The sequence below is a fragment of the Oreochromis aureus genome, linkage group 16, assembly GCF_013358895.1.
Source record: "Oreochromis aureus strain Israel breed Guangdong linkage group 16, ZZ_aureus, whole genome shotgun sequence".
Classification (NCBI taxonomy): Eukaryota; Metazoa; Chordata; class Actinopteri; order Cichliformes; family Cichlidae; genus Oreochromis; species Oreochromis aureus.
Genome location: NC_052957.1, coordinates 10,827,226 through 10,899,314, shown reverse-complemented (window position 1 = coordinate 10,899,314; position 72,089 = coordinate 10,827,226). Strand labels below are relative to the sequence as shown.

The following is a 72,089-nucleotide window of genomic DNA, read 5'->3' as shown; positions in this document are numbered from 1 at the left end:
CCTGAACTGGGGAAACTATGCAAATACACCCAAAATCAGAACACTAGAAAAACCTTGGAACCTCGGGAAAAAACATGGAGGAATTACAAACACAATAACAACAGGTAAAGGAAGATAAAGGACTAAATACACAAAGGATAACGAGGGGATGGCAACTAGGAGGGAAACACGGCTGGGGCTAATCTTACACACACACATCCACACATGAGACCAGGAGGAAAAACTGAATGCACTATATACAAGACAAGGAACTATCAAAATAAAACAGTAAAGATGAGAGAAAGACAGAAACTTGGACTAGATGCTGGAACCGGGTAAAAGCAGACATGAAAACTTAACTACACATGATACATGTAACACAGGAGGAGGGATAGGAATAAAACCTGGGAACAAGAAATCACTAAATACAAAAGAACTAAGGAAGCTAGAACTACAAGATACTAAACTAAGCATATAAACACAAAACCCGGAACACTAGAAAAACCTTGGAGTTCCGGGGAAAACACGGAGGAAACACAGATGTGATGACAACAAGAAAAGGAAGACAAAGGATTAAATACACAGCTGGGGCTAATCAAACACAAGATCTTGAGGAAGCAAAACTGAACACGCTACAGTGGTCCCTTGCTATAACGCGGTTCACTTTTCGTGGCCTCACTGTTTCGCGATTTTTTTTGGGGTTTACAGCGCATTGTGTTCTTCATCCTGCTCGGCTGTAGACCATTGTCAATCAATCTCCTCCGTGCCGTGTCTCCTGTACAGTCCAGAATGTGTTCAGCTTGTCAAATTTACATAAATCTTCAATTGCTAACTGTCACGATCGGGCGAATTACACACAGTAATTCGGCGTGCCCGTGTGGCGTGCTGGCTAGACCCAAACGCGGCGAAGGCTAGCGGTGGGTTGGAACAGACACGCAGTTATTCTAGTAACGATCAGTGCACGAAGCAACCAGGTGCTGGATAAAGGGTCAAGTCTACCCTGCCCAGGACAGGGCCACTATGGTCCCATCCTGAAGAACGGCCCAGGGTGAGCATCTGGCAGCAGGCCTTCATCCATGGGGCCCAGCTTGGCTTTGCCATTGTGGATTATGCTTTATGGAACAGGCAGCAGTCAAGGACTGAATGTCCTGGCACTCTGATCCTGAGCTTTTAAAATTGGCTTGTGGTACATGGAACATTACTTCTCTGGTGGAGAAGAAGCATAAGCTGGTGACTGAGGTTGAGAGATACTAACTAGATATATTTGGAATTACCTCAACTCACAGCTCAGACCTTGGAACCGGTTGGTTGGAGACAGGAGAGTCTGTTCCACTTTAGAGTGGCCCAAGTTGAGAGGCAGCAGTCAGGGGGTAGTATACTTGTATCTCCCATGCTTGCTACCTGTATATTGGGGTTTTACTTTGATGGACAAGACAGATAATTCCTTGTGCATTCGAGTCAAGGAACAGGTCCTGACTTTTGTTTGTGCCAGTGCACCAAACAATAGTTCAGAGTACTGGTAGTGGTGACTTCCATGTGGGTACTCCATTGTTCTGCTGGGTGATGTCAACACTCATTTGGGCAATGATTGTGTGACCTGGAGGGATGTGACTGGCAGGAATGGCTTGCCCAGTCTGAACCAGAGTGGTTTTCTTTTGTTGGACATCTGTCCTAGCCATATGTTGTCCATGACAAAAATCATGTTCAAGCATAGGGGCGTTGTTATGTGCTTGTGGCACCAGGACACCGTAACTTGTAGGCTGATGATTGATTTTGCAATTATATTATTTTATCTGTGGCTGAATGTCTGGACATTTGGGTGACGAGAAGAGCTAAATTGTTACCTGATTACCCACCCAGTGGTGAATTATATCATATGGTGGGCAGACCTGATGTACTAAAACATGTAGTGTAAGTTCAATTTTCAATTCAGTTCAATTTTATGTATATACTGCCAAATTAAAAGAACAGTTCCCTCAAGGTGCTTTATTGTAAGGTAAAAACCCTACACTAAACTCAAACATTCAGATAACCCCCTATGAGCAAGCAGTTGGTGACAGTTGGAAGGAGAAACTTTTAACAGGAAGAAATGCCAAGAAAAGGCTAAGGGAGGGGTAGCCAACTGTTGTGACCGATTCGGGGTGATGGGAGTAAGACAAGTCAAAGACAAATAATAATATTAATAATAACTAATGCATAACTGATTAATAAAGATAGGCTGATCGTATTTAAGATTGAAGCATTAATAATTGGTAGGACTTCTTGGAGTAGTCTTGTAGTTGATGGTTTGGAGGAAGTAATCACTGACATTAACTCGGAAAAATCAATTGGACAGAAAGACTAAATAAATATCAATAGCATTGAAATAATAATTATATAATATGTTTATATTATGAAATATAATAATAATGCTAAGTCTTTCAGTTATTTTTTTCTCTAAAGGTAAAGATTTGTGAAGAAATCCATGAAGTCATTGCTAATTAATATTATGCTATGACTTTTTTGTCATCCTGGCTACAGTGCTGACAAGAAACCTAAGGTTGTTCTTATTTTCTTAACTTCACTGGACATATCTGCCGTAGTCCTTGGTTCAAGAGATCTTCAATTCCCACCTTTGTCAGAGCTTCAATAGCATTCAGCAGGAGGGTTGTGACACTGAGTCTGAGGACCTTAGACCCTAGGGTCCCCTAGACTCATTATTTCACTCAAGGAGTTAAAACAGCACTTACGTCATGTTAAACTATGCAACTGTTCCTGCCGCAAACAGTATATCAACCCTGGTGCCATACCCTGCAAGGTATGTGCAAGACAGTCTTCTTTTCCCATCTAACATTAATTTGTAAAAATTAAATTTACTTATGCAGGTCTGAAATGACACCTAGTAAGGTAAACTAATATTTTACTATGGATAACGTGTCAATAATTACTGTTTTTACTCTCTCAGGTTTAAGTGATATTGCAAACTACAGGGTCATTCTCTTTGTTCTCACTTTACTATGTTACTGTGTGATTTGGCTGGTAAATTTGACAATAATTGTGACAGTCATTTTGGATAAAAGCCTTCATGAACCCATGTACATCTTCCTCTGCAGTCTGTGTTTCAATGGACTCTATGGGACAGCTGCATTTTATCCCAAGTTTCTCTACGATCTTCTGTCCACCACTCATGTCATCTCTTATGCAGGATGCTTTTTGCAGGGTTTTGTATTGCACTCCTCAGTTGGTGCTGACTTCTCTCTTCTAGCTCTCATGGCCTATGACAGATACGTGGCTATATGTCGACCTCTTGTGTACCACTCTCTGATGACTAAAGAAAGAGTTTGTATCTTGATATTTTTTGCTTGGATTATTGCCTTTTATCTTCTCTTCATGAGCACAATAACAACAGCAATATTGAGGTTATGTGGCTCACACATACCAAGAATCTACTGTATAAACTTGTTAATTGCTAATCTGGCTTGCTCAGCCTCTGTAGCTAAAATTGTTATTCCTGCTTTTAGTTACACCTTTTGCATTGGCAATATCTGTTTTGTTTTCTGGTCTTATGTACATCTGATCAAAACATGTCAGTCATCCAAAGAAAACATGGGCAAATTCATGCAGACATGTGTACCACATGTATTCTCTTTAACAGTTGTTGTTGTGTCTTTGCTTTTTGATTTGTTATACATGCGATTTGGCTCAAAAGAAATACCACACAGTGTTCAGAATTTTATGGCAATGGAGTTTCTCCTCATCCCACCAATCATGAATCCCCTCATGTATGGATTTAAATTAACAAAAATAAGAAACAGAGTTTTGAATTTTATATGTGGTAAAAGTTCAGCTTTGAGATTTAAATCATGAGTGTTTCTGCACGGAGGGGGAAAAATCTGTTTATATATGTAATTCAAGAGAAATGTGAACAATATTGTTAATCAATAGACAGTGTAACATGTACATAATCTTTCTAGTCTCGAGATATAGGATGCATTATTTAACTTGGAACACAAATAAAGGCAATTTAAAATAATATTTCGTGCTTTTCTTAGTTTGCATTTTAACGCTAATTTTATCTAAGTTTCTTAGTTAAAGTCAGACTTCAAGTATTGTCACAACTGTGACTTTCCACACATCAGTACTATACATTACATTTAGTTTCTTCAAATGTATCTAAAACTATATTCATAAACAGTTTATTTCTTGTTATGCTTTTATCTTAAAAGATCTGAATCTCTGTGAAGAGATTCAGGAAACCATGAGCATACAAGACCAGATGTCCACCATCTATTACAGCAGTGTCAAAACTAGTAAACCAGTGGATTTATAGTTTTATACATTTCTTATTAGTTTGCATATCTTGCCAAAAAAAATAAAAAAAAAATATAAATTTGTTACATAATATTGACTACAACCACTCATATCATATAGATAACACTTTCTCAATAAGCATATGGATCAGAGTGTTCGTCTGGTTTTCCACATTTAATAAAAAAGATTTAGATTTGCAATCTAAAAAGAAAAGACTCAGTATAACACAACTATTACACCGCAGAAAAAACTGATGTATTATTACGTATATCATATATATATATATATGATATTTATAGATAGATATATATGTGTGTGTGTGTGTGTGTAGAGAGAGCGAGAGAGAGAGAGAGAGGTAACAATGTTAAAGTGTGGAGAGAGGAGAAGCTGAATTTTTTCTGAATTTAAACTAAAGGCATGCCATTTATTTAGGCAGAAAAACAAAACAGGGAAAAACATGGATCTGAAACTAAACAGAGCAATGCCTGAACTGGGGAAATACACCCAAAATCAGAACACTAGAAAAACCTTGGAACCTCGGGAAAAAACATGGAGGAATTACAAACACAATAACAACAGGTAAAGGAAGATAAAGGACTAAATACACAAAGGATAACGAGGGGATGGCAACTAGGAGGGAAACACGGCTGGGGCTAATCTTACACACACACATCCACACATGAGACCAGGAGGAAAAACTGAATGCACTATATACAAGACAAGGAACTATCAAAATAAAACAGTAAAGATGAGAGAAAGACAGAAACTTGGACTAGATGCTGGAACCGGGTAAAAGCAGACATGAAAACTTAACTACACATGATACATGTAACACAGGAGGAGGGACAGGAATAAAACCTGGGAACAAGAAATCACTAAATACAAAAGAACTAAGGAAGCTAGAACTACAAGATACTAAACTAAGCATATAAACACAAAACCCGAACACTAGAAAAACCTTGGAGTTCCGGGGAAAACACGGAGGAAACACAGATGTGATGACAACAAGAAAAGGAAGACAAAGGATTAAATACACAGCTGGGGCTAATCAAACACAAGATGTTGAGGAAGCAAAACTGAACACGCTACAGTGGTCCCTTGCTATAACGCGGTTCACTTTTCGTGGCCTCACTGTTTCGCGATTTTTTTGGGGGGGGGGGTTTACAGCGCATTGTGTTCTTCATCCTGCTCGGCTGTAGACCACTGTCAATCAATCTCCTCCGTGCCGTGTCTCCTGTACAGTCCAGAATGTGTTCAGCTTGTCAAATTTACATAAATCTTCAATTGCTAACTGTCACGATCGGGCGAATTACACACAGTAATTCGGCGTGCCCGTGTGGCGTGCTGGCTAGACCCAAACGCGGCGAAGGCTAGCGGTGGGTTGGAACAGACACGCAGTTATTCTAGTAACGATCAGTGCACGAAGCGTGGCTTCGGAACTGGCGTTACAGACGGAGAGCGAGCGGAGAAAAAGAATCGAGAGGAAAAACACTCACAGTTGCTGAATCAGGCGGAGACTGACGTCGGCAAGGTTTCGGAGCTCCTGACATGAAGAGAACGATGTCTGAGCGGCGAACAGGTGGGTGGCGTCTCTCTTTTAAACCCGCTGGCGGGGAGGGGGGCGCCAGCGAGGAAGTAACGCGCCGTTTAAGCTGCGAGACGTGGACCTTCATGGCGGGCGGAAGCCGGAGACGATAAGTCACGGGGTTGAGCCGGGCAGCGACCTCGTATGGGCCAACGAACCTGGGAGTGAGCTTCTTGGACTCGGTGCGGAGCCGCAGGTGCCTTGTGGAGAGCCAGACGCGATCCCCCGGCTGAAGAGGATGACCCGGGCGGTGGCGGCGACGATGCTGCTTGGCGTACAGAGCGTTGGCTCGGGAAATGGCAGCCCGCGCCTTGATCCAGGCCTGACGACAGCGGCGGACCATCCGTTCAGCAGCAGGCACGTCGACCTCCGCCTCCTGGTGGCTGAAGATAGGAGGATGAAAGCCATGACAGACTTCAAAGGGCGAGAGACCGGTGGCAGAAGAGACGTGAAGGTTATGAGACAGCTCAGGCCACAACAGGTAACGAGGCCAAAGCGACGGTTGGGCGGAGACAAAGCACCTCAAGAAGCGCCCCAGTTGTTGATTGGTCCGTTCAACCTGCCCATTGGTCTGAGGGTGATAGCCGGACGAGAGGCTGGGAGATGTTCCAATCAAGCGGCAAAAGGCTTTCCAGAACCTGGCGGTGAACTGGGGCCCCCTGTCGGAGACTATGTCCTTGGGGAACCCGTGAAGCCCGACGACATGGTCTAAGAAGAGCTCAGCTGTCCGTTTGGCGGAAGGGAGGCCGGCCAGGGCGACCAGATGCACCGCCTTTGAAAACCGGTCTACAAAGGTGAGGATGGTGTCAAGACCGTCCACGGATGGGAGGCCGGTAACAAAGTCAAGGCCGACATGGGACCAGGGACGTCCCGGCACAGGGAGAGGGCGAAGGTCGCCAGCGGGAGGCTGAGTGGAGGACTTAGCCCGAGCACAGGTGTCACAGGCGGAAACGAATTCACGGACGTCCCGAGTCATGGAGGGCCACCAGAAGGCACGACGGAGGAGCTGGAGGGTCCTGTCAGACCCCGGGTGGCCAGAGAGTGGGGAGGAGTGAGCCCAGAGCAAGGCCTCCTGACGGCACCGGGATGGTACATAGAGTCTCCCAGCAGGGGTGTCAGGCGGAGGTGGTTCGGCGGTCAGGGCATCCCGGATAGAGTCCTCCAGGGGCCACCGAAGGGGGGCAGCGAAGCAATGAGAAGGTAGGATAGGTCCAGCGTCTGACGTGAGGTCGTCCTGGGCGAACTGTCTGGAGAGAGCGTCTGCCTTAGCGTTCTTGGAACCAGGGCGGTAGGCGAGGTGGAAGTTGTAAGGCTCAAAGAATAAGGCCCAACGGGCCTGCCTTGGGTTGAGCTGCTTGGCAGAACGAATATGGATCAGGTTCTGATGATCAGTCCAGATCAGAAAAGGGTCTTTCGCTCCCAGGAGCCAATGCCGCCACTCTTCTAAGGCCCACTTAATGGCCAGGAGTTCTCGGTCTCCGACACCGTACCGTTGCTGCGTGGGAGAAAATTTCCTTGAGAAATAGCAGCATGGGTGAAGTTTTCCATCCGGGCCGTGTTGAGAAAGGACGGCGCCAGCGCCAACATCGGAGGCATCCACCTCCACCACAAAGTCTCTGGCAGGATCAGGGTGGAGCAGGACGGGGGCCGTAGTGAACCGGTGGATAAGGTCTCGGAATGCCTGTTTTGCACCCGGGGAGAGGCAGAAGGGCTTAGGCAGGTTAGCTGGTTTGGTGAGGGATGTCAGTGGGGCGACAACAGTGCTGAAATTACGGATAAAACGCCGATAGAAATTGGCAAAGCCCAGGAAGCTCTGTAGCTGCTTAAGGCTGGAGGGCTGAGGCCACTGGGTCACCGCTTGGACCTTTTGCAGGTCCATGGTCAGGCCATCGGAGGAGATGGTGAAGCCCAGGAAGGTGGTGGACCGCTGATGGAAAGCACACTTCTCCAGTTTGCAGAACAGCTGGTACTCGAGCAGCCTGCTCAGCACGACCCTCACATGGTGAACATGGTCCACTTCGGTGCGGGAGTAGATCAAGATGTCGTCGAGATAAGCAAACACCCACCGGCCTAGCATATCCAGCAAGGCCGCTCTTGAGGAAGGCGGTCGCATTTTTCTCCTCTCCACCTCCTCCTCTCCCTTAGCTTCCCTGCTTAGCCTCTTATGTCCTTGTCTAGTCTCGTGTTTTTTGTATTACTTTTCCCTGGAACAATCTCTCACAGTCTGTTTTCTAAAACCTAAAAGAGGAATTATGGATTTGATCAACTGGTCTCTGAATGCAATTGACACCCCTTTCTCAACAAGAAGTCTGGGCTTGGGTGAGCCTGAGTGCTGAAGATTTCTACCTATTCGGAACCATGGTAACAGGGTTCTGGCTGATCGGAGCTGGCTTGGCCCTGGCTTATCGAAGAATCAAGAAACCGGAACCGGCTGTTCAAACCTCCACAAGGCTGCCCGCTGGAATTGAAACGATGGGACGAGGCGTGAGTTTCTCAAAATGGGCTCATTGAGTGCAGCACGGATAAGATCTTGGAAAGGCTACGGCTGCTGTGAATACTCAGAATAAGATCTCTGAGTGCAGACTGGATTACATCTCGGAAGGACTAGCTCGGAATAACATCTCTGAGCGCAAATTGGATGACATCTCGGGGAGGCACACTGTCGTGAGTTTTTCAGAATCGGCTCCTTGAGCACAAGAATGATAACATCACAGAACGCAAGTATGGCGAAGCTCGCGGCTCTCCAACGGGAGATTGAGAGACCAGTGTTGGACTGTAGAACTGCTTTGAAATTCATATAAGCTGTTCGCACTAAAGTAAAAAGCACCATCACTTCATGCGGATACCTTCTCGGCGCCAGCTGTGGTCGCAAGGCTGGAGCTGAACAACAACACCCTGATTACAGACTGTGTTTAGTCTGTTCCTTCCCATTCCATGCAAGGCCACCTGGGCTGGCTGGAAGACTGTTTACTTAGCCTGGCAGGGCGAAGGACACTGTCTCAGCTGAACTCTGGACACGCACACACATACATATACACTGATATGCACACACTCATCCCCCCTCCCTTTCCAAACGCCTTCGACGCTTATTCCCTTCCGATGCTGACGGTGGATCACGGAGACCAGCGCACAGGCTGCAGGCCCGGATGTACTGTCTACATCGGCTGTCTCTCACCCCTTACCCACCCCTGTTGCTTGTCATGTGTTTCTTTGGTGTATTAAGAGTTTTTTTCATGTGCTATGTGCAGAGGTGTTTTTTTTTTCTGTTCTCAAACTGATCTCCCTGTTGGAGCTCAGTCTGGGGGGAGTTATTTTTTTCTCCTTATCTTTCCTCGTGTGGTGCTTTTTCCATGTTATACCTCTCTGACCTGTCTTCCCCATGTGATGTTTATGTGATGTTTGTGTAATGTATGTATGGTCGGAGGGTAAGATGGCGCCGCCATTGCGTGCAATAGGTCGGCAGCCTTATGAAATTTCCCCCTTGTGGGACTAATAAAGGTATATCAATCAATCAAGACATCGTTGATCAGATGTTGGAAGACAGCAGGGCTGTTGCAGAGGCCGAACGGCATCACCAGGTACTCCCAGTGCCCGTTAGGGGTGATGAAGGCCGTCTTCCATTCATCCCCTTCCCTAATGCGCACCAAATTGTAGGCGCTGCGTAGGTCTAGTTTGGTGAAGATGCAGGCCTGGGAGAGGGAATCGAGTGCGGTGGATAGCAGAGGAAGAGGATGGCGGTTCCTGATAGTGACTTTATTCAAGCCCCGATAGTCTATACAGGGGCGGAGCCCGCCGTCTTTCTTCTTGACAAAGAAGAATCCAGCAGCAGCAGGAGAGGTAGAAGGGCGAATAAAGCCCTGTTGGAGAGCCTCAGCAACGTACTCCTCCATGGCCTTATTCTCTGCGGGAGACAGAGAGAACAGGCGACCACGAGGAGGGACCGCTCCCGGGAGGAGCTCAATGGCCATGTTGTAGGAGCGATGAGGAGGTAGAGTAGAGGCTCGCCTCTTACTAAAGACCTCAGATAGGTCGTGGTAAGCCGGAGGGATATTATCCAGATCAATGGGCTCCGGGGGAGAGGCCTCTTCTGACTTTGAGTTCTTTTGGGTCCGAGAGAGAAGGCAGCGGCGTGGACACTGGGGACCCCAACCCAGGATTTGGCAGGAAGACCAGGAGATGTGGGGGTCATGTTGACGGAACCAGGGGTATCCAAGGATGAGAGGCGAGGAAGTGGCCGAGACTACTAGAAACCGGATCTCCTCCTGATGATCCCCGATAGACACGCGAACCGGCTGGGTCTGGAACTGGATCGGGTAGGGTTGGAGGGGTCGCCCATCTACTGAGGTCACCGGGAGGAATCGATCCACAGGAGTTAACGGAATGCGAAGTTGGGAGGCTAGTCTTTGGTCGATGAAGTTCTCAGCGGCTCCGGTGTCCAGGAGGGCTTCAGATGAGAACTGTTGGCGTTTCAGGTGAAATATTACTGGTAACAGAAAGCGAGAGGGGTCAGAGGAGTGCGAAAGGCCAGGTGGGACACCCCCGCAGTCTACTTGGCATCGTCGTTTCCCGGACGTAGCGGGCACTGGGGACGACGGTGTCGAGCTGATCCACAGTAGGTGCAGAGACCCTCACGCCAGCGTCTCTCTCTCTCCTCTTTGGAGAGTCTGCCCAGCTGCATGGGCTCCTCGCTGGATGTACTGCTTGGGCTAGCAGCGGCTCCTTCAGAGGGGGCAGGAGGCTGTGAAGACGTGGCCCTCTGAGGCTGGAAGGGTTTGAAGGCCCGAGGGGTGTGGCGAGGCCGCGACATCACTCGTTGGTCGATCTTCAGGGCGAGATCCACGGCCTCATCCAGGGTTTTAGGGGCCTCACGGCCGGTCATCTCATCTCGGATGTAATCAGCCAGTCCCTCCAGAAAAATGGATCGTAGAGAAGCATCTCCCCACTTTAGCTTAGCGGCCAGGGTACGGAATTGGGAGGCAAAGTGACAGACGGGTCGACTGCCCTGGCGTAAATGAAGCAGCTGTGACTCCACCTCAACTTCACTGCTCGGGGGAACAAATGTCTTTTTTAATTCCTCCACAAACGGGGCATAGTCATTGCAAGCTGCAGATTTATTGTTATAGAGAGCCGCGGCCCATTCCTGAGCCTGGCCAGACAGGAGAGAGGTTAGCATTGCAACTTTTGTACGGGCGGTGGCGTATTTAGTGGGCTGACATTCAAACAGCATGTCTAAAGTGGCGAGCAAACCATCAGGCCGGCCATCAACTCCGTTCCACTTATCTGGTAGTCCGATCCGGGGCTCCGCGCTCACCGGCGCCGGCTGACGTTGCAGCGAGGTGACGGAAGTGGAAAGTTGGAGGACAGTTTCGGCGAGAGACTCCATTTTTGTGCTCATCCGATCTACCACACCGCGAAGATATAGTACTTTGGCTTTCAGCCGTTCGAATTCCGCTGGGTCTATACGCGGCTCAGACATCCTGTCACGATCGGGCGAATTACACACAGTAATTCGGCGTGCCCGTGTGGCGTGCTGGCTAGACCCAAACGCGGCGAAGGCTAGCGGTGGGTTGGAACAGACACGCAGTTATTCTAGTAACGATCAGTGCACGAAGCGTGGCTTCGGAACTGGCGTTACAGACGGAGAGCGAGCGGAGCCGGGATGAGAAAAAGAATCGAGAGGAAAAACAGTCACAGTTGCTGAATCAGGCGGAGACTGACGTCGGCAAGGTTTCGGAGCTCCTGACATGAAGAGAACGATGTCTGAGCGGCGAACAGGTGGGTGGCGTCTCTCTTTTAAACCCGGCCCCGTGATCAGCTGATCACCAGCTGACACTAACAGTGTGACTCTGAAGTGCTGCACTGTATTTTTGTAAGTTTTCTCCCCAACAAACACAACAGAACTTTTTGCACTGTCAAAGTCACCTGCGGTAGCACCCAAAGGGCAGAGGAAGATGCTAACCATTGCACAAAAAGTTGGACTTCTAGACATGCTAAAGGAAGGTAGACGTTACCGTATTTTTCGGACCATAAGGCACACCAGATTATGAGGCGCATTAAGCGAAACAAAACAGTCAGATAAGTCAAACTTTACTCAACTCATTCTTCTTGCTTCCTCCACTTCCGTGCCATTGATTCATTAATGTTGAATTCTCTGGCAGCTGCTCTATTCTCATGTTCTGGACCTGAAAACATGGTTTGATCTTTGGTTTCATTCTATAATACTGGACTTATTTTTCTACAAAGGTTTGAACTTTGAGGTTGTTTAAACAAGAGAGAAAAGTGTGAAAATGTTAATGCCTGTCTGAGAAAACTGTATAAAGTGTGTAGTGAGGGGTTCTAAAGCCTTAAAACATCTATAATAATTGTAAAAAATAAAGTTGGCTACTTCGCGGATTTCACCTATCGCGGGTTATTTTTAGAACGTAACTCCCGCGATAAACGAGGGACCACTGTATACCCAAGACGAGGAACTATCAAAATAAAACAGGAAACATGAGACAAAGACTGAAACATGGACTAGACGTTGTAACCGGGGAAGAGCAGACATGAAAACTTAACTAGACATGACACACTGAACACAGGAGGAGGCACAGGAATAAAACCTTGGAATTAAAAAAAAAAACACTAAATGCAAAAGAACTTAGGAAGCTAGAATTACAAGACACTAAACCATGGAAAACACTAAATCAAAGAATATACAAAACCCAGAAAAACACAAACACTGGGTCCCTGACCGAGGACCATGTAATAACCAAACAGAATTTTGAATCTTATATGTAGTAAAAGTTCAGCTTTTAGATTAAAGTCATGAATTTGTCTGCACACAAAAAATGTTTTTGTGGGTATGTGCATATCTCATTAAAGCAGTGAACCCAGTGTGGAGGCATAGAAAAGGTTTATTATTAACACAAGGATTATATCAGGGCGGGCATGGGAAATTGGCTTGGGAGGGGGAATCAGAGAGACAGGACTGAGGAGGTAACTGGAGCTGGACTGGTAAGTAGGAACGTACTGGGAAGAGAGAAGAGTGGAGTTAGAGTAATAGCGAGTAAGGTGTCCCAGAGGAGGTGTATGTAAATAATTCCTTTGTCTTACTTTGGTGGTGGAAAACAGAAACGTTGAAGGAGAGGCGGCGGAGGTCAGGAAGGTGAGGCACAGGGAGCTTTCCGGAGAGCAAGGAGGTGAACCAGAATCCAAAAGATGAGTTAGTTCAGAGCCGTGGAGTAACAAAGTAGGTAACACATTTGAGAGAGAAAACATGAAACATGAGGCCTGGTTACAAACTTAGAGTTTTTGACAAACTGGCGAGGAAGAAATGTCAGCGAGGAGGTTAAATCGCCAGCCTAATTGCCTCAATCAGCTCCAGGTGGGTGATGGTCCAGCCCATGGGCGGATACCAGGAACCTTAGTCACCAAATGGAATCTTACAGCCACTCACCTCGACAATGACACCTCAGTTACTTTGACACAAAGGAATCTGCTGTGATGCTTACACTTCTGATGATGTCTCACAAGTGTCAGTACTGATAAATGATCAAAATTATAATATTTCTGACTGTCTAAGGCATAATTTCCCTGATTCAAATTGAAACAAATCGAATCGAAATGGTTGATCGAATCGAATCGAATCGGGACCTTGTGAATTGGAATCAAATCGATTTTAGAAATCAGGTGTTCTTCAATAGTTTGCATATATTGCACTAATTGAAATACAAGTTTCAGAGCTTCCTTTTGGTGTTTACATGTCTGAATAAAAAAGACTAAACAGATTTCCATCCATTCACTTCTGCGGGGGGCGCTGGAGTGGAGCCTATCCCAGCTGTCATAAGTCGAGAGGCGGGGTACACCCTGGACAGGTAGCCAATCTGTTGCAGCATTTCCATTATATTATTTTACTTGATTTGATTTTGTAACCTTGGCCCAAAGTTACTGTTTTACACTGAAAACAAAAGTCTTAATGTCTTAAAGTCTGCGGTATAGTATCACTTCCTGTTCCTGCTCAAACACAGTGGTGTTTCTGAGTAGCTTTTCTGCTTAGCAATTTAATTTAAATCTTTTGATACATCCCTTTTTCATAGTATAATCTTAACGTGCTTCATCTGAATCACCCTTTCTGTGTGCTCACTGCCTAATTTATAGCCAAAGTATTCACTCACTGTCTCTGTACTGTTTCGCTAGCTTAGCTTAGCTCGTAGCCGACTCGTTAGCACCATGGCTACTTCACCTGTCCCTCCTGCACTTTCCTGCTCATTGTGTCAGATGTTTAGTTACTCCTCGGCCTCCTTTAGCAGTAATGATACCTGTAACAAATGTAGCATATTTGCAGCTCTGGAGGCCAGGATTACTGAATTGGAGACTCGACCGCACCCTTCATTCACCCGTAGCTAGCCAGGCCCTGTAGCTGGTGCAGCCAAAGATAGCGTAGGCCCGGCTAGCTGTTCCCGGCAGACCCCAAGCAGCTGGGGAAAGAGGGCGGCTGGGTGACGGTGAGGAGGAAGCATAGTCTTAAACTGAAGCCCCAGGTACACCACCAACCTGTTCATGTGTCTAACCGTTTTTCCCCACTCGGCGACACACCGCGCGGGGGTCAAACTCTGGTAATTGGCGATTCTGTTCTCAGACGTGAAGCTAGAGACACCGGCAACCATAGTCAATTGCCTTCCAGGGGCCAGAGCAGGCGACATTGAAATAAATTTAAAACTGCTGGCTAAGGGTAAACGTAAATACAGTAAGATCATAATTCACGTCCGGCAGTAATGACACCCGTTACGCCAATCGGAGGTCACTAAAATCAATATTGAATCGGTGTGTAACTTTGCCAAAACAATGTCGGACTCTGTAGTTTTCTCTGGTCCCTCCCCAATCAGACCAGGAGTGACATGTTTAGCCGCATGTTCTCCTTAAATTGCTGGCTGTCTGAGTGGTGTCCCAGAAACGATGTGGGCTTCATAGATAATTGGCAAACCTTCTGGAGGAAACCTGGTCTTGTTAGGAGAGACGGCATCCATCCCACTTTGGATGGAGCAGCTCTCATTTCTAGAAATATGGACCAATTTATTAAACTCCCAAAATATGACTATCCAGAGTTGGGACCAGGAAGCAGAGTTGCAGTCTTACACGCCTCTCTGCAGCTTCTCTCCTCCTGCTACCCCCAAAAACCCATCTCCATTGAGACTGTGTCAGCTCCCAAAATGACAAAAAACAAACCAAAACCAGCAACAAACAACTTAAACATAGAAAATCACAAAGAAAGAACAATACAGAATCCACATCTGAACCAAAGAGTAAAACAATGAAATGTGGATTATTAAATATTAGGTCTCTCTCCTCCAAGTCTCTGTTAGTACATGACTTAATAATTGATCAACAAATCGATTTACTCTGCCTTACAGAAACCTGGTTGCAGCAGGATGATTATGTTAGTTTAAATGAATCAACACCCCGAGTCATTCTAACTACCAGAAACCTCGAAGCACAGGCCGAGGGGGTGTGTGGCAGCAATTTTTCACACCAGCCTATTAATTAACGAAAGACCAAGACAGACTTTTAATTCATTTGAAAGCCTGATGCTTAGCCTTGTCCACCCCAGCTGTAAAACTCAGAAACCAGTCTTACTTGTTATCATCTATCGTCCACCTGGGCCTTACACAGAGTTTCTCTCTGATTTCTCAGACTTTTATCTGATTTAGTGCTCAGCTCAGATAAAATAATTATTGTGGGTGATTTTAACATCCATGTAGATGCTAAAATGACAGCCTCAACATCGCATTTAATCTGTTATTAGATTCAATTGGCTTCTCTCAAAATGTAAAAGAACCCACCCACCACTTTAATCACACTCTAGATCTCATTTTAACATATGGCATAGAAACTGAACATTTAACAGTGTTTCCTGAAAACCCTCTGCTGTCTGATCATTTCCTGATAACATTTACATTTACAATAATTGATTACACAGCAATGGAGAGTAGACTTTATCAAAGTAGATGTCTTTCTGAAAGTGCTGTAACTAAGTTTAAGAATATAATCCACCCACTGTTATCATCTTCAATGCCCTGTACCAACATAGAGCAGAGCAGCTATCTGAACGCTACTCCAACAGAGGTTGATTATCTTGTTAATAATTTTACCTTCTCACTACGTACGACTCTGGATACTGTAGCTCCTGTGAAAACTAAAGCCTCAAATCAGAAGTACCTGACTCCGTGGTATAATTCTCAAACACGTAGCCTAAAGCAGATAACCCGTAAGCTGGAGAGGAAATGGCGTGTCACAAATTTAGAGGATCATCATTTAGCCTGGAGAAATAGTTTGCTGCTTTATAAGAAAGCCCTCCATAAAGCCAGAACATCTTACTATTCGTCACTGATTGAAGAAAATAAGAACAACCCCAGGTTTCTCTTCAGCACTGTAGCCAGGCTGACAAAAGTCAGAGCTCTACTGAGCCAACAATCCCTTTAACGTTAACTAGTAATGACTTCATGAACTTCTTCACAAATAAAATTTTTATCATTAGAGAAAAATTACCAATAATCATCCCACAGATGTAATATTATCTACACCTACTTTTAGTACCATCGATGTTAAGTTAGACTCTTTTTCTCCAATTGATCTTTCTGAGTTAACTTCAATAATTAATTCCTCCAAACCATCAACGTGTCTTTTAGACCCCATTCCTACAAAACTGCTCAAAGAAGTCCTGCCATTAATTAATTCTTCGATCTTAAGTATAATCAACCTATCTCTAATAATCGGCTATGTACCACAGGCCTTCAAGCTGGCTGTAGTTAAACCTTTACTCAAAAAGCCATCTCTAGACCCAGCTGTCTTAGCTAATTATAGGCCAATCTCCAACCTTCCTTTTATATCAAAAATCCTTGAAAGAGTAGTTGTCAAACAGCTAACAGATCATCTGCAGAGGAATGGCTTATTTGAAGAGTTTCAGTCAGGTTTCAGAGCTCATCACAGCACAGAAACAGCTTTAGTGAAGGTTACAAATGATCTTCTTATGGCCTCTGACAGTGGACTCATCTCTGTGCTTGTCCTGCTAGACCTTAGTGCTGCGTTTGATACTGTTGATCATAATATCCTATTAGAGCGATATAGGATGGCATTACCTTGGCCTCCAGTAACACTGTGAGGAACCTTGGAGTCATTTTTGACCAGGACATGTCCTTTAACGCACATATTAAACAAATATGTAAGACTGCTTTCTTCCATTTGCGCAACATCTCTAAAATTAGAAATATCCTGTCTCAGAGTGATGCTGAAAAACTAGTTCATGCCTTCATTGCTTCCAGGCTGGACTACTGTAATTCATTATTATCAGGATGTCCTAAAAACTCCCTGAAAAGTCTTCAGCTAATCCAAAATGCTGCAGCAAGAGTCCTGACAGGGACTAGAAAGAGAGACATATTTCTCCTGTTTTGGCTTCCTTCATTGGCTTCCTGTTAAATCCAGAATTGAATTCAAAATCCTGCTCCTCACATACAAGGTCTTAAATAATCAGGCCCCATCTTATCTTAATGACCTTGTGGTACCATATCACCCTATTAGAGCACTTCGCTCTCGCTCTGCAGGCCTACTTGTTGTTCCTAGAGTATTTAAAAGTAGAATGGGAGGCAGAGCCTTCAGTTTTCAGGCCCCTCTTCTGTGGAACCAGCTTCCAGTTTGGATTCGGGAGACAGACACTATCTCTACTTTCAAGATTAGGCTTAAAAGTTTCCTTTTTGCTAAAGCATATAGTTAGGGCTGGACTAGGTGACCCTGAATCCTCCCTTAGTTATGCTGCAATAGACGTAGGCTGCCGGGGATTCCCATGATGCATTGAGTTTTTCCTTTCCAGCCACTCACTATGTGTTAACAGACCTCTCTGCATCGAATCATATCTGTTATTAATCTCTGTCTCTCTTCCACAGCATGTCTTTCATCCTGTTTTCCTTCTTCACCCCAACCGGTCGCAGCAGATGGCCGCCCCTCCCTGAGCCTGGTTCTGCCGGAGGTTTCTTCCTGTTAAAAGGGAGTTTTTCCTTCCACTGTCGCCAAAGTGCTTGCTCATAGGGGTCATATGATATGATTGTTGGGGTTTTCTCTGTATTTATTATTGTGCGATCTATTGTACAATATAAAGCGCCTTGAGGCGACTTTTGTTGTGATTTGGCGCTATATAAATAAAATTGAATTGAATTGAATTGAATCAATAGACAGACTGAATAAACTGTAACAACAAGCTTGATACCCCATACCCATGAATCACCCCCCAAAATTACTCGGGATGCTGCTGAAGCTCTTCTTGCAAGCTCTTCTTCTTAAACTAAATGCATTAACTTATCTTACTCCTCATCATTTGATCAGACTTGTTTGTAGTCATTTCCCAGACTCAGCAACTGCATAAAACACAAAAAACTGTTATTTTTAAAAGTAATTTTTTTTTTAAAAGTAATTCGACCTGGTGAAAGCACCACTTACATCATTCTAAACACCTTTTCAGGGTTAAACATTATAAAGAGGCCTGGTTGTTAGGGTAAAAAACATTCTCATTTACGAAATATGTTTCACTGGATTCTTTTCTTTTACAATGTAAAAAGAAAAGCAAGACTCAATATAACACAGCTGTATTATGTATTTATGAGGGAAGGAAAGAATGCGTTGCTTATCAAATGTATAATAACCTTAATCACTGTGTTCTCTTTTGCACTGAAAATTAAGGTCTTGTTGCATCTATAGAGAACTCAAATAGATTGTAACAACAAGCTTGAAACCCATGAATCACCCCCCAAAATTCCTCAGGGTGCTGCTGAAGCTCTTCTTGCAAGCTCTTCTTCTTAAACTAAATGTATTAATTTATCTTACTGCTCATCATTTGCTCAAACCTGTTTGTAGTCATTTCCCAGATCTCAATAGTTACATAAAATACAAAGAACTTAATTTTTAACTCAACTCAAGGAGTGAAAGCACCACTTACATCATACTAACTACGTAATTGTTGCTGACAAGAAGAGTATATAGACCTCTGGTGACATACTTTGTCAGTTAGACAGTATACAGATAGACTTCATTTCACCCTGACTTTAACTTGTGAAAATGTCATTTGCACTCAGTTTGGAATGACATCTAGTAAGGTAAACTACAAATGTTGTTATGGATAATGTTTCAGTAATTACTGTTTTTACTCTTTCAGGTTTAAGTGATATTGCAAACTACAAGGTCATTCTCTTTGTTCTCACTTTATTGTGTTACTGTGTGATTTGGCTGGTAAATTTGACAATAATTGTGACAGTGATTGTGGATAAAAGTCTTCATGAACCCATGTACATCTTCCTCTGCAATCTGTGTGTCAATGGACTCTATGGAACAGCTGCATTTTATCCCAAGTTTCTCTACGATCTTCTATCCACCACTCATGTCATCTCTTATGCTGGATGCCTTTTACAGGGTTTTGCATTGCACTCCACAATTTCTGCTGACTTCTCTCTTCTAGCTCTCATGGCCTATGACAGATACGTGGCTATATGTCGACCTCTTGTGTACCACTCTCTGATGACTAAACAAAGAGTTTGTATCTTTGTATTTTTTGCTTGGTTTTTTCCCATTTTTCTTCTCTTCTTGAGCACGATAACAACAGCAGTGTTGAGGTTATGTGGCTCACACATACCAAGAATCTACTGTATAAACTGGTTAATTAATAATCTAGCTTGCTCTGCCTCTGTAGCTAGAATTGTTATTCCCGCTTTTAATTACACCTTTTATATCGGCCATATCCTTTTTGTTTTCTGGACTTATGTATATCTGATCAAAACATGTCAGTCGTCGAAAGAAAACTGGAACAAATTCATGCAGACATGTGTACCACATTTATTCTCTTTAATAGTTGTTGCTGTGTCTTTTTTGTTTGATATGTTATATGTGCGATTTGGTTCAAAAGAATTTCCACAAAGTTTTGAGAATTTTATGGCAATGGAAATTCTCCTCATCCCACCAATTATTAATCCCCTCATGTATGGATTTAAATTAACAAAAATAAGAAACAGAGTTTTGAATTTTATATGTGGTAAAAGTTCAGCTTTGAGACTAAAATCATAACTGTTTCTACACAGAGGAAACTTTTTTATATACATGTATATATGTAATTTAAGAGAAATGTTTATATTTCTAGGCTCAAGATAGAAGAAGTGTTATGTAACTTGGAACACAATAAAATAAAATTTACAATAATAATTTGTTTGTTTCTTAGTTTAAATGAAAGTCTAACTTTAACTAAGTTTCTTAGTTAAAATCAGCCAACTATTTTCATACCTGTAGCCTTTCACACATCTATGTTAGGTGCAGGCTGTGTGCAGACAGGAATAGGACCCAAGGTGCAGACTCTGGAGACCAAAGGTGAACTCAAAACTGCTTTAATACTGAACTCAAAAGGGGTAACATAACATGACTGGAAAAAATCAAAATAAACTTAAATCAGAGGACTAACAGAACACACAGCTAAGTAAACGGTAGAACGCGACAGAGAGCACAGGAAAACACAGGGCTTAAATACGCGGAGGGAAACACAGCTGGGGCAAATCAGGACTAACGAGATAAAGAAGCGTAAACTGAACACACTGAGAAAAGACAGAGACCTTCAAAGTAAAACAGGAAACACAACACAGACTGAACTTACAGACACAGACTGACTGGACACGGGGATATAGCAACTAAGGATACACAAAGACACGAACTAGACAAGGGGATACAGCTGACAGGGGAGACAGAGCAACTAGAGACGACAGAGACAAAAACCATAAGACAGAACTCAAAGAAACCAAAGACTAGAAATTATAAATAATATAACAAACTCAAAAACCCTGGGTCAACGACCCAGGCCTCCTAACAATCTATGCTATGCATTATATTTGGTGTCTTATATTTATCAAGAGTTTATTTCGTTTTATCTTTTAAGATCTGAATCTCTGTGAGTTATAAAGAAGAACATGAGCACACAAGGCTAGATGCCTGATAGCTAGATGCCCACCAACTGTCACAGCAGTGTCAAAACTGTTTTACCAGTGGATTTATAGTTTTTTATATCTTTTTTATTAGCTTGCATATATTGCATGAATTAATTACATATATTAAACTACAACCACTTAAGATCATATAGACATTGCAGTCTCCATAAGCATATGCATCAGATCGTTCTTCTGGATTTTAAACATTTAATAACAATAAAGGAGTGAAACTACACACATTTTCTACACAATTTTTATGTATTTAAGTCTGTCAACACACACAGTCTCCCTACGACCCCTAAGTCCAAAACAAAATGCTTCTGGCCCAGTTCGATAACCCTAAACAGGCTGTCATACAGTGGATGCAGTGGTGTACTGTGGGCATCGTGCCTGACAAAAACAAACTTAGCAATCTCTAAAGTCTTTGGGACAAAGGTGTCAGGCAGGCAATAGTGCACATGACCAGGAATGCGAAGCGAGCGTAATTGAGGGTGAGAAGGGATATTTTACTGTTATTTTATCATTACATCAGAATCATATAATAAGCATTGCATTAAAGCATTTATTGAAGCTATTAACATTCCATTAACGTTTGTATTACAGTGATTGTTATAACCTCATGTTAATCTTCTATTTACAGGTGTTGGTATAATCATATAATCTTTCGTTACAGGTGTAACCATGATCATCTTTATACGTATTGCCGCTTGGTGCTTATTATGGAGTTGTGCTCATGTCAGTAAGGGTTAAAAGCTACAGTCAGCGGGATGTCTGGCTGATCTATTGAGGGAAGTGACGTAGAGCGTAGAAGGCCGCACATGCTTACAAGACACTTACATCATGTTATTTTATGATCCTATATTTAGATATATCTTTTGTTAACCTTTAAGTAGTGTGTATTGGCAATAATTACTCATTAGTTCATTTATGTATCACCATCATTATTAAGTGTTACTTCATTAGAGAATTTCTTTAGGCTGTCGGCCTTATGTTACAACTTGTATTACAGGTATTGTCATGATTCCATATTAACATTTTCTATTACAGGTGCAGTGATAATTCTTTTGTATATACATGCATTGTATTTTTGTGCTTGCCAATGAGGGGGGCTCGGTCAACTAGTGGAGGGTCGGAAACTTTGTTCGGTAGCGAGGACTGAACAATCTATTGTGTTAAGGATCTTGAGCTATAGAAAGAACACGCTTACAAAACACATATATCATGTTATTCATCATTATCCTTTATTCATTTATATTCTTTTATTAAGCTTTGAGTAGTGGCATTTGATTAGAACATTTATTCAACATATTACATGTATGGTTTCAGTTAGGTTATTGCACACATGCTGAGTTGGCCTCTGTCCTTATAGACAGAGTGAATGCTGAGGTCGAGGCACACGCGCACACACATAAGCAGTAGTTAAACTCATGTAGAGGGGAGAGTTCAAACATTTAAATAATAGTTTGCAAGGCCTTGTAGCTGTTTGATTATGCTTGCAGGAGAGACTATTTGTTCCAGGGGATAAGCAGAGTTAGAAGATTACTGGGAAGGATCTGGCCTCGGGAAGAAGAAGATGTTCTTTTAATGTGTTAAAAGTTATCAACATTGATTGTATTGTACCTACTCTACGCATGAGGGGGCGTTCCTATACCCTGATTTTCATAAAAACTATTGTTGTGTGGTTTTCGGAGAGAGATCTGGTGCTGTCTGTGTACAGTGTCCCATCTCCCATACGTGTGCATTAAAATCATCGTTTGACTTGACCCGGCGGGACCAGTGTTGTTATTTTGGTTTTCCTCCTGTATCCATCCCCAATATTTTGAACTCGTGACAAGGGTTAAGAGACAGCACAGATGGATCGAAGCACGGGGGAGGGGCTCTCGAGCAAGAATTCACTGGGAATGCGGAGGAGCTGACCAAGAACCACTTCAGCTGGAGACACGCAATCCTCCTTAACTGCAGAGGACAGCCCAAGCAAAATCCACGGGAGGCAGTCAACCCAGTTGTCATCCTTTAAGGAAGCACGAAGCGCAGCTTTAAGCAACCTGTGGAACCGCTCACACATCCCGTTGGCTTGCGGTTTGTATGCAGCGGTGCAATGGACCCTGACCCCCAGTCCATCAGCTATACAAGACCAGATGTCCACCATCTATTACAGCAGTGTCAAAACTAGTTAACCAGTGGATTTATAGTTTTATACATTTCTTATTAGTTTGCATATCTTGCCAAAAAAATTTAAAAAAATATAAATTTGTTACATAATATTGACTACAACCACTCATATCATATAGATAACACTTCCTCAATAAGCATATGGATCAGAGTGTTCGTCTGGTTTTTCCACATGTAATAAAAAAAAAGGTGAACATTTTTTAAATGTATTTATTTTTTGTTTTGCAAATACAAAAACAATTTTCAATTTTATTTAAAACATCTAAGTTTAATTTCTACTTTTGATTAACTGAAATATTTTGTTGCAACTAGTTTACCTGTATTTACCTATAATACCCTTAGTCCAAAGTTGGTGTTTTACAGTGTGTAAACAGTATTCAAATGTACCCTGAGGTTGTTGAAAATTTCAGGCAGTGAGTCAGTTTTTACCGCTTCTTTTCAGGGTTAAAGTTTACACAGAGGCCAAGTTGTTAGAGTAAAATACATTTACAAAATACATTTTACTGGATTCTTTTCTTTTGCAATCTAAAAAGAAAAGACTCAGTATAACACAACTATTATACCGCAGAAAAAACTGACGTATTATTATGCATATATATATATATATATATGATATATATAGATAGATATATATGTGTGTGTGTGTGTGTGTGTAGAGAGAGAGAGAGAGAGAGAGAGGTAACAATGTCAAAGTGTGGAGAGAGGAGAAGCTGAATTTTTTCTGAATTTAAACTAAAGGCATGCCATTTATTTAGGCAGAAAAACAAAACAGGGAAAAACATGGATCTGAAACTAAACAGAGCAATGCCTGAACTGGGGAAACTATGCAAATACACCCAAAATCAGAACACTAGAAAAACCTTGGAACCTCGGGAAAAAACATGGAGGAATTACAAACACAATAACAACAGGTAAAGGAAGACAAAGGACTAAATACACAAAGGATAACGAGGGGATGGCAACTAGGAGGGAAACACGGCTAGGGCTAATCTTATACACACACATCCACACATGAGACCAGGAGGAAAAACTGAATGCACTATATACAAGACAAGGAACTATCAAAATAAAACAGTAAAGATGAGAGAAAGACAGAAACTTGGACTAGATGCTGGAACCGGGTAAAAGCAGACATGAAAACTTAACTACACATGATACATGTAACACAGGAGGAGGGATAGGAATAAAACCTGGGAACAAGAAATCACTAAATACAAAAGAACTAAGGAAGCTAGAACTACAAGATACTAAACTAAGCATATAAACACAAAACCCGGAACACTAGAAAAACCTTGGAGTATCGGGGAAAACACGGAGGAAACACAGATGTGATGACAACAAGAAAAAGAAGACAAAGGATTAAATACACAGCTGGGGCTAATCAAACACAAGATCTTGAGGAAGCAAAACTGAACACGCTACAGTGGTCCCTTGCTATAACGCGGTTCACTTTTCGTGGCCTCACTGTTTCGCGATTTTTTTTTGGGGGGGGGGGGTGTTTACAGCGCATTGTGTTCTTCATCCTGCTCGGCTGTAGACCATTGTCAATCAACCTCCTCCGTGCCGTGTCTCCTGTACAGTCCAGAATGTGTTCAGCTTGTCAAATTTACATAAATCTTCAATTGCTAACAGTGTGACTCTGAAGTGCTGCACTGTATTTTTGTAAGTTTTCTCCCCAACAAACACAATAATGACAACAGAACATTTTGCACTGTCAAAGTCACCTGCGGTAGCACCCAAAAGGCAGAGGAAGATGCTAACCATTGCACAAAAGGTTGGACTTCTAGACATGCTAAAGGAAGGTAGACGTTACCGTATTTTTCGGACCATAAGGCACACCAGATTATGAGGCGCATTAAGCGAAACAAAACAGTCAGATAAGTCAAACTTTACTCAACTCATTCTTCTTGCTTCCTCCACTTCCGTGCCATTGATTCATTAATGTTGAATTCTCTGGCAGCTGCTCTATTCTCATGTTCTGAACCTGAAAACAGGCTTTGATCTTTGGTTTCATTCTATAATACTGGGCTTATTTTTCTACGAAGGTTTGAACTTTGAGGGTGTTTAAACATAAGAGTGAAAGTGTGAAAATGTTCATGCCTGTCTAATAAAACTGTATAAAGTGTGTAATGAGGAGTTTTACAGCCTTAAAACATCTATAATAATTGTAAAAAAAATAAAGTTGGATACGGATGTCACCTATCGCGGGTTATTTTTACAATGTAACTCCTGCGATAAACGAGGGACCACTGTATACACAAAACGAGGAACTATCAAAATAAAACAGAAAACATGAGACAAAGACTGAAACGTGGACTAGACGCTGTAACCAGTGTAGAGCAGACATGAAAACTTAACTAGACATGACACACTGAACACAGGAGGCACAGGAATAAAATCTTGGAATTAAAAAAAAAAAACACTAAATACAAAAGAACTTAGGAAGCTAGAATTACAAGACACTAAACCATGGAAAACATGTTACCATGTTATTGTTTTACACTGAAAACAAAAGTCTTAATGTATCAATAGACAGACTGAATAAACTGTAACAACAAGCTTGATACCCCATACCCATGAATCACCCCCCAAAATTACTCGGGATGCTGCTGAAGCTCTTCTTGCAAGCTCTTCTTCTTAAACTAAATGCATTAACTTATCTTACTCCTCATCATTTTATCAGACTTGTTTGTAATCATTTCCCAGACCTCAGCAGCTGCACAAAACACAAAGAACTGGTATTTTTTAAAGTAAATTTTTTTAAAGTAATTCGACCTGGTGAAAGTACCACTTACATCATTCTAAACACCTAAATGTTGCTGACAGAAGAGTACATAAATCTGAGGTTATTGTTGAAAATTTCAGGCAGTAAGTATGTTTTTTTTCTGCTTATTTTGGTTGTTAGGGTAAAAAACATTCTCATTTACAAAATATGTTTCACTGGATTCTTTTCTTTTACAATCTAACAAGAAAAGCAAGACTCAATATAACACAGCTGTATTATGTATTTTTGAGGGAAGGAAAGAATGCGTTGCTTATCAAATGTATAATAACCTTAATCACTGTGTTCTCTTTTGCACTGAAAATTAAGGTCTTGTTGCATCTATAGAGAACTCAAATAGATTGTAACAACAAGCTTGAAACCCATGAATCACCCCCCAAAATTCCTCAGGGTGCTGCTGAAGCTCTTCTTGCAAACTCTTCTTCTTAAACTAAATGTATTAATTTATCTTACTGCTCATCATTTGCTCAAACCTGTTTGTAGTCATTTCCCAGATCTCAATAGTTACATAAAATACAAAGAACTTAATTTTTAACTCAACTCAAGGAGTGAAATCATCACTTACATCATACTGACTATGTAAATGTGTCTGACAAGGAGTGTATATAAACCTCTGGTGACATACTTTGTCAGGGAGACAATACGCAGACAGACTTCATTACACCCTGACTTTAACTTGAAAAAATGTCATTTGCTCTCAGTTTGAAATGACACCTAGTAAGGTAAACTAAAAATGTTATTATGGATAATGTTTCAATAATTACTGTTTTTACTCTCTCAGGTTTAAGTGACATTGCAAACTACAGGGTCATTCTCTTTGTTCTCACTTTACTGTGTTACTGTGTGATTTGGCTGGTAAATTTGACAATAATTGTGACAGTGATTGTGGATAAAAGTCTTCATGAACCCATGTACATCTTCCTCTGCAATCTGTGTGTCAATGGACTCTATGGGACAGCTGCATTTTATCCCAAGTTTCTCTACGATCTTCTGTCCACTACTCATGTCATCTCTTATGCTGGATGCCTTTTACAGGGTTTTGTATTGCACTCTTCAGTTTGTGCTGACTGCTCTCTTCTAGCTCTCATGGCCTATGACAGATACGTGGCTATATGTCGACCTCTTGTGTACCACTCTCTGATGACTAAACAAAAAGTTTGTATCTTGATATTTTTTGCTTGGATTATTGCCTTCTACCTTCTCTTCATGAGCACGATAACAACAGCAGTGTTGAGGTTATGTGGCTCACACATACCAAGAATCTACTGTATAAACTGGTTAATTTCTAATCTAGCTTGCTCTGCCTCTGTAGCTAAAATTATTATTCCTGCTTTTAATTACACCTTTTGTGTTGGTCATGTCCTTTTTATTTTCTGGTCTTATGTACATCTGATCAAAACATGTCAATCATCCAAAGAAAACTGGAACAAATTCATGCAGACATGTGTGCCACATTTATTTTGTATAATAGTTGTTGTTGTGTCTTTTTTGTTTGATATGTTATATTTGCGATTTGGCTCAAAAGAAATACCACAAAGTGTTCAGAATTTCATGGCAATGGAAATTCTTCTCATCCCACCAATCATGCATCCCCTCATGTATGGATTTAAATTAACAAAAATAAGAAACACAGTTTTGAATTTTATATGTGGTAAAAGTTCAGCTTTTAGATTAAAGTCATAAGTGTTTCTGCAAAGAGGAAACTTTTTTTAATATATATGTACATATGTAATTTAAGACTTAAAGAGTTATGCTAAGGATATTTCTAGGCTCAAGATAGAAGATACACTATGTAACTTGGAAAACAATAAAAGAATATTTACAATAATAATTTGGTGGTTTCTTAGTTTAAATTCAAAATTCTAACTTTAACTAAGTGTCTCACTTAAAATCAGACTTCAAATATTTTTTACACGTGTGGCCTTTCAAACATCTATACTATGCATTATATTTGGTGTCTTATATTTATAAACAGTTTTTCTTTTTATTCTTTTTATCTTTAAAGATCTGAATCTCTGCGAGTTATAAAAAACAATATGAGCACACAAGGCTAGATGCCCACACCTATCCTATCACAGCAGTGTCAAAACTATTTTACCAGTAGATTTATAGTTTTATATCTTTCGTTAGCTTTCATATATTGCATGAGATAATTTGTTTGTGATTGAAGAATACAGAGTATTCCCACTTGAAGCTGTGAAAACATGGGTGCTGGCAGGGCAGCAGGTGGAGGAGCACGGCATCTCTGCCAGACCCTAGATAAGCCCACCTGTCATGGTCCAGGTGGTTGCTGCAATATGCATTTTTTCTTTTTGCCGTCTCCACGCCTGGGCGGAGTCATCGCGCTCTGTGTTTCCACACCTATGAGCAATTGAGTCTCCTGAATTTAAGACCAGCATTCACCACCGCTCCTTCCCAATTGATCTGCTAACCCTAATTAGTCTTTGGCCATCACAGGCTTGGTCCTAATCAAAGTTCATTCAGGAGAAGCTTTCGACCTTGTGTTTTGTTCCTCACAGCCACCAGTTTGCTGCCACACAGTACCTGAGACAATTCTCACCATCATCTCATCGCTTGGCTTACCGCGGTGGCTCAGGTTATTGCTGTCGCTTTATTTACCCCTCACCTGCCTGCCCCCGACCACTACCTCGGTATTTCACGGTTTTTGCATTCGGCATTTTGGCTGCTAAACGGACCCCTCTGCCTCCCCTCTGGTCAGTCCTCCACCTGCAAAGACTGTAAGCTTGTGAACCCTCTGTCTTGCTCGTTTTCCTTCCTACTGGACCTCTGGGATTTTGTCATTAAAACACTTTTGTTTTCCTTGCAGTGCGCCGAGACTCCTGACTATATTTCCTGGTATTCGTGCCCACCCCCCCAGTCTCTGGCCCAAAGCCCTCAATGATTGCACATACTCTTGTGAAGGGTTTTTTGGGGGGTAGTTGTGGATTCTTGTTTAAAATCATAGACCATCTAAGTTTTCAGTTCATAGTTCTGAAGTTCCTGCTTTTCTGGTGGTTCTTTATTAGTTCTTAGCTCATGGTTTTGATCTCTTACTTAATTTTACTCTTACTTTATTGTGTCACTTTATAAATAAAGCTTTGCTACCCCGCGTTTCTGTGTGAGTCCTGCTCTGAATCCACCTGTCTTGTGCGGCCTCCGCTGTGACACCAGTGTTCTGTCACAACTACTGATGCAGATGGCATGGAGAGAGGATGTGGACCAAAGAGCAGACGATGGAAACAGAATCTGACTTTAAATTGAGGACATGCCATGGGAACCGGGGGAAAACACAGCTGGGGCTAATGACACATACACATACACCACACACACATACAAACACAAGATCGGGAGGAAGCAAAACTGAACACACTCAACACAAAACAAGGAACTATCAAAATAAAAAAAAGAGAACCTGAGATAAAAGACAGAAACAAGGACTAGACGCTGGAACCAGGGAAAAGCAGACATAAAACTTATGTAGACATGACGGAGTCCCGCAAGGGACATGGGAGAAAAAAAATGAAAATGAAGTTTTGCAAGATCCCAAGTTACTTTTGCGAAATCTCGCAAGACTTGCGGGGCTCCATAGAAAACACCATGAGAACCATGAAAGAATATACAAAGCCCAGAAAAACAAAAACACTGGGTCCCAGACCCCGTATCATAACGAACCAATGTGATGACAAAACAGAATTTTGAATCTTATATTAGGGCTGCACAATTAATCGTTAGAAAATCGCGATCTCAATTCATACTTATGTGCGATCTCATTTCCAAACGACAACGATTAAAAAAAAAGAAAAAAAGATGACGATGGTACCGCATTTTGATCCGGGACATAATCTGCATGAAAACAAGCGCTCACTCTTCCTGCTCAACAAATGACAAGGGCGGAGCCTTATACCACGTAATACCGAAGCCAGCTGGCAGGGAAAAAACAACGGAGAGCACGTGAGAGATGACGAAGCTGTAAAGGCCAAGAAAGTGACAGGAGAAAATCCGTCCCGGTCAACCACATCAATAACGGGAACTTTATACAGCGCTTCCCCATACCCGTCGAACTCCCGCAGGCACAAAGAAATTACAGAGGCTATCACTTATCACCTGGCTAAAGATATGGCTCCCATCAACACAGTGCAAAAGGAGGGATTTAGGAAAATGATCAACACCCTAGCCAAACGCTACACAGTGCCGTCCTGCAACTATTTTTGCTCTATACACGCAGTGTCGAGCAACGGTGGAGACGGAATTACAAGCAGTACAACATTTTGCGGCAACGACAAAATGTGAGACATTTATTGTTTTTATAATAATAATAATAATAATGGATTGGATTTATATAGCGCTTTTCAAGGCACCCAAAGCGCTTTACAATGCCATTATTCATTCACTCTCACACTGGTGGAGGCAAGCTACGGTTGTAGCCACAGCTGCCCTGGGGCAGACTGACAGAGGCGAGGCTGCCATATCGCGCCATCGGCCCCTCTGGCCAACACCAGTAGGCGGTAGGGTAAAGTGTCTTGCCCAAGGACAGAAAGGCCAGGGATCGAACCGGCGACCTTCCGGTTACAGGTGCGCTTCCCAACCCCCTGAGCCACGGTCGCCCGTAAATGTTATGTTTTCATGTTCAGTCTCAACTGTTACGAAGTTGATGTGCAGTTAATAAGTGCAATAAATATTTATATGTGCAGTTAATAAGTGCAATAAATATTTATACTGGAAAAGAAAATCGTGAGAGAATCGTGATCTCAATTCTAAGCAAAAAAAATCGCGATTCTCATTTTATGCAAAATCTTGCAGCCCTATCTTATATGTAGTAAAAGTTCAGCTTTTACATTAAAGTCATGAATTTCTCGGCACACAAATTTTTTTTTGTGTGTGTATGTGCATTCTCATTAAAGAGAAATGTGAAGAATGTTGTTGATGAACAAACAGTGTGTAGTGATGTGTTGGTCGCGAACGAAACGGCTCTTAGAGCCGACTGTTTGAAGTGAACGACGCGAGCCGGCTGCTTATTGGGAGCCGTGGGGTTTATTTCTTTCTCTCACCCTCTCTCTCGCACTTTTTTCGCTTCACTGAGCATGCAAGCCTTGTGCTTTGCGCTGGGAAGAGGGGGGAGGGGCGGTAGTTACACTCGCAGTAGCACAGGAACAGAGCCGGAGGGAAAGAGAGAAAGAGAGCCAGGGACAACAACGTCACATTAGAAAGTTATAGTAATCACCCACAACTATTTTCAGTTGCAGATGATAAACGATTCAGAAAGTTTATTCATGCAGGCCCATATGACAGAGAATGTGCATCTTCTTTTTGTTTTCATATTTTTTCATATTTATATTTAATTGTGCAGTGTTTTGTGTTGTTTCACTTCAAATTTGTTTAAAAGGAAAAAGCTGAAGATGTAAATAGTTAAAAGTCAAAATAGTTGGTTTTTGTATTATATGATTTATTTATTACATTTTATGTGCAGTGAATAAATAAAAGTATATTAACGGTGGCCCCTAGAGACAAAGCACGTATAAACTCCAAAACACGTACGAACTCCAAAACACGCACAACACACAACAGAAGTGCTCCAGGATGCTAGGGGCAGTGTTGAGCTTTTGTTACCCTAGTGGCTACACAAGCCAGGAAGTACCAACGACCGGATTTGATGGGTGGTAGTAACAGGTAAATAAACATCTTTTAAAATTATTTGAATATATATGAGTGCTTGTGTATAAACACAAACAATACACATATGCTTTCAATTGTGTAATTTAAGTGATCTAGGTAGCTCTGTTTTGGAAGTTCAGTTAACGCTAGTAAAGTGTTTTGACGTTTGTACATGCTTTGTCTCTAGGGGCCACCGTATATATTTATATATAAACATATATAAATAAAACCACGTTAGTTTTTTTTACATAAGTAATTCCTTTTATGAAATGTTGGTGAATGTATATGTTTGAAATAAAAATGAACTGAACTGAACTGAACTTTTGTGCATAATTTTATGTTGTTGTTAATAATAAATTAAAGCAACAAAACAACCTGAAGAGCTGGTTGGGAGCTGAAAGAGCCGGTTCTCTAAAAAGAGCCGGAAATGCCATTACTAACAGTGTGACACAGTGTGACATGTACGTTAGATAGCTTGGTGCTTTTCACTAGTTTGCATATATTACACTGATTGAAATACAAGTGTCAGAGCTTCCTTTTGGTGTTTACATGTCTGAATAAAAAAGACTAAAACTAAACCCATCTCCATTATATTAGTTTACTTGACTTTGTTTTGTAAGTGACATAATTAGGTTTCAATTACTTTAGTTTTTTTTTCTGAAATTTACCTTTTTTATGTTTAAGTACAATATTTTGTTATAGTTAACTGTAATAACCTTAGCCACTGTGTTGCTGTTTTACACTGTCTTAATGCATCAATAGAGAGCTTGACTACATAACAACAAGCTTGATACCCATGAATCACCCCCCAAAATTCCTCGGGATGCTGCTGAAGCTCTTCTTGCAAGCTCTTCTTCTTAAACTAAATGCATTAATTTATCTTACTCCTCATCATTTGCTCAGACTTGTTTGTAGAACTGGTATTTTAATTTTTTTTTTTAAGTTATTCAACTCAAGGAGTGAAAGCAACACTTACATCATACTAACCACGTAATTGTTGCTGACAAGAAGAGTATATAAACCTCTGGTGACATACTTTGTCAGGGAGACAGTATACAGAGAGACTTCATTTCACCCTGACTTTAACTTGTGAAAATGTCATTTACCTTACTAGATGTCATTCCAAACTGAGAGCAAACTACAAATGTTATTATGGATAATGTTTCAGTAATTACTGTTTTTTCTCTCTCAGGTTTAAGTGATATTGCAAACTACAGGGTCATTCTCTTTGTTCTCACTTTACTGTGTTACTGTGTGATTTGGCTGGTAAATTTGACAATAATTGTGACAGTGATTGTGGATAAAAGTCTTCATGAACCCATGTACATCTTCCTCTGCAATCTGTGTTTCAATGGACTCTATGGGACAGCTGCATTTTATCCCAAGTTTCTCTACGATCTTCTATCCACCGCTCATGTCATCTCTTATGCAGGATGCCTTTTACAGGGTTTTGCATTGCACTCCACAATTTGTGCTGACTTCTCTCTCCTAGCTCTCATGGCCTATGACAGATACGTGGCTATATGTCGACCTCTTGTGTACCACTCTCTGATGACTAAACAAAGAGTTTGTATCTTTTTATTTTTTGCTTGGTTTTTTCCCTTTTATCTTCTCTTCTTGAGCACGATAACAACAGCAGTGTTGAGGTTATGTGGCTCACACATACCAAGAATCTACTGTATAAACTGGTTAATTAATAATCTAGCTTGCACTGCCTCTGTAGCTAGAATTGTTATTCCTGCTTTTAATTACACCTTTTATATCGGCCATATCCTTTTTGTTTTCTGGACGTATGTACATCTGATCAAAACATGTCAGTCATCCAAAGAAAACTGGAACAAATTCATGCAGACATGTGTACCACATTTATTTTCTATAATAGTTGTTGTTGTGTCTTTTTTGTTTGATATGTTATATGTGCGATTTGGCTCAAAAGAATTTCCACAAAGTTTTGAGAATTTTATGGCAATGGAAATTGTCCTCATCCCACCAATCATGAACCCCCTTATTTATGGATTTAAATTAACAAAAATAAGAAACAGAGTTTTGAATTTTATATGTGGTAAAAGTAAAGCTTTGAGACTAAAGTCATAAGTGTTTCTGCACAGAGGAAACTTTTTTATATACATGTACATATGTAATTTAAGAGAAATGTTAAGTATATTTCTATGCTCAAGATAGAAGATGTGTTAAGCAACTTGGAACACAACAAATTAAAATTTACAATAATAATTTGTTTGTTTCTTAGTTTAAATTAAAGTCTAGCTTTAACTACGTTTCTTAGTTAAAATCAGACTTCAACTATTTTCATACCTGTAGCCTTTCACACATCTATGCTATGCATTATATTTGGTGTCTTATATTTATCAAAAGTTTATTTCTTTTTATATTTTAGGATCTGAATCTCTGTGAGTTATAAAGAAGAACATGAGCACACAAGGCTAGATGCCTGATAGGTAGATGCACACCAACTGTCACAGCAGTGTCAAAACTGTTTTACCAGTGGATTTATAGTTTTTTATATCTTTTTCATTAGCTTGCATTATGGCTGCCACAAACGATTATTTTGATAGTCAACTAGTCACCGATTATTTTTGCGATTAGTTGACTAATCAGATCATGCATCCATTGGACGTAAAACATACAGCTTATTGCACCAGCATGCATCTGCTCTTATATAACTATCATTAGCTTACAGCTTTAAGTGTTTAAGGTATGTGATAACTAAAAATAAAGACAAGTTGATAGTTTATTAAATTTTAATGAAATTTGCAGATTGTTTCGGTGGAGTTTAATAAACGCAGCCGTCTGCTCCTTCCTATCTAAAATATAACAGGACACCGGAGTATATTCTCGAGCATCTCACACTTCTGATAATCAGTTGTCTGCTTGACGTTTATTCAGCTGTGTAAAAACTATAACTTTAATCTCAGCCAAACCGATTTACTCGGGAACAAATACAATACTAAAAAAAAAGCCAAACAATAACATTTTTGAGTTATCTAAATGACTTGTATATCATGTTTAACCTGAGTAGCGAAAGACGGTGTTGATTTGAAAATGGTTTGCCCGGAGTCCGGTGTTCTCAACGGCTCTAGTGAGCCTTGAATCCCGGCTCGCTATCGAGCTGGTGGGTAACAAATGTCTCCGAAAACGTTGGAGCGCTTTTGAAAATATGTGGTGTCTTGATAAATCGAACAGATACTTGAAGTTTACACAGCTACATTCTCGCCTGAAAACATGTTAAACGTTTATTTTGTGACCCAGAAAGAATAATAAGAGTAATGGTAAATGGCCTGTATTTATATAGCGCTTTTATGGTCCCTAAGGACCCCAAAGCGCTTTACATATCCAGTCATTCACCCATTCACACACACATTCACACACTGGTGATGGCAAGCTACGTTGTAGCCACAGCCACCCTGGGCGCACTGACAGAGGCGAGCTGCCGGACACTGGCGCCACCGGGCCCTCTGACCACCACCAGTAGGCAACGGGTGAAGTGTCTTGCCCAAGGACACAACGACCAAGACTGTCCGAGCCGGGGCTCGAACCGGTAACCTTCCGATTACAAGGCGAACTCCCAACTCCCAACTCTTGAGCCACGATCGTAATATTAAAACTAACTGGCTGCCGTCATTGTTGGAAACTGAGCAGGGCTGCGCTGGGCCGCGCTATGAATTCTGGGACACAGCTTCTCCTTCTTCAGAGTTTAATGGCAGTTGGCATCCTTGTACATGCAGTGCTGCCATCTTCTGTTTCAGTCCGTTATTAAACTCTTAAATCCTACTGCTTATTCCTGCGTCTTTTGTGATCTTACAAAGCTTCAAACGACGCGTCGACTGTTAAATTAGTTGTCGATGATTTTGATAGTCGACGTAGTCGTGACTAGTCGACTAATCGTGTCAGCCCTAGCTTGCATATATTGCATGAATTAATAACATATATTAAACTGCCACCACTTAAGATCATATAGACATTGCAGTCTCCATAAGTATATGCATCAGATCGTTCTTCTGGATTTTAAACATTTAATAACAATAAAGGAGTGAAACTACGCACATTTCCTACATATTTTTTATGTATTTAAGTCTGTCAACACACACAGTCTCCCTACGACCCCTAAAGTCCAAAACAAAATGCTTCCGGACCAGTTCGATAAACGGGCCGTCATGCAGTGGTGTCCTGTGGGCATCGTGCCTGACAAAAACAAACTTAGCAATCTGTAAAGTCTTTGGGACAAAGGTGTCAGGCAGGCAATGGTGCACATGACCAGGAACGTGAAGCGAGCGCAATTGAGGGTTAAGAGACAGCACAGATGGATCAAAGCACGGGGGAGGGGCTCTTGAGCAAGAATTAATGAGCTGAACAAAAACACCCTGATAACAGAATGTGCTTAGACTGTTCCTCCACTATGCAAGGCCACCTGGGTTGGCTGGAAGACTCCTTACTTAGCCTGGCAGGGCGAAGGACACTGTCTCAGCTGAACTCTGGACACACATACACATACACTGATACACACTCATTCCCCCTCCCTTTCCAAACGCCTTCGATGCTTGTCCCCTAGCGGGGAAGATGGCGGTCGACTGGACCAGCGCAGACATGCTGCAGGACCGGATGCGCTGTCTACACCGGCTCTCTATTACCCTTTACCCGCCCCTGTTGCTTGTCTTGTGTTTTTATGGTGTATTGATAGTGCATACAAAAAGCTCATGACTGAGGTGATTTTTTTTTTCTGTTCTCAAACTGATCTCCCTGTTGGAGCTCAGTCTGGGGGAGTTCTTTTTTCTCCTCGTCTTTCCTCATGTTGTCTATTTTCCATTGTTATACCTCTCTGACCTGTCTTCCCCATGTGATGTTTATGTAATGTATGTATGGTCGGAAGGGTAAGATGGCGCTGGCACGGCTGGCAGCCTTAACCCAATTTCCCTCGGGATGAATAAAGCATGATCAATCAGTCAATCAATCAATTCACTGGGAACACGGAGGAGCTGACCAAGGACCACTTCAGCTGGAGACACACGATCCTTCTTAAATGCAGAGCGCAGCCCAAGCAAAACCCACGGGAGGCGGTCAACCCAGTTGTCATCCTTTAAGGAAGCATGAAGTGCAGCTTTAAGCGACCTGTGGAACAGCTCACACATCCCATTGGCTTGCGGTTTGTATGCAGCGGTGCAATGCACCCTGACCCCCAGTCCATCAGCTATGGTTGACCAAAGCTCCGAAACGAACTCAGGGGACCGAAATGCAAAACCCAAATTGACAAAAATGCTCTGGCCACCACTGCTGCGGTCGTGAACACCAGAGGGATCGCCTCTGGCCACTGGGTGGGGTGCAGTCAACAATGGTCAAAAGATGCGTGAAACCTTGTGAGTGCAGCAGGGGAACCCACCAGATATACATGCACATGATCAAAACATTTGCCAGGGATGAGGAACTGCTCAAGGGGCGCCTTAGTGTGTCTATGGACCAGAGGTGGGACCAAGTCATTGTTTTGCAAGTCTCAAGTAAGTCCCAAGTCTTTATCCTCAAGTCACAAGTCAAGTCTCAAGTAAAGTCAAGCTAGTCAGAGTCAAGTCGCAAGTCAAGACAGACAACTTTCAAGTCAAGTCCCAAGTCCGAAACTTTGAATTTCAAGTCCTTTCAAGTCTTTTTTTTTAACCCTCTGGGGTCCCGGGTATAATTGGCCGTTCTTGACTACTTTTGATTTTACTTCTATATTTCACTTTTAAAATATGTTTTTCTTGCCTTGTTTGGTATCATTATTTACAGCACAACCTCAAATATCTGAAATTTGAGTTATTTTTTCATTTTGGTATACTATATTAGCACAGTTGATCTAAATTCAGACAAAAATTCAGAATCCGAGTAGAAAAAAGTTATATTTTTTACATGTTTAACGAATCATTTTCATAACTTGAAATGCAAATAGAAATTGTACATTTCTAAAAATTATGCACAAGTTTTGCAAAACAACAAAGTTATATGGTACTATTTACCTAAAAATGCAGCCAAGGCTCAAGTTGTTTTTATATAACCATTTAAATCTATTTACAGAACAATCAGGTGTGCTGCATCAAATAAGAAGGCACACAAATTATTTGTGCCAGTCCAAAAATGTAGTTTGTGTTCAGTATAAGACACAGGAGAACACCACGGGCCTAAACCCTGCAGGTCTGACAACTGGAGGTGCAACAGTCCAGTTTTCTATGTGGAGACAGCGTTTACACTGGAATCTGCCTTTGACAGCTTTTTAGATCAAATATGAAATTCAGCAGTCTAACCGACACACAATACAAAACAATAACTACACAACAAACTAACTACAGCCTCCAAACACACTAAACGTCACTAATGTCTCACATATGAAAACTCTCTCTCTTTCTTTCGCCGCCCGCTTTCCATCACGGGTGTCACTCCTAAAACTTCCCCTTCTCCTAAACAACCAAATGTCACATGTTGCCTTATCATTTTTTTGATTGGCTGACATGGTAAACTCTAACACCAATAGGGAAGGGGTGTTTTTCTTTTTCTTTTCACTTTCATGCAAGTGGAGAGCGTATGCTAGGCTGTCTGTAGAAAACGCCGTTTTTGTCTAGCATCCCTGTTGAGAATAACCTTTGCAAATAAACAACAGCTAATAATATAACATCAAAGTATTTTATTTGATATATTGACATAAATGACAGAAGAAAAAGGCCATGTATAGCAGGACTACTCAATTACACACTAAGGTGGGCCAGATTTTCTAACCAAAAAAAATTTTTTCCCTGGCTCAGACATGCAAAAGTTAAACACGACCATACACTAATTGCAAATTAAACACAGTGATTTTGATGTGATGGTAAAATAAATATTTGTCAGTCTACACTGGGTTAAATCTACGGGGTTAATGATGGGGAGGAGACGGAGAGAGACTGAGTACAGCTACAGAACCCACTTTCTGAAACGGACCCAGCTCACCATTCACCGACAATTCTGAGCTAACAAGTTGCATGTTATTCTTGGATGCGCTTGCAGGACCGGATTTAAAATAGCATGACAAACATATCATACCTGTTAAAGCCAAACAGTATCATCAACGTAGCCCGAAGAACATTTGCTAATAAGATGAAGTTAGCTAAGTCAGCTATTTCATCGTAGCAAAAAAAAAGAAGAAAAAAAAAGCAGCACCTACCGTTCTTAATGCAACTTCAAATGTCGGACAAAGTTGGAAGTTGTTCCATCTCCGTCTGTGATTCTCTTCTTGCATGTTTTGCATATTGCATTTCGTTTTTTGTTGACTACTTCGTAGTTTATGTACCCGAAAGAAATTACTCTTGGAAGCATTTTTGGCTCGAGCGTTTTTGTTCTTGTTTTTTTCAAATCTGGTTAATTTGATTGGCTGTGCTACAGCCCACGCTCACATACATACGGAGTGTGGTAAGAATGAATGAATGAATAAAGTGAATTAATGGTCCGCACTTTTTTATATAATATGTATGTTAAATTTTAGATTTGGGTAAAATATCAAGTCTTTTCAAGTAAACAGGTTCAAGTCCAATTCAAGTCCCAAGTCACTGGTGTAAAAGTCCAAGTCAAGTCACAAGTCTTACAACCTTTTTTCAAGTCAAGTCTAAAGTCATAAAATTAATGACTGGAGTCCGACTCGAGTCCAAGTCATGTGACTCGAGTCCACACCTCTGCTATGGACCTTCGCATGCTGGCATGGAACACACGCTGCTGCCCATTCCTTCACAGATTTGTGAAGGCCTGGCCAAACAAAGTTGGACCTGACCAGTTTAACAGAGGCCCGGATCCCCGAATGAGATAGAGCATGCATCGAGTCAAAAACGCGACAACGCCATGAAAATGGAAACACCAGGCGTGGGTGGCTGTTGGGAACGTCACAGACCAAGAGAGGACCGCCATCCTGCACGGATCTGTCCTCCAGCATGAGGCCTGTCTGTGCAGATTTAAGTGCAGGGATGTCTGGGTCACCACTCTGATCAGCAGCCATGGCGGAGTAGTGTATGCATAAACTGGAGAAACCAGCGCATGGGACAAAAAGTGAACCACGTGGTTGGACTTACCAGCCACATACTGAATGTCAGTGGTAAACTCAGAAATGGCTGCCAAATGTGTGTGGTAAAGTTATGACCCTAGAGAAAAAAACAAAAATGACGCATCGCCAGGTGGAGAGCAAGTAGCTCCCTGTCGAAAACGCTGTATTTGCGCTTGTTGTATTTTTGCACAACTCTGTTGCTTGAGAAGCTCGCACACAAGAATTTCACTCGCATGTACTGTACCAGTGTACCTGCACATGTGACGTGACAATAAAAGTGATTTGATTTGATTTGATTTGTTGTCGCGTAGCGTGCGGCTGAAAAAGGCAAGCGGTTGCCAGCAACCTGAGATTCGCTGTTCTAGCACAGCACCCACCACTATGTCCGGCGCATCGGTGGTCAACGCAATCTGCGCCGATGGGGATGGGTGGGCCAGTAGGGCAATATTAGCTAATGCATACTTAGCATCGGAAAATGCCTGGACACGTTCCAGGAGCCAGTCAACAGAGTCTTTAGCCTTTTTACCCTTCAATGTGCTGTACAGTGGGTGCAGCAGGTGCGCTGCTCTGGGGAGAAAGCGGTTGTAAAAGTTCACTATCCCCCAAAATTCCTGCAGTGCCTTAACAGATGTCATACGCGGAAAATCTGAAACAGCCCAGACTTTGTCTGGCAATGGAACCGCTCCCTCAGCAGAAAAACAGTGCTCCAGGAAATCGAGAACTGGCAACCCAAACTGTCATTTAGACGGGTTAATGATCAGGCCATGCGCCGCCAAGAGCTGAAAAACCTGACGCAGATGGGAAGTGTGTTGCTGGCCACCAGTATATAATCAAGCTATAAAAAAAGAAAGGGCAGCCCGCGTAAGACCGAGTTAATCAAACGCTGCAAGGTTTGGGTGGCACCTTTCAGGCTGAAAGGCATGTGCAAAAACTCGAAAAGGCCAAACAGAGTATTTACGGCAGTTTGGGGGGCATCCTAGATTCCGTCTCTAACGATCTCTAACGATTAGATTCCGTTAGAGATTGGCTGGCTGGTAACTACCTTCAACTAATCTGATCTGTGAGCAAAAGAGTGACAAGATCACGGAACTGAAGGTAAATAACATCATGGAAAAACTCGCAGCTATCCAACGGGTGATGGAGGGACCAGTGTCGGAGTGCTAAAAGAAACAGCTCGAAATTCTCATGAGTTGTTGGAAGAAAATCGCAATCATAATGTGGCTACCCCTCCGGCGCCAGCTGCGGGCTCAAGGCTGGAGCCGATCAAAACAATCCCTGATAACGACTATGTTGAGACTGTTCCTCCCCATCCCATGCAAGGCCACCTGGGTTGGCTGGTAGACTGTTTACTTAGCCTGGCAGGGCGAAGGACACTGTCTCCGCTGAACTATGGACACGCACACACATACACTTACACTGATAAGCATACACTGATCCCCCTCCCTTTCCAAACGCCTTCGATGCTTGTTTCCTGCGGGGGAACACGGCGGGTCTATGTGCCGCGCTGGAATGATAGCGCTGTGCAGGGCGGCTGCTGTGTTCGCTTCGGATGACTCCTCACCCCCCACCCAACCCCGTGGCTTGTCATGTCCTTCATAATGTTGTGCTGTGGACATCCATGTGCTTTTTTGTGCAGAGGAGTTTTTTTGTTTCCTGTTCTCATGCTGTCCTACCATGGAAGCACAGCATGAGTAGGGGTCTCTTTTTTTCCTCTTGTACTTTCCCATTGTAATGTACATTTCAATGTTTTTTCTCTCATGCTACCAATCTCCAACCTGTATCCCCATGTAATGTCTGAGTTGTATGTGTAAGGTCGGGGGGGTCCCATTTCACTGCAGGGCAACCTGCATGTGACGAATAAAGCTTTGATTGATTGATTGATTGAACTAAATGCTGATAAAACGGAAATCATTGTCTTTGCTCCTGAGAAATTTGTTCCCCACGTGGTTAAAAATCTAGGCCCTCTTGCTTCTTATATTAAATCATCCATTAGGAACCTTGGTGTTACATTTGATACAGCTCTGACGCTGGACACACATGTTAAATCTTTGGTTCGCTCTTGTTTTTACGATAGTTAAAATATCGCTAAGCTGAGTCCCATTGTGTCACGTTCCGAATGGGAAATGATTATTCTTGCTTTTGTTTCATCCCGCTTAGACTATTGTAATTCCTTGTTTACTTGCTTAAGTAATGCCTCCCTGGAACGGCTGCAGGGCGTTCAGAATGCTGCTGCTAGGCTTCTGACAAAGCATCACAAACACTCCCATGCCACTCCCCTCCTGATTCAGCTGCATTGGCTCCCTGTCAAGTTCAGGGTCCAATTTAAGATCATAATCATGACTTATAGGGCCCTGCACAGTGTAGCTCCAACTTACTTAAGTGATCTTCTTCTTTCTTATCACCCCAGCAGGTCCCTGAGGTCCTGTGACCAGGGGTTGCTGGTTGTCCCGCATACAAGGTTAAAAACAAAAGGTGACAGAGCGTTTGTATCAGTGGCTCCCAGACTCTGGAACTCGCTCCCTTTGAGTTTGAGATCTGTGGACTCAGTCTTGTCTTTTAAAAAGCAGTTAAAAATCTATCTGTTTAAACTCGCTTTTGGTTAATTTTGTTTTGTTTTGGATTTTAATGTCTGTTTTCTGCCTCTGTAAAGCACTTTGTGATTTTTATCTTGAAAGGTGCTATATAAATAAAATTTTACTTACTTACTTTACAGAGTATTTACGGCAGTTTGGGGGGCATCCTCAGCGCACACGGGAATGTGGTAATACTCCTAGTGTAGTGATGTAATATTCCACCCTGTGCTTTGTCACATGGTTCGAGAAGGTGGGGAAAGTGAAGGAAACTCTGAACACAAACACTGAAGTAATTCCCCGAAGCTACAAAATTAGCATGCAACATGGGCTCAGCACCCCAAATAAAACAGGGTAATAAAGAAAAAGACACCATCAATCAAACGTCTGTTGGCGATATTAAGCAGTAGTATGTGAGCACAAAGAAAATCAGTGCCTATTACAGGCACAGAGCTAGCAGCGTCTACAAAGTTCCACTGGAAGTCCCGATCATGAAAACAAACAGTCACCAACCTTTCACCGAAGTTTTTGCATGAGTCCTCTATGAAGAGCAGCCTTTCCTTTTCGCCAGCGGTCGCAGCCACCACAGAACGCTGGGGGGCTCATTTCCCTGGGCCTTAAAACTGCAAGGCAGCAGACAGCGCTGTGCTCTGGCAGAGTCAGAGGACCCTGGGAGAATCGGTGGGGGTGCAGGGGATGCCGCCAGTGAGTCGCGAACAATCGCCTGGATGCCAAAGCTCCTGGTAGCCAGGAGGATGCGATCTGCTTCTTCTGCGAGTGAGCAGTAATCCTTCATGGCCAACAGTGGGGAGTTGGCAAAGGCAGCTCGCACTGGAGCTGGCAGCTGTCAGAGGAAGAGGTGAGTGAAGAAGAATCCTCAATCATCTGTTCCTAGCAGCATGCTCTCCATGAGCTTGAGAGCAGTATCATCACCCAGGCCAGAGAGAGAGAGGAGTTTCTCGACCTGCTCTGCATCTGAGAGGGAGTAGCGCCGCAGCAGCAGTGCCTTGAGAGCAGTGTATTTCCCTTGGGTGAGGGGATCCCGGAGGAGGGTCATAACGTGGTGGGTGGACAGCGGATCCAGCGAGGCCACCACATGATGGTATTTCGTGTCGTTGGCTGAAACGCCACGAAGAGCTAACTGAGCTTCGATGTGCACGGACCATGAAGGAAGGTTGTAAAGCCAAAAATCCAGCAGCTTAACCACCACTATAAACACAACTATAGGTGGAAGTGGAAGTCTGGCAGCCGCCGATTTTTCCAGGCTGGAGCTGGCTCCGTGTGCGAACTTTTGCATGTTCGCCTCAGAGGTCACCAATGTGGAGGTAGGTAAGGACGACACAAGATATCCCAATATTTCATTCCAACTTTAATCACTGCTTTACACAACTGAACATAGAAAGCGCCAAAACCTTCATCCCCTTACTTCCCCTAACCCTGGGTGTGAGTGGAGCCACCTGGTGGTCCGCCACAGTGCGTCCTGAGATTTTATTTTCACCCAGGTGTCATCCACATATCTGAACCAATGACTTGGTGGTGTTCCAGGGTAGGATAACAAAGCCCTCTTTTCCACTTCTTCCATCTAATTGGCCACAATGGGAGAAACTGGGGAACCCATGGCACACCCATCTTTCTGCCTGTAGTACTGACCCTTGTATGTGAAATAGGTGGAATTAAGACACAGTTACAAAAGCAAACACACTTGGTCGGTGCCGAGACTGGTCCTGTTGCTGAGGTTGGGGTTATCCTTTAATCTCTTACGAACTACCACCACTCCAACTGAAGAGCTCTCAAACTAAACATGAGAATCCCTAAACTGGGGAAACCAAGCAAATAAAAACAAAACCTGGAACACTTGAAAAACCTTGGAACTTTAGGAAAAACATGGAGGAAACGCAGATAAATGACAACAGGTAACGGAAAACAAAGGACTAAATACTCAAAGGATAAAAAGGGGATGAGAACCAGGAAGGAAGCACAGCTGGGGCTAATTACACAAACACACACATGATACCAGGAGGAAGCAAAACTGAACACAAGACGGGGAACTATCAAATTAACTTAGACGCTGAAACTGGGGAAGAGCAGACATGAAAACTTAACTAGACATGACACATGGAACACAAGAGGAGGCACATGAATAAAACCTGGGAATAACAAAACACTAAATGCAAGAGAACCTAAGAAAACACTCAATCAAAGAATATACAAAACCCAGAAATACAAAAACACTTGGTCCCAGACCCCATACCATGACAAACCAGCTTTTAGATTAAAGTAATGAATTTCTCTGCACACAAAAAATGTTTTTGTGTATGTGCATATCTCATTACAGAGAAATATGAAGAATGTTGTTGATAAACAAGCACTGTGACCTGTATGTTATATGGCTAGATGCTCTTCATTAGTTTGCAGATATTGCACTGATTGAAATACAAGTATCAGAGCTTCCTTTTGGTTTTTACATTTGTGAATAAAAAAGACTAAAACCAAACACATTACGATTATATTATTTTACTTGATTTTGTTTTGTAAGTCAAAAAAAGTTTTCGGTTAGTTTTTTTTTCTGAAGTTTACCTTCATATGTTTAACTACAAAGTTTACTTATACTTAACTGTAACAACCTTAGCCACTGTGTTGCTGTTTTGCACCGAAAATGTCTTTATGCATGTGTAGAGAGTTTGAATAGACTGTACCAACAAGCTCAATACCCCATGAATCACCCCGCAAAATTCCTCGGGATGCTGCTGAAGCTCTTCTTGCAAGCCCTTCTTCTTAAACTAAATTTATTAATTTATCTTACTCCTCATCATTTCCTCACACCTGTTTGTATTTTATGCAACTGCTGAGATCTGGGAAATGACTACAAAGAGCTTGTATCTTTAAAAGTAAAAATACGTTATTCGACTCAAGGAGTGAAAGCACAGCTGACATCATACTAACCACGTAATTGTGGCTGACAAGAAGAGTATATAAACCTCTGGTGACATACTTTGTCAGGGAGACAGTACACAGACAGACTTCATTTCACCCTGGCTTTAACTTGTAAAAATGTCATTTGCTCTCAGTCTGAAATGACACCTAATAAGGTAAACTAAAAATTTTATTATGGATAATGTTTCAGTAATTACTGTTTTTACTCTCTCAGGTTTAAGTAACATTGCAAACTACAGGGTCATTCTCTTTGTTCTCACTTTACTGTGTTACTGTGTGATTTGGCTGGTAAATTTGACAATAATTGTGACAGTCATTGTGGATAAAAGCCTTCATGAACCCATGTACATCTTCCTCTGCAATCTGTGTGTCAATGGACTCTATGGGACAGCTGCATTTTATCCCAAGTTTCTCTACGATCTTCTGTCCACCATTCATGTCATCTCTTATGCAGGATGCCTTTTACAGGGTTTTGCATTGCACTCTTCAGTTGCTGCTGACTTCTCTCTCCTAGCTCTCATGGCCTATGACAGATACGTGGCTATATGTCGACCTCTTGTGTACCACTCTCTGATGACTAAACAAAAAGTTTGTATTTTTGTATTTTTTGCTTGGCTTATTCCCTTTTATCTTCTCTTCATGAGCACGATATCAACAGCAGTGTTGAGGTTATGTGGCTCACACATACAAAGGATCTACTGTGTAAACTGGTTAATTTCTAATCTAGCTTGCTCTCCCTCTGTAGCTAAAACTGTTATTCCTGCTTTTAATTACACCTTTTATATCGGCCATGTCCTTTTTGTTTTCTGGTCTTATGTACATCTGATCAAAACATGTCAGTCATCCAATGAAAACTGGAACAAATTCATGCAGACATGTGTACCACATTTATTTTCTTTAACAGTTGTTGTTGTGTCTTTGCTTTTTGATATGTTATACATGCGATTTGGCTCAAAAGAAATACCACAAAATGTTGAGAATTTCATGGCAATGGAGTTTCTCCTTATCCCACCAATCATGAATCCCCTAATGTATGGACTGAAACTAACAAAAATAAGAAAAAGAGTTTTGAATTTTATATGTGGTAAAAGTTCAACTTTTAGATTAAAGTCATAGGTATGTCTGCACAGAGGGAAAAAATCTGTTCATATGTGTACATATGTAATTTAAGAGAAATTTGAATTACATTGTTAATCAATAGACAGAGTAACATGTACATAACCTCTATACTTTCTAGATAGATGATGCATTATGTAACTTGGAACACAAATAAAGACAATTTACAATAATATTTTGTGTTTTTTGTAGTTAAAATTTCTAAATCTGATTTTAAGTAAGTTTCTTAGTTAAAATCAGACTTCTAGTATTTTCATACTTGTGGCCTTTCAGACTTCTATACTACACATTATACTTGGTTTCTCAAAACATATTTATCAAGTTTATTTCTTTATTTGTTATACTTTTATCTTAAAAGATCTGAATCTCTGTGAGGAGATTCAGGAGAACATGAGCATACAAGACCAGATGCTCACCATCTATCATAGCACAGTCAAAACTAGTTTATAGTGGATTAATAGTTTTATATACTTTTCATTAGGTAACACTTTATAACATGACCTGTGAATAAGGCTCGAGCACCCTGTACTTACCTACAATTTGCAGGCAATCAGTAAGGTTTTTGCAAGAAACAATACAACAAGTACACTGTAAGTACCTTGTACTTTCTGGGGCACGGGTCAAGTTTTCGAGCAACTAAGGTGCACGTACCCTGTATTTACCTGCATTTTGTGGGCAACAAGTCAGGCTCTTGCAGGAAACAATTAAACAATTTTCACTGTAAAACCTGCCCCTTTGGCAAAAGTACCCTGTACATGCATACAATTTGTGGGCAACAAGGTGCAAGTACCCTGTTTTTACCTGCAATTTGTAGGCAAAAAGTCAGATGCAGGGAACAAATAATAATAATAATAATAATAATAATAATAATGATAATGGATTGGATTTATATAGCGCTTTTCAAGGCACCCAAAGCGCTTTACAATGCCATTATTCATTCACGCTCACATTCATACACTGGTGGAGGCAAGCTACGATTGTAGCCACAGCTGCCCTGGGGCTTAAGTCATAGCAGTACTTACTTAGTAATTACTTAGGCTGCTATGATACATAAAATTATTTACAGTACAATTTGTGTCTCTTTCCCTGTAAAAACTACCAGGAAGTTGGACAAGATTGAGTGACTCCATAATACGGCCCGTACCCCATAAACTGCAGGGTACTTACAGTGTAATTGTTTCTTTATCTCTGTCAGTCTGCCCCAGGGCAGCTGTGGCTACAATCGTAGCTTGCCTCCACCAGTGTATGAATGTGAGCGTGAATGAATAATGGCATTGTAAAGCGCTTTGGGTGCCTTGAAAAGCGCTATATAAATCTGCATAATGGAAGTTTCACTATTCAGCTGTCTTTATATATTACCTATAAAATGAATACAGTGATAACCACTTGTCCATTTCTTATTGAAAATTATATATTTATATGTACACTCAAACTCTGGAGAGCATAGGCATCATCGGAGCATATGAAAATGGAGGTGGTTTAATGGGTAACCCTTAAAAATGTTACACTCTCAACCACCATGGAATTCACAAGTTTTTTTTCTTTTCAATTTGGAAAATATTTTTTACTTTGTGAGCAAATGTCCAAAAACCTCAGACTGTCAGCATATTTTCGCAGTCATCCCAACTAGTAGAAAAGCACACCAAAGCTTTCACCTTCTCAAGTGATGTCCACCTGTACAGACAAAACTGATGATGGAAGTTTTCAGTGTCTCATGTCTCTGTTATGTTTTCGAATCTGTTATTCTTGGTCTCATCTGTGTATGTCTTCTCGTTACTTCCTGCTTTACTTTGACAGTTTGTGCCCTACATTAGTGTTTCTAGTTTTGCGTCTCCCTGGTCCTGTCTGTTAATTAATGTCACCTGTGTTCCCTGTATGGTCCTCATTCCCTCATTCCCTCCTGTTGTATTTATTGTCTGTGTTTTCATCTGTTAAGTACGGAGCCCCTCTGATGACATGGTCCAAAAAATAAATAAATTGTGGCCACAAAATACTACTTCATGCCCTCGAAATAGTATAACGTGCCCACAAAATACTTATTTGTGGCCATGAAATACTATTTCGAGGGCACGAAATAGGTATAACGTGCACACGAAATGCTAATTTGTGGGCACGAATTGGGTATAATTGGGTATTATTTTAGGCTGGGAATGAGCTACAAATGCATTTTGAAAAGCCTGGCAATGCGAGGAACCATTATTACGGAGAGACATTTAAACAGGATATTGAGAGCCCAGTTGCTGTCACGGTCTGTGTGGCAGACCGTGGGTGTGTCTGCGATGCAAACAGTGCGTTTATTTACAGTGGAGTAAACAGTACACCATAAATTCCCCGTGCGTCTCCAACTCCCGTGCCGTGTCTCCTTCTCAGTGCCCGTGCTCCGTGTCTCCGCTCCCATGAAACTTGTGCTCGCTGCTCTCCTGTTCCTGCACTCCTGCTGGAAAACCACAAAGGCAGCCGTTAACCCACAACTCAACAGCGATAGACTTAGCAGGAACTGACTTTGCTGGAAACACTGACGGGTACTCAACGATCCAGCGTCGAGGAGCTCTCAGTCACACTGTTTTGTAGCTCCTCTGACGAGGCTTGATCGGCGCCAGGTGTGTGTGGAGATCCTTGGGTGTGACCGGTCAACTGGCAGGGCCACACCCACCAGGCCTGAAGGTGCCTGTCACGACCGCGCCCACAAACACACACACACCTGCCAAAACACAAACATAGAGCGCAGGAAAAGCAGCAGAGCAGAACACACCCATATAATATAATAATAATCATCATCATCATCATCACAGTCCATACTGCTCACGGACCCCGAGTCCCTGGAACCGGGTCAGTGACAGTTGCTTTACAGACGTAAGTACGACCTGGACGCCGGGACAGATTTTATTGTCAACCAACTGCAAGGGCCTGGGAAGGATCACAGTTATCGGTCAAGTGTTTCGTGCCCACAAATAAGTATTTCGTGGACACGTTATACCCATTTCGTGCCCACGAAGTAGTATTTTGTGGCCACAATTTATTTATTTTTTGGACCATGTCATCAGAGGGGCTTCGTAGTTAAGCGTCGCATCGTACCATCATACCTCACTGTGTGTTCTGTTTGCCAGCCTGCTTCCTTATTTAATTATTTTGTATTTTCAGTTTCAGTTTAGTTACATGTCAGTGTTTACAATAAATCAGTTTAAAGTGCGCCCGGGTGAGGGGGGCTGGGGCCCAGTTTGTCCCTGCTCCATTTTCCAAGCTGGCTGAGGCTCTGCCAGTTCCTACACCGTACCAGCTCCTCGGGTGGGGACAGCAGCTGCCCAGCCGTTGCCTGTCCTGGCTCCTAGGGTGAGTGCGGCCTTGAACCAGCTCACTCCTGCACCCGTACCCACTCCTCGGGTGGGAGTGACTGGTGTCTGGTCTGTCCTGGCCCCCATGCTGGTCCCTGAGGTGAGGCCTGCCAGGACCCAGCCAACCTCCGCACCTGTACCTACTCCTCGGTTGGCAATGGCTAGTGTCCGGCGGGTGCTTGCACCCGTTCCTGTCCTCGCTGGAGGCTCAGGTGAGCCCATCCGGCCATTCTCCTCATCTTCTGGAGGCTCAGGAGAACCACCACAATCACTACTACAACCAATACTTCATTCACTAGCTCAGTTCGTAGCTCAAGCATCTGTTCAGTTGCCAGTTCAGTCTTCGGCTCAGCCATCTGTTTGGTCACCAGCTCAGCTATCTGTTTTGTCTCCTGTTCAGTCTCTAGCTCCATCTCTAGCTCAGTTACCAGCTCTTCCTGTAGCTCAGCCGTTAGTTTTGTCATCTGCTCTACCACCTGGTCAGCTACCAGTTCAGCCAGGGGTCTCCGCACCTCCTGGCCCTACATCTGCTCCTGCTGGAGGCTCGGGTGAGCAATTCCAGCACTCCACGGCTCCCACGCCACGGAGTGTCTCATCAACTGGGGGTTCTGGAGAACTGCTCCAGCCGTTTCTCTTCTCTGCTGCGAGTTCAGGAGAACTGCTCCAGCCGTTCCTCGTCTCTGCTGGTGGTTCAGGAGAACCATTCCAGTCATCTGCTTCATCTCTGCCAGAGGACTCCGTGCCCGCTGCGTCTGTTTTGTCTCTGCCAGAGATCTCAGCACCTGCTGGTTTTGCTTCGTGTCTGAAAGAGGACTCCACGCATGCTGGTTCTGCTTCGTGTCTTCCAGAGGACTCCTTGGCTGCTGGTTCTGCTTCTGTTCCCACTGGGGGTTCTGGAGAACTGCGCCAGCCATTTTCCGTCTTCGCTGGAGGGTCCAAGGAGCCGCCCCAGCCATCGTCTGCCTTCGGCTGGAGGGTCCGAGGGGCCCGTTCAGTCATCCGTCCCTGTTGGAGGCTCCAGGGAGTAGGGCTGCCACAAACGATTATTTTGATAGTCGACTAGTCACCGATTATTTTTGCGATTAGTTGACTAATCAGATCATGCATCCATTGGACGTAAAACGTACAGCTCATTGCATCAGCATGCGTCTGCTCTTATATAACTATCATTAGCTTACAGCTTGAAGTGTTTAAGGTATGTGCTAACTAAAAATACAGACAAGATGATAGATTATTAAATTTTTAATAAAATTTGCAGATTGTCTCAGTGAAGTTTAATAAACTCAGCCGTCTGCTCCTTGCTATCTAAAATATAACAGGACACTGGAGTATATTCTCGACCATCTCACACTTCTGTTTAATCAGTTTTCTGTTTGACGCTTATTCAGCTGTGTGAAAACTGTAACTTTAATCTCAGCTAAACCGATTTACTCAGGAACAACTAAAACACTAAAAAAAAAGCCAAACACTAACAGTTTTAAGTTATCTAAGTGACTTATATATCATGTTTAACCTGATTAGGGAAAGACCGCGGGAGGTTTGAAAATGATTTGCCGGGAGTCCGCTGTTCTCGCCGGCTCAAGTGACTATTGAACCCCCCAGCTAGCTATCGAGCTGGTGGGTAACAGATGTCTCCGAAAACATCGGAGAACTTTTGCAAATATTGTCATGAATCGCTTTGTGCTGGCAGGAGTAGGACCCAAAATGCAGGACACTCAGACAGAGGAGTAAACTCAAAAGCCTGCTTTATTGCAGTTGCAGAAAAAACTCCATAAACAAAGGACTTGCAAAAACAAAACAAAACTGGAAACTAATACTAAACACTAAGAAACCTGGAGACGAGGAGCACAGAGGACAAAAACCACACAGCATGAGGAACGACACGACACTGACACAGAGAAACACAGGGCTTAAATACACTGGGGAATAACGAGGGAATGAGACACAGAAGGAGAGCACAGCTGGGGGAAATCAGAACTGACGAGAGAAGGAAGCAAAGTAGGATACACTCACATGAGACACAGACCTTCAAAATAAAACAGGAAGTATAACACTGAGACGCAAACTTGACACGGTGGAGACAGAGCAACTAAGAAACACAGAGACATAACCATAAGGCAGAGAACGCTAAGAACCAAAAGACTAGAGATGATAAATAATACACAGAGGGAAATCCTGAAACTAGACTCAAGGGAGTAACAAAAGACCAACCATAAAAACCTAATTCACAATACAGAGTGACAAAAAACACAGGAAACTCAAAACATGCGAAGACACAGACCAAGAAACACGGACTTTACACAGAACTGAGGGGGCACAGAGAAACATGAGGGGCAAAGGATCAAAACTAGAAACCATAGAATAAATCACATGAGAACTCGACAAAATACAAAAATCACAAAGAACTAAAAACGCTGGGTCAGGAGACCCAGGACCCTGACAAATATGTGATGTCTAGATATTTGAAGTTTACACAGCTACATTCTCGCCTGAAAATATGTTAAAAGTTTATTTTGTGACCCAGAAAGAGTAATAAGAGTAATATTAAAACTAAGTAGCTGCTGCCATTGTTGGAAACTGAAATTGGCTGAGCCGTGCTATGAATTCTGGGATAGGTTGGGCCACAAAGGATATGCCCGACCCATCCTTCAAATCTGGGGAAAAGTGGGACGCATTTGTTGGCCGCATTTGCAGAAGTCCTCGAATTTGGAAAGCCTTCGTCACGTCGCTGTAATGTAATGGGCCTTCAAATGCGGCCTCCAAAGGATGCGGCCTGAATTTGGACACAGCTACGATACCGGAGTTGCTTCTTCTTCTTCGGGGTTTAACGGCAGCTGGCATCCTTGTACATGCAGTGCTGCCATCTTCTGTTTCGGTCCGTTATTACGCTCTTAAATTCTACTACTTATTCCTGCGTCTTTCAGGATCTTACAAGGCTTTAAACGACGACTATTAAATTTGTCATCGACGATTTCATAGTCGACGTAATCGTGACTAGTAGACTAATCGTGGCAGTCCTTCCAGGGAGTCCATCCAGCCTGCAGCGCCACCACCTGCTCCATCGCCGGTGCCTTCCACGCCGTTGCCTCCAGCACCAACACCTACGGTTTCCATGCTGTCGCCTGCAGCGCCACCACGTGCTCCATTGCTTGCGGCTGCAAAGTCACTGTCTGGGCCAGTTCTGTCGCCTGTGGTTGCCCCGTCTGGTCCTGCCTCGTCTGGTACTGCGGCTGCCTCGCTGCCATCCAGTTCACATCCTGTTTGGACAGCACGTTCACGTCTAGCACGGCTGGCTTGTCCACGTCTAGCATGCCCGGCTTGTCCACGTTTGCCGCCTCAACATCGCTGGACACCATCGCTGTCATGGGTGGCCACTGTCATGCGGAAGGCAGCGGTGTCGTCCTCCAGATTTGCTTCGCCTGTGTCAGTGCCGCTGTCTTCCATGCGGCCAGCCTCCGGACCGGCTCAGTAATGGACTGTTGTGTTGTCGACCTCGGGGTCGTCCCGCTGAACTTTTCTGCCATGGGCTCCTGTGCTGTCGACCTCCGTGTTGGCCTCCTGAACTGTTTTTGAGCCCCGGTGCCATTGGTTAGCATTCGGATTTGGACTCTTTTATGAGCTCCAGCGTCTCTTGTGGACTTTTTGTTTGAAGTGCACTATTCGCTTTTGAGGGTCCTGCATATTGGATCCTTCTACTGCCTGCCTGCACACAGCCATGACAGTAACTCTTAGTGATGCTGCAATGTTGGTTTGACTTTGGGACCTGAAGCGGAGTTTGGACCCGGATTACTCCGTGAGGCTCCTGACTATGGCAGCCATAATTCTCTGACAATCCATCAAGTGGTTCAGTTTTGTAGCTTACCAAAGTTGTACTAAAACATTTTTTTAAGATTTTTGAGCACTGCGTACCACATAAAATCGGTTTGAGGTCAGTAAGCACCCCCAGATTTAAACCATAACGCGCACTGGATTATAAGGCACACTGTCAATTTTTGAGAAAATTAAAGGATTTTAAGTGCGCCTTATAGTGTGGAAAATGCAAGGCGGGGCTCTGGTAACCCTATCCCGGGCAGGGTGAACTGTTCCCTTGGTCTTGTAATTATAGGGCTACTTATAGGGCTCTTCTGAATTGCTCTTTGTCTGGTCCCTCACCCAGGACCAGTGTGCCATGGAAGAGCCTACCAGGGGGCAAAAGCCCCTGGTCAACATAGCCCCTGTGATTCTTGGGACACACAAACCCCTCCACCATGATAAGGTTTTTGGGTCTGCACTTCGCAGGCCCCGCTGGTTTACAGACTTATTCCCGTGAACAAAGCAAGACAGAGCTCGATCCATTTTAACTTGCAAGGGGAGCCCATCGAACCAGGGTCTTGGAGCTCCAAGCTCCTCACCTGATCCCAGACAACTCTAAAAACTCCGGCCCCCTCTCGCAGCTCTTTTATTAACTCAGTGGTCACACAAACACCCATTGTAAAACCCCCCTATGGTGCGTCATAAAACAAAGGCATTCAGTGTATGTATGTGTGTGTGTATGTATGTGCACGTGAGTGAGTGTGTGTGAATGTAGGTGTTTCTGTGTGACTTCCTGCTCACAAAAGGGTCATCTCCCCTTACGATGTATATGGCTCAATTCCTGTAACAGTCTACCATACACAAACACAGGTGAGGAGATAAAGAGCAGGAAGTAAAACATCCTAACTAAATAAAAAAGCAGAACACTGACATAGGATGTGCCTACAGTTACACTAAAGCCCCCTTCACCATTCAACAGGCTGGGAAGGGGAACAGAAGCAGAAGAATGTCAGCCAGAAAACGGTGGAGTGCCCACTCTGGGTCAGGGATAAGTTCCTTCCCCAAGTGGAGGAGTTTAAGTATCTCTGGGTCTTGTTCACGAGTGATGGGAGAAGAGAGCGGGAGATCAACAGACGCATTGGTGCTGCGGCTGCAGTGATGTGGACGTTGTACCACTCCATCGTGGTGAAGAGAGAGCTGAGTGTAAAAGTGAAGCTCTCAGTTTACTGATCGATATAAGTTCCTACCCTCACCTATGGTCATGAGCCATGGGTAGTGACTGAAAGAACAATATCGTGGATACAAGCGGCGGAAATGGATGTCCTCCCTTAGAGATAGGGTCAGAAGTTCAGCCATCCGGGAGGGGCTCAGAGTAGAGTGGCTGCTCCTCTACAGTTCAGGAGGTCAGTTGCGAGACCACCGGCTGAAACTATGCAGTTCAGGGTGGCAACCCAGAGGTCGACGGTACAACAGTCCACAACACAGCAGGTCCCCAGGCCAACCGCGCAGAAGGCTGCGGCAGCATAAAAACAGTTCTGGAGGCCGACCATGTGGAATACGGCAGCAGTGAAGCAGGCCAGGAATCCGTGTGAAAAACAGTGGCGACAGTTCAGGTGAAGCCAGACCGTGTGACCAGCTGAACAGGCCCCCCGGACCCTCCAGCGCAGACAGAAGACGGCTGGAGTGGCCCCTGGGACCCCCCAGCGGGAACAGACGGCTGGATGGGCCCCTCGGACCCTCAAGCGGCAACAGAAGCAAGACCAGCAGGTGCGGAGACCCCTGGCTGAGACAAAGCTGGCTGGAACTGTGAAGGGCATTGGCTCTGCTCAGGCAGCAACAGCAGGGTGCAGTCCTCAGTTGGCTCAATGAGCTCACCGGAGCTTCCAGCAGAGGATGGGGGTGGCTGGGTAGACTCACCCGAGCTCTCAGTAGAGGCAGAAGGCTAAGATGGCTTGATAGATCTTCAAGTGGAGGCCGCTGTAGACAGCTGAGATGGCTTGCCCAAACTCTCAGCAGAGACAGGCAGCTGAGAGGGCCCGGCAGAGTTCCCAGGTGACATAGGCTGGACTGACTTATTAACCTCCAGGGGTCCAGAGTCAACTGAGGGCTGAAACTCAGCCTCTGGGGAGGCCCTGGAGAGAGTGACAGTCTGTAGGAAGGCCAGCTTTTGAGATACATCAACAGTCTTAGTATTGTGGAGGCTCGGAGTCCAGCCGTGAGGAAAATGGTGGCCACTTCTAAAATCTTAAAATCTTAAGCTCTGCCACGTCCAGGTTGGCTTCCTGTCTTTTTGACAGTGCCATGTCTCCAAATCATACATCACAGCATGCCTTACTAGGTTGTAAACCTTAATATTCACTTTAGAGGCTGTCCTTCTGTCACAAATCAGACCTGACACATGTGTGCAGCCACGCCATCCTGCCTATACTGTAACTTCACCTCTCTTTTGGACATTCTTGCTTTGTATGGTTCCCTCCTTGTATTGAAACTGATCTACCATCACTACCTCTATTCCTTGCATCTTCACCGTCATATCTACACATCACATCTGAAGTGCTCCTTCTTGTCATGAAGCCATACTGAAGTCATACTGCTGCTCACACATCACTCTTCCTCCTTCTCAACACAAACTTTACAGTGTACCTGTTTTATTGTTTCTTGCACAAACCTGACTTGGTGCCTGTATGTTGCATGTAAGTACAGGGTACTTGCGCCTTGTTGACCACAAACTGCATGCAAATACAGGGTACTTACTAGTGATGTGCGATACCACCAATTTCCTTTCCGATCTGATACCAAGTAAAATTCAGGGTGGTATTGACGATACTGATCCAATACCGATACTTTGTACAAAAACGTATTTTATTTATTGTATCTTTTATTGTATCTCAAATTATAGCTTCATAATGATTACAGGATATTGGACTACTTGTTCTTATCGCTTGACAATGCAGAATTATATAGAAATAAAAAAATTGAAGTTGTGCACTATTTGAACATGTTGCCTGCCTGCAGCACTAAAGACTCCGTGAGAGACGTTTGTCTCGCCCTAGCAGCACCAGTCCCTCTCCTCTCCTCCTCATCAGTTCGCCTCAACATACGCTCGTCATGTTCTGTGATATGATTTACTGTGAGGTATTTGACGAGGTTAGTGGTGTTGCCACAACACCTCACTGTCTTGCCACATGTATCGCAAACCACATCTCGGCTGTTTGTGGAGGTAAAATACGTCCACACATGAGTCCATTTACGCTCAGCCATTGTTGTGAGTGCACACCCCAAGGGGCTGGACACATTTATACAGCCGTATTTCGCACATGACTATAAAAAGGCGGAAGAGGAAGTAGTTCCTTCCAATATAGTTTCTTTCCACTGTGTTCCTGTTAATGATAAACTACAAAACTACCCTAAATTACTAAATTATTGATATTTTAACATGAGAATCGATTCTAGAACATAAATGACTGGTATCAGAGGAATCGATATTTCAGTATCGATCCACACATCACTAGTACTCACAGTGTACTTGTTTCATTGTTTCTTGCAAAAACCCAACTTGTTGCCTGAAAAAAGGCCCGTAAGTACACAGTAGTGCACCTTAACAAGACCTTTGCCCCAGAAAGTACAGGGTACTTAAAGATAAACTTCAGGTTTCTTACGACATGCTACGGACTAGCCGCTTAAAATTCCAAAGTGCTGCTAAAATGGCCAAAGTGTCTTTCTTATCCAAAATCATCCTGGCAAATGGTCATCACCCCTGCACCTTATTTAAAATTTTTAACTCAGTGGTTAACCCTTGCCCGGACATGCCTTTACCTTATTCTCAGGCTCTTTGTGAGCGATTTCAAATTCACTTTTTAGATAACGTCTCATCTCTTAAGTCCTCCCTTCCCCCTGTTTTATGTCCTCTCCCCATTCCTGAGTGCATTTCAACTTTCCACCAGTTTGAGCCTGTGTCACTTTTGTCTTTTAAGTGGCTAGTTGATCAAATGAATAACACCAATACTGTGCTTGACATTCTTCCATCTCGCATAGCTAAGGACTGTTTTGATGTAATTGCACCTAGTATCCTATTTCTTATGAACTTTTCCTTGCTCTCAGGCTGTGTTCTTTTGGCTTTTAAGCACGCTGTAGTCCACCCGATTCTTAAAAAAAGAAACTCTGACTGTTATGACCTTTTAAACTACAGACCAATCTCTAAGCTTGTCCAAGATTCTGCAGAGACTAGTTCTCTCCCAGCTGCAGGCGTACTTGGACACGAACAATATTGCTGAGAAATTTCAATCTGCTTTTAAGCCATTGCATAGCACTGAAACGGTGTTGGTTAGAGTTCTTAATGATATTCTTGTAATTACTGATACTGGACGCTCTATGGTCCTAGTTTTATTGGACCTCTCTTCGGCTTTTCGTATGGTGGACCATAACATCTTATTATTAAGACTTGAGCACACTGTGGGTATTAGAGGCACTGCCCTTTTACTGCTTTAAATCATACCTCTCTGACAGGTCCTTTTCGGTTAACTTGGGCACCTTCTCCTCTTCCTCTGCACCGGTCTGTTGCGGTGTACCTCAAGGATCAGTTTTAGGGCCTATTCTTGTCTCATTGTATTTGCTCCCTCTAGGCGCAATCTTTGAAAAATACAATATCGCCTTCCACTGTTACGCCGATGACATACAGATCTATTTTGAACTTACTGACGACCTTGCTGTGTCCCTGCACTACTTTCAAGAATGCATGCGGGAGGTCAAAGAATGGTTCCTGAATAATTCCCTCGTTTTAAACGATAAGAAGACTGAGATTGTGGTGTTCAACAGTAAAATCCCTCGTGTCCAACTTTGTGTTGCCCTGGTACCCTTTGCTAGCTCTTCCTGTGACTATGTCAGTAACTTGGGTGTACTGCTGGATAGCTCACTCAAACTCGATAAGCAAGTGTCTGCTGTAGTGAGATCTAGCTTCCACCAACTGCGCCTTATCTCTAAGGCTAGGCATTATGTTCCACATGAGGACCTGGAGAAGCTTATTCACGCTTTTGTGACCTCCAGGTTGGATTATTGTAATTCCTTGTACTACGGTATTCCCTCTTCTCTTCTTCTTACACTGCAAACAGTCCAAAATGCAGCAGCCCGCCTCTTGACTGGTACCAGGAAATTTTGCTCTATTACTCCAGTTCTGGCTGGCTTGCACTGCCTGCCCATAAAGTACCATATTCAATTTAAAATATTACTCCTTACATTCAAAACTATTAATAAATTAGCGCCCAGTTACCTTAGTGAACTTCTCAAGCCACATACTACTGCTAGAACACTTAGATCTGCCACTCATCTACTTCTGACGCAACCTAGATCTCGGCTGAAGTCTCGGGGTGACCGTGCGTTTGCTCTGGCTGCCCCGGTACTGTGGAATAACCTTCCTCTTGATATCCGTGCCTCTGATGCTATTGCACTGTTTAAATCACGACTAAAAACCCACTTATTCAATCTTGCCTTTCCCTCTAGTTAACATTTCTTTTATGATTTTATATTATGCACTTTAATGCTCATTTAACTTCTTGTTTGTTCTGTATCCCGCTGCTTTCCTATGTATCAGTGACAGCTATCTGCTTGCATACCTAGTACTTGCTTTGACCCTATTTCTATTATCTTCCTTTTATTCTCTATGTTACTTGTTAAGCACCTTGGCATACCCTTGGTTTTAAGTGTGCTTTATAAATGAAGTTAATTATTATTATTCTTGTTTCGCTGTTTCTTGCAAAAACCTGACTTGATGTCGTCAAATTGCACTTGTACAGGGTACTTCCACCGTAGTGGCAGGTCATGTTATAAAGTGTGACCTTTCATTAGTTTGCATAAATTCATTACGTATATTAAACTATAAACAAGTAAAATCATATAGACATCACAGACTAAGTATATGCATCAAAGCGTTCTTCTGGTTTTTACACATTTAAATTTAAAAAAAAAGAGTGAAACTAAGCACATTTCCTGCACATTATTATTATTTTTTGTTTGTTTGTTTGTTTTGTAAATGCAAACATTTCATGTAGTTTAATATCTCCTTTTGATTAACTGAAATGTTTTGTTGCATCTAGTTTACTTGTAGTTACCTATAATACCCTTAGTCCAAAGTCGCTGTTTTACACCTTGTAAACAGTATTCAAAAGTATTGTTGAAAATTTCAGACAGTAAGTATGTTTTTTGTCTGTTTCTTTTCAGGGTTAAACATTATAAAGAGGCCTGGTTGTTAGGGTAAAAAACATTCTCATTTACGAAATATGTTTCACTGGATTCTTTACTTTTACATACTAAAAAGAAAAGCAAGACTCAATATAACACAGCTGTTTTATGTATTTTTGAGGGAAGGGAAGAATGCGTTGCTTATCAAATGTATAATAACCACTGTGTTGCTCTTTTGCACTGAAAACGAAGGTCTTGTTGCATCTATAGAGAACTCGAATAGATTGTAACAACAAGCTTGAAACCCATGAATCACCCCCCAAAATTCCTCAGTGTGCTGCTGAAGCTCTTCTTGCAAGCTCTTCTTCTTAAACTAAATGCATTAATTTATCTTACTGCATATCATTTGCTCAAACCTGTTTGAAGTCATTTCCTAGATCTCAGTAGTTACATAAAATACAAAGAACTTCATTTTTAACTCAACTCAAGGAGTGAAAGCACCACTTACATCATACTAACTACGTAAATGTGGCTGACAAGGAGTGTATATAAACCTCTGGTAACATACTTTGTCAGGGAGACAGTATGCAGACAGACTTCATTACACCCTGACTTTAACTTGTAAAAATGTCATTTTCTCTCAGTTTAAAATGACATCTGGTAAGGTAAACTAATATTTTATTATGGATAATGTTTCAATAATTACTGTTTTTACTCTTTCAGGTTTAAGTGGTATAGCAAACTACAAGATCACTGTCTTTATTTTTACTTTACTGTGTTACTGTGTGATTTGGCTGGTAAATTTGACGATAATTGTGACAGTTATTGTGGATAAAAAACTTCATGAGCCCATGTACATCTTCCTCTGCAATCTGTGTTTCAATGGACTCTATGGGACAGCTGCATTTTATCCCAAGTTTCTCTACGATCTTCTGTCCACCACTCATGTCATCTCTTATGCAGGATGCCTTTTACAGGGTTTTGTAGTGCACTCTTCAGTTTCTGCTGACTTCTCTCTCCTAGCTCTCATGGCCTATGACAGATACGTGGCTATATGCCGACCTCTTGTGTACCACTCTCTGATGACTAAACAAAGAGTTTGTATCTTGATATTTTTTGCTTGGATTATTGCCTTTTACCTTCTCTTCATGAGCACGATAACAACAGCAACATCGAGGTTATGTGGCTCACACATACCAAGAATTTACTGTATAAACTGGTTAATTTCTAATCTAGCTTGCTCTGCCTCTGTAGCTACAATTATTATTCCCGCTTTTAATTACACCTTTTATTTTGGTCATGCTCTTTTTATTTTCTGGTCTTATGTACATCTGATCAAAACATGTCAGTCATCCAAAGAAAACTGGAACAAATTCATGCAGACATGTGTACCACATTTATTCTCTTTAGCAGTCGTTGTTGTGTCTTTTCTTTTTGATATGTTATACATGCGATTTGGCTCAAAAGAAATACCACAAAGTTTTGAGAATTTTATGGCAATGGAAATTCTCCTCATCCCACCAATTATTAATCCCCTCATGTATGGATTTAAATTGACACAAATAAGAAACAGAGTTTTGAATTTTATGTGTGGTAAAAGTTCAGCTTTGAGATTAAAGTCATGAGTGTGTCTGCACAGAGGGGCAAAAAATTTGTTCATATATGTACAGTACAGTGTTAATCAATATACATCTTCATTCATTGAATTATTAGTCGAATTTTCTTTTGGTTTCGAAATTTAAAACACACACACACACACACACACACACACACACACACACACACATACATTGAAATTAAACACATTTCCTGTACATTATTCATATTTGTCATATATTTTAAAAAGGGTTTAATTTTGTTACATCTTTTTCTGATGTCTACCTTCTTTTTTCTGGTTGACTAAAATGTTTTTTCTCACCTAGTTTTTTTACACTTAACTATAATACCCTTGGGTCTAAAATTTTATTCTCAAGTAATTATCAAAATGCTACTAAAGCTCTGCCAGAGGTGGGAGTTGAAAAACTCCCTGGCCTAGGCCTCTGCACACCTTTACTTTGAAAACAGGCTTTTGGGTTTTCTTTAAATCCTAAATTAAGTGGCTGTCATTAACCAGGCTACAAACCACTTTTTTTTAAAAAGTAAATGGTTATGTCCTCTTCCTTGTGAAGCAAATTGTGAAAAGGAGTAACATGACCTGTGCCTGGCATGACCTTAAGGAGCACAGGTACTTAATCAATTAAAATTAATGATACTGTTCCAGCTAATAGCAATGAGTTCTGTTTGTAAAAATGATACCATTTATTTGAAACATCTCCACTCAATTTCATTTGCTTTTGAATAAAAATAAACAAATAAATGAAAAGAAAAAGAGTGGATAGTCCCAAAGAGAAAAATCAACAAAAACCAGCCAAGCATAAGTTGTGGGTCTTCAAAGCAATTTAAAAATAAAAATGTCATGCTATTTATAGCATCAGCTGTACCCTATCCCTGTAAACTGTAATGGACCTTGCCTTCTGTTTACATTTTCCTTTACAACACCCAAAACACATTTATTATTATTTATTTCTGTAAATTCAAAAGGTACTTTTACTATAGTCACTTATCAGAGTTTTCCTTTGTTGATTTTCAGGGGATTTTTTTAATAGATCAAGAGAGGTTGAATTTCCAGGTGTGTTTTGTTGTTAAACAACAGGCGATAATTAAGAGGAGGTATAGAGGCACAGCAGACAATGGTAGAGATGTAGATGCAGTAGCTCTGTCCTCTGTACATTCACATATACTCACACATGCATATTTTTAAAATAATAAGGCATTTGAGGTCTCTGATCATGGATAATGTGTCTAATGTAGAAAGTTTTGTTCTATTAAGATTTAATGACACAATGAATTTCAGAGTACCCCTCTTCATAATAACTTTACTGCATTATTGTGTGATTTTGTTTTTCAGTATCTCTCTTGTGCTGCTCATTTTCTTGGATGAAAACCTGCATGAACCTATGTACATTATTCTTAGTATCTTCTGCATTAATGCACTTTATGGGTCCACAGGTTTCTACCCAAAATTCCTTTCAGACTTACTGTCATCTTTTCATCACATCTCATATGAAGCATGCTTGCTACAAGCTTTTATCATGTACCCATTTGGCTGCTGTGATTTGTCCATTTTAGCTGTTATGGCCTTTGACAGGTATCTGGCTATATGTCGACCTCTGCACTACCACTCTTTCATGAGTAAGAGGAGGCTCTCTCAGCTGGTGTGTTTCTCCTGGCTAACACCTTTATGCGTTTTCTCGGTGATACAGAAATTGTTCAATTTTTTCTGACATAATTATAAACAATAAATGTGTACTGTTAAATAAGGGTAATATGGCCACAGTGCTTAGATTATTGAGCTTTGGTATACAAATGTGACCAATGTAAGATTTTTTCTGTCTTATAATCACTAGAATTGGTAACGATGAGGTAGTGGATTGGGAAACTAGGCATAGTAGTGTTGCAGCAGCAGTTGTACAATTTAGCTAGTGAAACTGTGAGAAAACAGTTGCAGTGGAGTGTGGGTAACATGATTTTTCAGGCATCATGCAGTAGAAGACTTATATGAATGACTAGTTATAGGTACAGCTACTTCGACTAACAGGTCCCGTGACCCAGCAGCTGGAGGGGATCAGCATCTGTGAGGCCTGACCACTGTTACCTAGTAACACTGACTGGGTGCCTGAACTGTTTGTGTGCTGCTGGTAACTTTTGGAACACTTTTATTTAAATATGTGTCAAATAATATGGCTTCAGGTGAGGTACAGACCTTCCAAGTCCTTCAGTGTGCCTGTATTAATAGTTTATTATTTAGCACTAATCAGCAAGTATCTGTGCGATGTACCCATACAGTTTATGATTGCAGCTGGCTAACAAAGCTAGCTAGCCATCATCCATTTATTTCTGCCACTTATCCAGGTCACAGACTGAACAGATACCAGATACAATACCAAATGTCCTATCAGGACCTCTTTCTCAGGAGACTTAGGTTATAATTCTCACAGGCAGAATTGCAGAATAGAAGATTGGAAAAATGTTTCCTGGTCTGATGAGTCTCAGGATCAGAAGTTGGTGAAAACAACATGAAAGGCAAGCTCCATCCTGCCATTACACCACGATCATTATAAGGGGTGCTGTCCTACTGCCTACCTTTACAGGGACTCCACTCTTCTATGTAGGATTTTTTTCTTGTTCCATAGACCAACAGAGGCTAAATTCCCAGGTGTGTGTTTTGTTGTTGAGCCAAAGGCAATAATTAACAGGAGGTGTAGAGGAAGAGCAGATATTGTTAGGGATGTAGCTACAGCAGCTCTTTGCTCTGTACACTCACAAGTTGTTACTCTAAAAAAGTACATGTTTTTTCTGATCATGGATAATGTGCATGTGCAATGTAAGAAGTTTCATTCTGTCAGGATTTAATGAGACAATGAATTTCAGAGTACCCCTCTTCTCAGTGACTTTACTGTGTTACTGTGTGATTTTGTTTTTCAATATCTCTCTTGTGCTGCTCATTGTCTTGGATGAAAACCTGCATGAACCTATGTACATTTTCCTGAGCAGCTTCTGCATTAATGCACTTTATGGGTCCACAGGTTTCTCCTATGAAGGGTGCCTTTTACAAGCTTTTATCATGTACTCATTTGTCTGTTGTAATTAGCTGTCATGGCCTTTGACAGGTATCTGGCTATATGTCGACCTCTGCACTACCACTCTAAGAGGAGGCTCTCTCAGCTGGTGTGTTTCTCCTGGCTAACACACCTTTATGCACTTTCTCCATCAATGTCCTGCTAACAACAAGAATCAAGTTATGTGGTATAAACATACAGAGAGTCTTGTGTCTAAACTGGTTAATTGTTAAACTTGCTTGTCCTGAAGCTGACACCTTTTCAAACAACATCACAGCATATGCAACAGTTATCATTTATGTGTCTCATGGCTTTTTTATCATTTGGACTTACACGCATCTTATTAAAACCTGTGTGAGGTCTAGAGAGGACAGGGTAAAGTTTATGTGTGCCACATCTGACCTCTTTGATCACATTCCTGTCTGTAGATTTTTTTCAATTTGTGTGCATGCGATTCGACTCCACAGATTTGCCTCAAAACCTCCACAACTTCATCGCTATGGAATTTGTGATCATCCCTCCAATTATGAATGTCACGGTCGATAGCAGGGACTCAAGCGCAGAGCAGGCTGACATTTCCAAACACAGTTTATCTACAACACCAATGGAGAATATATACAGTGAGGGGGGAAATGCAGGCTTCCAAGGGTCAAAGGGGAAGCTCTGTCACACTCATTCTCTTCTCCATGTCCAAGCTCACACACCTTCACACAGCAGGAAGGTCACAGGTCCAGGGAGGAAACCTATCACACAGGAGAGGGAAATTACTCAAAAGTAACAAAATACTCAAGCATAGATTCACAGGAGCTGAGAGGATCACTAACGTGTCTCGCACAATCATCCAGCGATGAGAAGGGCTGCGTCCCGGCCTTAAATAATGGACAGGTAATGACACTGATCGCGAACAGGTGTGTGGGCCAAGGGCGGGAGCCCGCAGTGAGCTCCGCCCAGGCAGAGCGGTGAAGGAAAGAGAGAGAGAGAGAGAACACAAAACACATGTAGCCTTGCGGAGTCGGCTGGGTAGACACGGGGACCATGACAATGAATCCTCTCATATATGGATTCAAACTCAGTAAAATACGAAACAAGATTTTGGGTTTAGTTTATTTTAAAAGAAAATGAAACACCTTCAAAGTTAAGAGTTTTAAAAATAAAAATTAGGTAAAATCACAAAATGTACATTATTTTGTTGAATATGACTGATAAGAGCGGGCCTCGCAAGACCAGCTAACAATGCAGCAGCTTATAGAATTTTTTAACATGTTATATGTTTTTTTACTTTTTGCTTTTTCAGATTTCAAATTTTGGTGCATTTCTACTTTGCTTGTTTAAATTTACTTGTTATGTATATTAAAAGCTTAGGTTTAGTGTGGTTAATACTTCCAGTGTTAGCTTTTGTATTAATAATATTATGTAAAGGTTTTTTCAAGAGGAGAGATGCAACAATAGAAATACAACTCGTTCTAAAGGCACTTTATTCACACTCATGTAGACAACCCAGTCTCAGAGACTGTTTCTTATTCAATTTTGATGAAATTGTCAAAGATGTAAAGACAGGTGATATAATGTTTTTTAGCATAATCCAAAATAAGTTTTCACATTTGGTTTGAGCATATAGTTATTTTTAACTAATTACAATAACTGGCATGTGCATACTTCCTCTGCATGTGTGTAATGCATTACTTATAGTATTATAAACCAGGGTTTATAGAGTTACTCTAGGGTTTATCTATATATTCCTATATATAATATGTGTCTGTGTGGGTTTTATTGCTCTCATTTGATATAAAATGAAAATGTGATTTTTCTTTTCTTATTATTAAACTTATGCATGTACAAATCCCTGGATTATAATACTATAATAAATGCATTAGACACATAAACGGTGTATTGATGTTCATATTTGTTTATTGTTGATGGTTAAAAAATACACTATAAACTGAAATAACTGACAATATTGTCGAATTTAATTAAAATTAAATTAAAATTAAAATTATTGCTGTTGACTGAGATTCTGTGTCTTTAGAAAGAGTTGTATTTTTATTGTTGCATATATTGTGAACATTTTCCCCTTGAGAAACACCACTACATTATAATAACTAAACTAACATTAATAATAGACTCAAGCTTTTAATTCCATGATAAAAAAAAAAAAACTGGAGAAAGCAAACTGGAAATGGACCAAAAATGACATTTTAAAAAGTAAAAAATGAAAAATAAAATGAATGAAACATACAAAGCATATAGCGTCTAAGGTAGCATATTTACACATACAACATGCTAATAAAAAACCATAAGATGCTGCATTATTAGTTAATCTCATGAGGCCTGCTCTTATCACTCATGTACAACAGATTAATGTATATTTTTGACCTTGTACTTTTTTTTCAAATTTAAAAATAAAAAATCTATCCTCTTTGGGAATTTCCACCTTACTATGGTGAAGGGTTTGTGTGTTTTACGTATGTTTCTTTCGTCACTGCTGTATTCCCCATCTGAGGTCTTTGATCACTTTTCTGTTTGGACTGGTCTTTGACTTGATGTACATGCAACTTAGCTCCACACGTTTATCTCAAAGTCTCCAAAACGTTATCGCTATTGAATTTGTTATTCCTTGTTGTTCCTTGTTATTCCTCCAGTTATGAATCCTCTTATTTACAGATTTAAACTGACAAAAATATGAAGCAGAATTTTGGGTTTGTTTTATTTAAAAAGAAAATGAATATGTTATAGTTTCTTACTGACAGATAAAAATAGATGTCAAATGTATATTATTCTTTTGCACATGATAAATAAAAGTAAGTTTAAAAGAAGTAACAATTTTTCATCTTGTTGGGGGGATATGTTAAATATGTGATTATAAGGACTAGGAATATTACATTTTTGTAGTTTTCATTGTTTGTGGCTGGCCACACCTGAAGATGATGCCACGCACCTGCAGCTGATCAGCCTCATTGGGGGAGCTATTTAATATGTGATTGAGCTCCCACCAATGCTGGATGTGTGAGACTCCACGTCAGTTTTCTAGTTGAGCTAAGTTCAGTGAGTGTATGCCTGCTGCAGTTGAGTGTCCCGACATCTGTCTCTGTTATTTCCCCCAGGAGAAGTGTGGAAAACAAGAGGGCAGTGAGCACGGGGTGCATGGACACAAGGGAGCGGAGAACACGGAGCACAGACTTTGGGAAGTAGTCAGGGGAGCGCTGTCATAGGGCGAGAGGCGGGGTACACCCTGGACAGGTCGCCAGTCTGTCGCAGGGCCAACACACAGGGACAGACAACCATTCACACTCACATTCACTCGCACATTCACACCTAGTGGCAATTTGGATTATCCAATTAACCTATCCCCACAAGCTGCATGTCTTTGGACGGTGGGAGGAAGCCGGAGTACCCAGAGGGAACCCACGCAAACACGGGGAGAACATGCAAACTCCACACAGAAAGACCCGGCCTGATGTTGGAATTGAACTCAGGACCTTCTTGCTGTGCGGCAACAGTGCTAACCACCGTGCCACCTTGACTAACTTTGCCTTTTATGATGCCAGTTGTAATACAGTTACACCAGTCAATGAACTTACTCCTTTATCTCTACATGCACCTTTATCTTGGACACTGTGGCTCCCCTAAAGACTAGACGTTTTTAATTGTCTCGCCAACGTTGGCTGAATGAATCTACGCACACTCTCAGCTGTGAATGCCACCGAGCCGAGAGGAAATGGAAAAAAGACAAACTACAGATGTCCCTGGACATCCTGCACAACTGTCGATCGAAACATCAGAAGGCTGTTAAATTCGCAAAAGCTTCCTTCCTGTCAGAAATTATTGCGACTAATAGCCACAAGCCCCAAGTTCTGTTTAGGATTTTTAATTCAGTGATTAATCCATGTTCTGCCACTCAGACGGAGGCCTCCTCGGCTCTCTGTGAAAAATTCCTAAATTATTTTATAGATTAAGTCTCAGCACTAAGGGCTTTATTTCTACCGGCATTCCTATTTCTGAATGCTCAATGGCCTTTCAACAGTTTGAGCCTTTGACTCTTCTGACTCCTAAGAAAATAACAGACCAATTGAAAAGCGGCATGACATTCTCCCTTTGCATATTATCAAGGATGCCCTCAACACTGTTGGTCCCTGTATTTTACTTCTAATGAACGCAGCGCTGTTATCAGGTTGTGTACCAACTGCCTTGAAACATGCAGTTGTGGAACCTGTTATTAAGAAACAAATTACAAATTACAAGCCGATCACTAAACTTCCTTTTATGTCTAAAATCCTAGAAAAAATAGTTCTCCAGCAATTACTGACCTATTTAGAGTCTAACAGAATCACAGACAAATTCCAGTCTGGGTTTAAGCCACGTCACAGTACCAAGACAGCCTTACTAAGAGTTTTTAACGATCTCCTCTTAACTGCTGATTCAGGGCGCTCAGTGGTACTAGTCTTATTAGATTTGACCTCAGCTTTTGATATGGTCGATCACAATATTCTCCTAGCAAGACTAGAACATATAGCCGGACTTAAAGGCAATGCTCTTTCATGGTTTAAATCATACTTATCTGAGAGGTCATTCTTCACTTCAAAGGGGAATTTTTTGTCCTCCTCTGCTCCTTTCCATTGCGGTGTGCCCCAAGGATCGGTGCTAAGTCCTATGTTATTTTCTCTGTACATGCTGCCCTTGGGACTCATTTTCGAAAAGTATAATATCTTCTTTCATTGCTATGCACATGATATGCAAATCTACTTCCCTCTGAACCACGATGTCCAGTGTCCATTACTGTCTTTGCTCAACTGTCTGTGGGAAGTTAAAGATTGGCTATTACATAACTCTCTAACGCTAAATGAGAACAAAATGTATATCATTGTTTTTGATAGTCAAATTCCCCTGAACCAGCTAACTAATTGTAACCCTGGAGAGTTACTAAGGGTTTTAGTGTGCTATGAGCAGTGTTGGGTAAGTTACTTTAAATTAGTAACTTAGTTACATTACTAGTTACTTCTCTAAAAAAGTAACTCAGTTACTTCAAGTTACTCGTTACTTTCAGAGTAACTAGTTACTAGGGAAAGTAACTTTGGTTTTACTCAGAATTCTCTTGTTAATGTGTTGCTTCCGTTACTGGATACCCAGCAAGATTGTCAGTCTTCTAGCTTGCTTACTTGCCACAAGTGCACTGTGCCACCTACCAACAGAAAGAAAAAAATAATGTGCACATTTCCACGAGAGAAATCCCACGCCTGGACCGTCGTTGACCGCCGCCATGATTCTAGCCTGCTTTTTACATCCAACACAAAAACTGCAGTCGTGGTGCTTTTGATTGTACTCAGAACTTGGAAATTCTGCCTTCTGAATAGGAAGATGTAGGTAACACCAGACTGCAGATGAGCTGCATACAGGGCTGGACTGGGACAAAAAAAAATCGTCCCGGCATTTTGACTAGAGACCGCCCACCATTATAGGAAAAATCATAAAGCCTTTGAATGAAAACAAACACTGTTGTGACAGTGATGTACACTGTTCTGATGGTATATATGTATCAATCTATCAATCGTTTGTTGTAAGACTCAGATAATTATTTTTTTTAAAAGCGAGACATTTTAAATGAAAATAATAAAGAAAAGTATTTCCTTGTCCCCCCCTTTCCCTGTTAATGCCCTACCTGGCCCCCTGGCAACACTTTGCTAGATCCGCCCCTGCACAGTTACCAGCTGTCAGCTACGTGAAAAGGATCCTGGTGTTATTTGTCTCTCAGAAACAGTTCATAACTTCCTTCAACTCATTCATGTCACCTAAAAGGTAAACATGTTTCTCCATCACCTGTTCAGCTCTGATGATTCAGTAAGGACATCTCCTGGTTTCATCTGCATGTTTCCCACTCACCAGATAACCAAACCAATATCATGACCAGCAGCTTTACAGCTGTGGCTCCAGCAAACATCAGCTGATACTAGAAATTAATATTAAATAAATTCTAACAACAGCTGATCAAGCTTAAACGTGCTGCTGTTGTTTAACGCGACATCCGCTGGTTTCCTCTTTCTGGCGCAAAGTGGGCGATAAATAAACAAGAGAGAAAAGCCGATCAGCTGATCATTGATCAGTTTCGTGATTGAAGTAGAAACAGGAGAGGAGAGAATGAGAGAAGAATAGGCAGCTGTGCAGCTTCAGCTTTGTGTCTTTTTCATTGTAGCTGAAGTCCGGGACAAACTGTGTTCCTTTTCACCTCAGTACGAAACGCGTAATATTTTCTCTGAATACGAGACGATTCTGTTTTTTAGGGGACGGTTGGCAACTCTAATAATTAACCGTATGAACAAAATAAAGTTCAACATCAGTAACATAGCACCCACCCAGCTGTATAGAAACTCCGTCATGCTAGCTAGTACGCAGTACGAAAATGTCAGCATACCGAAAATAAACTCCACCTAAACTTGGTTTATATCTGACTCCGATAGACTGCAGGTCATAACTTCTTACATGAAGTTCAGTTCACCTGACAAGCGGACCGGCGGCCGCTTCGGGTCTCTCCTCTTGCCTCCCTTTTCCTTCATCCACCTGCTGGCCTCCACCACTTGCTAATGTTATTGAATCTGTGGAAGCTCCGCGATATCCACCACACGAAGTAACGAGTAACGAGCCTATCTAAATCCCAGAAACGAGTGACGCGTTCCTGGTTTTGGCATAATAACTAGTTACCGTGCTCGTTACCACAATAATAACGTAGTTACTGTAACGCGTTACTTAATAACGCGTTAGTCCCAACACTGGCTATGAGTGATGTTAGTATTTTGAGTTCACTGTTAAGTTTTATTAAGTTAAATTATTTTGTTGAGAATTAATAAAATTCTATCCCTACGTTGGGTGAGTGCTGAGTGTTTGTATATGTGTGCATGAGGGTGGGAAAGCATGTTTATGTCTGTGTGTGCCTGTTTGTCTGTGTCTATATGTCAGGTCGGGTCTTAGACTCCACCTGCCTGGGTACTCCCAGGCCCTCCAAGTGTGGAGGCCTATCTCCCCTCACCACACTCCCTGCTGGTGGCTGATGCCCTCAGGGGTTGGTGCATTGGTGGTTCTTGGTGTCCGGGCTGGGCGCTCAGGTATGCACCGGCTCACTCCCGTGGCTACTTGGCGGGGCCCGATGCCTGTCGCTCGGTCAGGCCTCTTCCGGGGCAAAGGGGCCTCGGGCCTCGGCCTCGGGGCCTGCAACTCGGTTCACTCTGGCACAGCTGGCTGCCGGCAGAGCCGGCGGGCACGCCAGTGCAGCCCCTCTGGCTTCTGCTCCGTGGCTACTGGGTGACCCCTCGTCTGGGGATCTCCTCAGCCCTTCCCAGGAAGGTGGCACGGATGCCCCTCCGGTGGTGCTCCTTGGGCTCTCGCACTCTGGGTCCTCTGGATGTCTGGAGCCTGGATCTCCTCCATGCCTGCTTCATGCCCTGGGGGACGGGGCTATGGGCCTCCACACCCTCTAGCAGACCGTTACATGGGGAAACCTTTTGTATACAAGCGCGTTGATCCACACAGGTGTGCACACGGGTGTTCACTGTTCGTGAGACATAAACTACACCTTTCTTAGCTGCTACTTCAAAGCACATTGTGCGCTGTCTGTCCTGCGTGCTGCACAGCAACTTTCAATATTTAGTATTTACTGCTGTTCACACTCAGCTAGATTAACGTGATGGTGTTGTGTTTAGTATGTTGCTTTGTTTTTGTTTGGTTTTTTTTTGCTTGTCTTCTCTTCTTTTCTCTCAACAGGTGATCCAGGAGATTTTTTTTTTTTTTTTTCTCTTTGTCTTTATAAGTGCCCTTTCTCACTGTCCCTTTTCCTTCTGTTTTTCTTTTCCTTCCTTTCTTTCTTTCTCCCTTTCCTATCCCCCAGTCATGTCTGTCCCATCTGTAACAACTGAAAATAAAATAAATAATAACAACAAAGTTTGATCAAATGGACCAATACGGCAATGCCATGATGATCCATTTGGCAAAATAAATCCATTTGGTATCCTTGTTGGTCTTCAGACAACAATTCTGACG

The 72,089-nt window shown here is 42.2% G+C and overlaps 6 protein-coding genes across 6 annotated transcripts; all 6 read left to right on the top strand.

Moving 5' to 3' along the window:
* The first annotated feature begins 2,883 nt into the window (after positions 1-2,883).
* On the top strand, positions 2,884-3,853 carry LOC120433402 (olfactory receptor 8H1-like). The gene has a single exon (XM_039599528.1). The coding sequence runs from the start codon at positions 2,884-2,886 to the stop codon at positions 3,823-3,825; it is 942 nt and encodes a 313-aa protein (XP_039455462.1). The 3' UTR covers positions 3,826-3,853.
* Positions 3,854-18,994: 15,141 nt separating this feature from the next.
* Positions 18,995-19,936, top strand: LOC116320665 (olfactory receptor 5F1-like). Its single transcript, XM_031740339.2, has one exon. It carries the CDS (start codon positions 18,995-18,997, stop codon positions 19,934-19,936), a length of 942 nt encoding a protein of 313 aa, XP_031596199.1.
* Positions 19,937-26,536: 6,600 nt separating this feature from the next.
* Positions 26,537-28,054, top strand: LOC116320667 (olfactory receptor 5F1-like). The gene is made up of 2 exons (XM_031740340.1): positions 26,537-27,446; positions 27,966-28,054. Exons 1-2 carry the CDS (start codon positions 26,537-26,539, stop codon positions 28,052-28,054), a joined length of 999 nt encoding a protein of 332 aa, XP_031596200.1.
* A 4,545-nt stretch (positions 28,055-32,599) lies between these two features.
* Positions 32,600-33,541, top strand: LOC116320668 (olfactory receptor 11A1-like). The gene has a single exon (XM_031740341.2). It carries the CDS (start codon positions 32,600-32,602, stop codon positions 33,539-33,541), a length of 942 nt encoding a protein of 313 aa, XP_031596201.2.
* Positions 33,542-45,169: 11,628 nt separating this feature from the next.
* Positions 45,170-46,111, top strand: LOC116320669 (olfactory receptor 5F1-like). Its single transcript, XM_031740342.1, has one exon. It carries the CDS (start codon positions 45,170-45,172, stop codon positions 46,109-46,111), a length of 942 nt encoding a protein of 313 aa, XP_031596202.1.
* A 13,981-nt stretch (positions 46,112-60,092) lies between these two features.
* LOC116320670 (olfactory receptor 11A1-like) lies at positions 60,093-61,034 on the top strand. Its single transcript, XM_031740344.2, has one exon. The coding sequence runs from the start codon at positions 60,093-60,095 to the stop codon at positions 61,032-61,034; it is 942 nt and encodes a 313-aa protein (XP_031596204.2).
* Positions 61,035-72,089: the final 11,055 nt, after the last annotated feature.

Coding starts and splice junctions, on each gene's coding strand:
- LOC116320665 (XM_031740339.2), top strand. CDS start 18,995: ATGGATAATGTTTCAGTAATTACTGTTTTTACTCTTTCAGGTTTAAGT.
- LOC116320667 (XM_031740340.1), top strand. CDS start 26,537: ATGGATAATGTTTCAATAATTACTGTTTTTACTCTCTCAGGTTTAAGT. Junction 27,447..27,965: donor AGTTTTGAATTTTATATGTG/GTAAAAGTTCAG, acceptor TTGTGATTGAAG/AATACAGAGTATTCCCACTT.
- LOC120433402 (XM_039599528.1), top strand. CDS start 2,884: ATGGATAACGTGTCAATAATTACTGTTTTTACTCTCTCAGGTTTAAGT.
- LOC116320668 (XM_031740341.2), top strand. CDS start 32,600: ATGGATAATGTTTCAGTAATTACTGTTTTTTCTCTCTCAGGTTTAAGT.
- LOC116320670 (XM_031740344.2), top strand. CDS start 60,093: ATGGATAATGTTTCAATAATTACTGTTTTTACTCTTTCAGGTTTAAGT.
- LOC116320669 (XM_031740342.1), top strand. CDS start 45,170: ATGGATAATGTTTCAGTAATTACTGTTTTTACTCTCTCAGGTTTAAGT.